At 38.7% G+C, this 72,089-nt stretch overlaps 2 protein-coding genes and 1 non-coding gene across 3 annotated transcripts; all 3 read left to right on the forward strand.

Annotated features, from left to right (window-relative positions):
- The first annotated feature begins 32,719 nt into the window (after nucleotides 1–32,719).
- Nucleotides 32,720–33,346, forward strand: LOC140877698 (uncharacterized). Its single transcript, XM_073281253.1, has 2 exons — nucleotides 32,720–32,846; nucleotides 32,949–33,346. Exons 1-2 carry the CDS (start codon nucleotides 32,720–32,722, stop codon nucleotides 33,344–33,346), a joined length of 525 nt encoding a protein of 174 aa, XP_073137354.1.
- A 17,761-nt stretch (nucleotides 33,347–51,107) lies between these two features.
- On the forward strand, nucleotides 51,108–51,213 carry LOC140885838 (small nucleolar RNA R71). The gene has a single exon (XR_012151252.1). It is a non-coding gene; the product is annotated as a small nucleolar RNA R71 (small nucleolar RNA).
- Nucleotides 51,214–62,094: 10,881 nt separating this feature from the next.
- Nucleotides 62,095–69,574, forward strand: LOC140880330 (pleiotropic drug resistance protein 1-like). Its single transcript, XM_073284679.1, has 23 exons — nucleotides 62,095–62,466; nucleotides 62,654–62,774; nucleotides 62,936–63,024; nucleotides 63,128–63,212; nucleotides 63,305–63,464; nucleotides 63,546–63,622; nucleotides 63,875–63,928; nucleotides 64,012–64,102; nucleotides 64,327–64,628; nucleotides 64,722–65,006; nucleotides 65,624–65,940; nucleotides 66,033–66,193; nucleotides 66,277–66,380; nucleotides 66,460–66,616; nucleotides 66,695–66,885; nucleotides 67,020–67,352; nucleotides 67,493–67,783; nucleotides 67,853–67,936; nucleotides 68,047–68,180; nucleotides 68,283–68,510; nucleotides 68,614–68,785; nucleotides 68,876–69,130; nucleotides 69,308–69,574. The coding sequence occupies exons 1-23, from the start codon at nucleotides 62,168–62,170 to the stop codon at nucleotides 69,563–69,565; spliced, it is 4,248 nt and encodes a 1,415-aa protein (XP_073140780.1). The 5' UTR covers nucleotides 62,095–62,167; the 3' UTR covers nucleotides 69,566–69,574.
- Nucleotides 69,575–72,089: the final 2,515 nt, after the last annotated feature.

Below are 72,089 nucleotides of genomic sequence, written 5' to 3' on the forward strand. Positions count from 1 at the left end.
CTGAATAGACTGAATGGCGGAGTAGTTGCGATCCATATTGATCTCAAGCCGCTGAAGATACTCAAAGAGTTCGATCAAAAGATGGAGCCGGAGTAGGTGGAGGCTGAGGCATCAAAGGAGGGGAAAAAGGTAGATCAACAAAGTCAAACGTATAAGAAGATGGAGGAATCGAAGAAGAAGAAGGAATATCGATGTCAGTGAAACCAACAGGAAATCCTTGCTCTTGAATGGAAGGAGGAATAATAGAAAAAGGAATGTGAAAGTGGGTTACATGATTATAGCGGGTGAAAATATGAGCTGGATCATGCACCCATCGAGATAATACAGGATTCCATGACAACTCCATTTTAGTGATTGAGGCATGGTCAAGAGTATAAGTCTCAGTGATAGGTATCTTCTCCAAATCATCTAAGACAATATCAAAGTGAGTCAGAATTCGGTTAATAAACCGAGCAAAAGGAAGAATGACTTTCTTTGAATTTTTGGCAGTGTGATGCATGACCTGAATGATAAACCTAGGCAGGTTAAAAGGTCGCTGAGTAATAATGTGAAAAAGGACATAAAGGTCCAGATATTTTCATTTGGAGTGGTCTCTAATGCGCGGAATGATGGAAGAAGTGATCAGCTTTTGGATAATTTGAAAATCAGGACAAAGCATCTTAAGAGATGTTCGATCATCACCAGCGTGAGGTGGTTGACCAAGAATGGCAGAAAGGGCCTCGAAACGGTTAAACTCGGGACTATCCTCGGGCCATTTAAATGCAAAGAACTCGCTGGGTCCATTTCTAGGAAGAGAGAACCATGTAGCGAGATAACCTGAAGAGAAACGAATGTACCGATTTTGAACAATTGTAACAGCATATATGTCATCGCTGTACAATTTGAGTTCAAAATTGGCATAAAACTCATGGATAAGGGAGGAATAGATGAAATCTGGATCAGAGGGTTGGAAAAATGCACCCCATTGTTGGAAATAAATAAGATCCAACAAACGAAGATGAGAGTTCGCCAAATAAGAGCGATCAAGAATACGACCTGGAAGAATTTGTCTATCACTATAGTTGGCAGGAATAGGTCGTGAGATAGCGGGTTGGTTAAGGTTGTGGACAAAAGGTTGAGTACGAGCACGAGTGCGTCGCCTCGGATTGGCGGGATCAACTTGGGATCTAGAAGCCATTTTGGAAGAAAATTTTTGTGCAAAAGGAAGAAAGAGGAAGGATTTTGGTGTGAAAATCTGAATGGGTTCGGCCACTATATATAGGAACGGAACGGAATGGAAGCAACGTTGCTTAACGGACGCAACATTCGTCCTGGCGGGTAAATTGTGCGGGAATTTTGGACTGAAATTTTTAAAAGTAGGCGGGAATGGGACTAACGGAAGCAACGATAACCAACGTTGCGTTCGTTGGTGATTTGGCAGTAAAACTTTTCGCGGTAACTTTGAAACTGAGGCGAGAATGCTACAAACGGAAGCAACGTTGGTCCTTCGGACGCAACGTTGGTGCTTTTGCGCGGTAAATGTTCGTGGTTTTAAAATTTAAACAAAGGCGGGAAAAGAAGGGAACAGAAGCAATGTTAGACTACCGGAAGGAACGTTCTCGTCCTCCAACAGAAGCAACGTTGCACGGGACGGAAGCAACGTTCGGACAGTTTGAAGAAATTTTCGGATTTTCCTCTTAGAATTATATTTTTGAAAATTTTACACCAAATAATAGACATAAAATGTGAGCTTATAATTATGAATAAATACAATTAATTTGTATTATCCAACATTAATTTGCTCGAATTTTAATATTAAGCTCCCCCTTAATATGACATTAAATACAATTTATGTCTAAAAGTGATTACAACTCAATCATGCCATGTTCACCACGCAAACAAATAAAAGTATTTTCATCTAGTGGTTTTGTAAAAATATCGGCAATTTGATTTGTCGTGTCAACATATTGAAGTTCAACTTCATTTCGTTCGATGTGGTCACGAATAGAATGATGACGAATGTCAATATGTTTGGTACGCGAATGTTGAATCGGATTCTTTGTAAGACATATGACGCTAGTGTTGTCACAAAAAATAGGGATTTTTGAAAAAGATACACCATAGTCGAGCAATTGATGCTTCATCCAAAGAATTTGCGCATAGCAACTATCGGCATCCATATATTCGTCTTCGGTCGTTGACAACGCAACAAAATTTTGTTTTTTTGAAAACCAAGAAACTAAACAATTTCCTAAAAAGAAACAAGTTCCATTAGTGCTTTTCCTGTCCACCTTATATCCACCAAAGTCGGCATCACAGTAAGCTTTTAAATCAAAGAAAGAATTTTTCAAAACACACAAGCAAACACTAAACGTAATGTCCGGTCTACTAGCAGTAGCATAAAGTAAGGAGCCAATCATACTACGAAATGAAGATTGATCTACAGATTTACCATTTTCATCCTTGTCGAGTCTGATTGCTGTGCTCATTGGTGTAGATGATGATTTTGTGTTCTCCATCCCAAACTTCTTTAGAATCTCCTTGATGCATTTGCTTTGATTCACAAAGAATCCATCTTTGCACTGTTTGATTTGCAATCCGAGGAAATAGTTAAGTTCCCCCATCATGCTCATCTCAAATTGTTCCTGCATAAGCTTGGAGAAATCTTGACAGAGAGTTTCGTTAGTAGAACCAAAAATTATGTCATCAACATAAATTTGCACAATCAATAAATCATCTTTGACATTTTTGGTAAATAAAGTAATGTCAATCTTTCCTCTCGAAAAACCATTTGAGAGAAGGAAAGTTGATATTTTTTCATACCATGCTCTAGGAGCTTGTTTCAAACCATACAAAGCTTTGTTTAGTCTATACACATAATCAGGCAATAAAGCATCAACAAAGCCATCAGGTTGTTCAATGTAAACTTCTTTTTTTAATTCACCATTCAAGAATGCACTCTTAACAACCATTTGAAATAACTTGAAATTTCTAGAGCAAGCAAAAGCAAGTAGCATGCGAATAGATTCAAGTCGGGCAACAGGAGCATATGTCTCATCATAATCAATGCCTTCTTCTTGACTATATCCTTTCGCTACAAGTCTAGCTTTATTTCTAGTGATAGTACCATGCTCATCAAGTTTATTTCTAAATACCCATTTAGTACCAATAATAGATCTATCATGCGGCCTAGGAACAAGACACCAAACATCATTGCGCTTGAATTCATTTAATTCATCTTGCAAAGCAATAATCCAGGAATCATCTAATAAAGCATCATCAATGCACTTAGGTTCAACATGCGAAACAAAAACAAGATGATTGCAAATATTATTAAGTGAAGAGCGAGTGGTTACTCCCTTCGAAGGACTACAAATGATAAAATCCATAGGATGATCTTTGTGAAGCGTCCAATCCTTCAGAAGTGGTGTTTCCTCAACAGAAACATCTATATCATTTAAGCTTGATGAAGCCATCTCTTCTTCGAGTAATTCTACATCATCATTGTTAGTGCGAGAAACTATAGACATAGATTCATCAAATACAACATGCATTGATTCTTCAACAAGTAAAGTGTGTTTATTAAATACTCTAAAAGCCTTACTCGTAGTAGAATACCCAAGAAAAATACCTTTGTCGGATTTGACATCAAATTTTCCAAGGTTGTCCTTACCATTATTATGAATGTAGCATTTTGATCCAAAAGCCCGAAAGTAAGAAATGTTAGGCTTTCTCCCTCTCCATAATTCATATGGAGTTTTCTTGAGAATTGACCTTATTGATACACGATTGATAATGTAACAGGCAGTGTTCATTGCTTCAGCCCAAAAATATTTTGGTAGAGAATGCTCACATATCATGGTCCTCGAAATCTCCACAAGTGTCCTATTTTTCCTCTCAACAACCCCGTTTTGTTGAGGAGTCCTAGGACAAGAAAAATTGTGACCGATGCCTTTCTCTTCACAAAAATTTGTAAAACTCTCATTTTGAAATTCAGTTCCGTGGTCACTACGGATCTGCTTTATTGAAAGATTTTTCTCATTCTCAACGCGTTTGACAAAAGTTTTAAAATAATCAAAGACATCATTTTTGTGGGCTAAAAACACTGTCCACGTGAAACGTGAGAAATCATAAACAATGACAAATGCATAAAGCTTCCCTCCTAGGCTAGCGTTCCTCAAGGGACCACATAGATCTAGGTGAAGAAGTTCAAGGGGCATAGAAGTTGATATAAAATTTTTGCTTTTAAAAGATTCCCTTGTGTGTTTGCCAAGTTGACACGCATCACAAACATAATCTAATTTGAAATTGAGTTTTGGCTTACCAACAACTAAATCAAGTTTAAAAAGTTTTTCTATGGTATTAGGACCAACATGACCTATTCGTCTATGCCAAAGAATGTTGTCATCAACATTCAAGGATACAAGGCTTTTAATGTTTGTCAAAGATAAATTATTTAAAGAAACCTTGTAAACATTTTCACTTCTATATCCTTTGAAATTTATTGATTTGTCAAATGTGAATGATATAGTGCAGTGTTGGGGAGTGAACTTGACTTCATAACCTCTATCACACAATTTACTTATGTTTAGTAGGTTATGCTTAAGTCCTTTCACTAGGAGTACATAATCAATCAAGCAGGATTTAGAAATACCTATTGAGCCGATTCCTTCGATAACTCTTTTGCTGTTGTCTCCAAAGGTGACAGTTCCCTTCTCCTTTGGTTTGACCGATTGGAGTAGTTCTTTGTTCCCCGTCATATGTCTAGAATATCCACTGTTTAGATACCATATGCTAGGGAGAACAGTTTTCCTATTTTCCTGCAAGAGTTGATTTTGGTACCCTTTAGTTCTTTTGGGTCCACAGTGTTAGAAAAAAGAGATACAAAATGGACTTCTGAGAGTTCAGTCTCTCATAGCAACATCATCGCCACTTTCCAAGAGAGCTCCCAGTAGTAGGTAGGTCTATGGCCTCTTTCAAAACCTATTTCCTTGGACAGAGCAGCGTTCATCAGGAAGACCAGACGCAAGTCAAGGCAGTTTAAACCGGTCTATGATGAACTCCCTTAGATCATGATCTCATAATGCCGACTGATGAGTTGTTAAGTACTCTTGGGCCTCTATTTCATGTAGCTCTTTTGATCATATTGATATTTCAAAGATCTACATTTATGTCTAGATGACAGATTTTACAACAATAAGAGCATGTAGGGGGTGATCTCATTTTTGCTTTAACAATGAGGCTAATAAAGTCTATAGATTTCATACCATATCCTATTCCACCCTTATCAAAACTACATTTCTGCATGCTAAGTAAATTATTCAATTTATTACTACTAACTTTAAACTTATCAAAAGATTTTTCTAAGTGAGCTATGTCATCCTTTAATCTTAGGTTTTCATGCTCAGTTTTTAATTCATTTTTGAGGTTTCTATTTTCCTTTCTATGTGATTTAGCCATATCAAACATATGTTTATATGCATGTAGTAATTCATCATAGGAAGGTACCTCGTCATCATCGTCAGACGATGTCATCACTCTTAGCCATGAGGCAAATGCTAGCTTCCTCCTTGTCATCATCGCTATTGCTCCAAGTGGTTATGAGTGCTTTCTTCTTTCCCTTGTCAACCTTCTTCTTGAGAGTACACTCATTTGCATAGTGGCCTTGTTGTTGACAGTTGTAGCATGTTACTTCTTTGTCCGTCTTCTTTTTGAAGTTGTTTCCTCGCATAAATCTTTTGAACTTTCTTGCAAAGAGTGTCATATCATCATCATCTTCTCCTTCGACTTGGGTGGATAAGGCAATCCCCTTTGTCTTGGTCTTTTCATCCTCCCTCTTTGATTCTTTCCTTGTGGATACTTCCAACTCATGGGTTTTTGGGGTCCCATGGAGTTGATCAAGATCATAGGAAGCGTTTTCACCTTTGTTGGATTCAATGATGGCCGTTCTCTTGGCATCCCACTCCTTGGGTAAGGCGCGTAGAGCTCTCCTCCATACTTGCTTGGTTGGATAATTTTTCTCCAAGTTGGGCTAGCTCATTGATGATTTGAGAAAGCCTTCGGAACATTGTGTCAATATCTTCATTGGATTCCATCTCAAATGTCTCGTATTTGAGTTGTAGTAGATCGATCTTTGTCTCTTTGACTTGATTGGTTCCTTCGTGGCATATCTCCAATTTGTCCCAAATCTCTTTTGCGGATGAGCACATTGAGATCCGGTTGTACTCATTCATATCTAAGGAACAATGAAGAATATTGAGAGCTTTAGCATTTTGAGATATCAATTTCATATCCTCCTTTGAAAAGTCGTCCATTCCCTTAGGAATTTTGACTCCCTAAACCTATTTCGTAGGTATGTAGGGACCTTTCACAGTTACTTTTCAAATGTCATAATCTATGGATTTGATATATAGGGACATTCGATTTTTCCAATATCCATAGTTTATGCCGTGGAAAAGAGGAGGACGATTGGTTGATCGCCCTTGAGCATAATCGCTAGCTAGATTTTCCATAGAGCCTTTTTTTTTGAAAATATTTTGTAAAAATGTGGCTCTGATACAACTTGTTAGAACCTGATTGGGGGGATTTAGGTTCTATTGGGAACTGTAGCAATTTAAAGCGATTATGCTAGTACGCAAGCAGAAGACTTAAAGCAATCAAATATAAGTGCAGTAAATAAATGCGTAATGTAAATAAAACAGTAAAAGGGATAAGAGATGTTTATGGAAGTTCGACGATAAATCATATACGTCTCCCCTTTTTGGTTAAGATCGATTAACCAAGGATCCACTAGCACTTAAACGTCTTGGCCTTGATGGCTCCAAGGATAGCCGTACAACTCAACACGATCACCGCGCCGATACAACTAGAACACTTGGCCTTAAGGGCTCCAAGGATAGCCACAACACTCGCAAAATACACTTGGCTTCACACACAAGTGTTTACAATAACTGAGCAACCAACTCACAAATGATTTAATACAAACAACCCTCGATTTTGAATAAGTCGCACAACTATAACTTGAATACTTTGAAGGAGAGGATGTTGCTTGAAATGAGAGATGAGAGTGAATTGGTGAGTTGAAATGACTTCAAATGGCATGTATTTATAGCTGAAAATTCGGGCAGGTTCGTTGTGTCCGTTCTGGCCTTTGTTGCGTCCGTTCGGCGCACATTTAATTCTTCTGGCGTTGGTGATGAATGTTGCGTCCGTTCGTAGGTTCGTTGCTTCCGTTCGGTGCATTGCGGCTTTTGTCGGATTACTTTCTTCCTTAAAAATTGGATCGTGTTTTATGGTAGGAACAATGCGAACGTTCCGGTTCGTTGTGGAATGAGCGACAAACTTAAAAAATTCATAACTCACAATCTACCCGTCGGATCGACTTGAAATTTTGACAGTAGCTTTAAAACATCCTGAATTATATTGGGAATGGTGGAGATTGGATTGGAATTTTTCAAACGATTCCATACTTTTCTGAATTTACTTCATCGTATTTTTGCTTCTAGTTCTGCGCGGCACTTTTGAAAATTCATAATTCCAAATTCGTCCGTTGGATTGACCTAAAATTTGGACCGTAGCTTTTGAGAATCCTAAAATTTAATATGACTGGTGGAGATCGGAATTGGATTACTCAAAAACGTTCAGCATTTTTCGCAATGTTTCTACTCCATGGTTGGATAAAATATAGGCACATGAATTTGATAGAAATTTAATCTGCAATGTCTCACTTTATACGATTAAAAATAATAACCTATTTTTGTAATTATCAAAACAAGATAAGTTATTGCATTAAAAACATTAATCTCGTTTAAGAGATTTGTATGCATTTAAGGCGTAACATAGGGGATGCCATGAATGAGGACGTAGCTCACATGGTAGCGCCTAGGTCGTGTTAGTTGTGGCTATCTAGGTTGATGGGAAGGCTGTCAACTTGATAAATGGAAGGGGATCGGGTTTCATCCGGGGCAGGGGCCCCTCGTACTGGGTATTGGTTTAAGGGCAGGGCTGTGTCGAGCTGGGAACTCGCTTAGGACAGGCGCTGACCGAACTGGGAATATAGCTTGAGAGCAAGGGGTCATTCTCTAAGGTCGGACGAGTCTAAGGGGTGGACTAAATCCTAGTTTAAAGGTTGGACCATGGGAGATTATGGGTTAGGCGCCTTAAGGGGGAAAAAGGGTTTCAAATAAGATTTACTGAGGATGAAGGGGCTGTCTTATTATGGTCAAGTAGGACGGAAGTATACTCGTGTTTTGGCTAAGGGCATAGGTTTGGGATTATCCTAGGATGCTAAGGGAATGTCGTTTCAAACGGGATCTAATTCGGTTATGTTTTGGTGGTGTTCTAGGCTAGTGAATGATATGAGGCAAGAATAGTGTTGAGTGGGCTGCCTGGGAACACTATTGCCAGAAATTATTGGGTAAGTATGGTACATCGAGGATGACCTTCTAGTTGAGAATAGAGTGCATGGGGACTGTGTTTTTCTAACGGAAGTCATTTTGTTTAAGGGTTGAGTATTAAGCTTTGCAAGTGGATTGCTCGGGATACGCCCTAAGTGCCTAAAAGAAAAGTCTAGATTCTTAACTATGGTTTGCCACCTAAATCACCATCCTTGTCAACCATCCTTCTTCAGTTATTTGAGAATCGAGTAATCATTTTGAAAGTGGTCTTTTTCTCGAGTTCAGTCCAATTCTTCGAGTCAAGTCAAGAAAAGAAAATATTTTGAATAAGGATAGTTGATTGTGACAAGACAGGGAATGTTGATTGGGGGATGCCTCAACTCACTTTCCAAACGAAGGGTAGTGTGCGGCTGGGAGACATCTCAAAATCTCTACCAAAACGACGGGTAGTGTGTGGCCGGGAGAAATCTCAAAATCCCTACCAAAACGATGGGTAGTGTGCGGCCGGGAGAAATCTCGGAATCCCTACCAAATCAGTTATAAGAGGCAATGTCGCGTCGGGAGAGATCTCGGCGTCTTGCCGGCATAGTATACAGCAGCCATTGATCGATAAAAACAGAGGGTTACAATCAATTTTACAGTTTATCAGTTATTCATTTAGTCACTTCAATTCACAAGTTCAGTCTTACTATGCGCTCTCAATTCGAGTTTAGCTTCGGTCATTTAGATTCAGTCATGCATGAAATGTTTTTCAAGTACTCCATTTTGCTAGAGATTCAGTTAGGAAAAGACGTTGTATTTTAAGTATAATCTATTTTTAATTTTGTGTGCATGTATATCTATTATTCGTTATTTCACTCCATATTCTTGTTGAGTCTTTAGGCTCACTACATCTGCTTGGTGCAGGAGAGGATGATTACTCAGTGACTGAGAGGCAGGACCTCCAGGGTTGATAGCATCTGGCGGAGCATACCCAATGACCGTCGCTTCCTATATTTTTCCGCATTTTAGATATCTGAATAATAAATAGTTAACATTTATTTAACTTCTAGTTGTTAGAAGGATGTGATTCCCTGCGATTGATACTTGGCATGTAAATTTGATAACCCCTTTCATTCCTTTGTTGTTGGGGTTAAACCTGTTCAGTTACTTAGGCTTACCATGTTTTGTTTCTTATTCTTTGGGGAGTTTATTTTATTTTGAAATGCTGATTTGAGACAGATCGGATTTGAGTGTTTACAGATAGGTCATGGCAAAATTTTTGTAAAATTTTCATTTAAATAATAATAATAATAATATATCGAAATTTTTTTTTTCATTTAATTAATTAAACTAGAGGTCAGGGTCATTTCAGTTGGTGTCAGAGAGACGGTCATGTTTTGGGTTGTGCCTACTGCCGGTTGTTGAGACCTGGGGATCTCGCCTCGAAGTCTGTAAGTTTTAAGAAATTTTACATGTTAAGAGCATTTGAGTTATTACTTTAAATGTTTTTGTTGTGAAAAATACTCGCAAGCGTACGCGAGTCAAGTTTTAATATAGTGATAAATAGAGTGTCGATCCCACGAGGAGTAAAATGAAATATTCAATACTTGTAATTAAAATAGTCTTAATTTTATTTAGAAAAATAAACTTTAAAGAGTTGCTGACAAATTAAATTAATAATGAAGTGTGTAAAGCGCGCGCACACACACAATACTTAAGAGATTATCAAGCAAAGAGAAATAGTCTAGAGGTTTTGATTTCACCTGGTCTCGACAATATTCCATCCTAATTAACCTATTTTCATGAGTTCATTTCAATTAATAACCAAGAACACATAGATTATACTATTTTCCTCTCCCGAGTATCAAATAAAATGTATCAATTACAGATCAATTCTAATATCCCTATTAAGAATCTACTTGTAATGATATGTGTAAGACAATGTTCTTTTTAGGCTCTATTAAAGTTATAAACTCTCCCGAGATAAATAAACAATTAATAGTGTGAATTCTATTGATCCTATTTGAAATCCCCTTTCCCGAGTGTCGGATTCTAAATAAATATGACAAATCAATTTATGTTCAGTAAATTAAAAGAATTTCAAAACTAGAATCACGATTTATTTAGAAAAACTCAATTAAATAAAATCAAAAATTCATAAACATGTCTTGACCAGACTAAATCAACATTTAGACTTAAAAAGTTTAGTTCATAATCAAAAATAGTTACCTTAGATCTAGGTTTTCTTAGAGCCTCACGCTCGCTTATAGCCGTTTCTCTTGGGCTTTCTTTTTCTTTGTTTGCTCTCCTTTTTGGTCTAGGTCATCCTAGATTTAGATATATGTAGCTATTTATTTTTCTTTGCAGGTACAGCTCTCCGGCCCTTTTCCGGAGTTTTTGGAGTTAGTCTGTTCCCCTGTCGCTTGCTTTGCTTTCTTCAGGGTGATGGATCATCAGGCGTTCTCTGTGCTTCCCCTTGCCTGGTTCTTGCTGTTGTTTGGATGTTTTGTGGGCGGTCTCTCATGCCCCTCGCTTTTTGGATTTCCAGTCTTCTTGGGAGTTAGGTTATGGCTTGAGTTTCCTTCGCCATTCTCCTGCTTTTTTGCTCTGGGTCTGCTGGTTTGCGGTCGCTCCTCTTTTTCCTCGCGGCCTATGTATAGTGACTTCCCAGCTGATCATGACTTTTGGACATATTTCTTGCATAGCTTTGATCTGTTGTTCAGCTCTGGATGGTGCCAGCCTCTTTTCGCGCTTTAGTGTCGGATTTGATTTTGCTGGCCTGGAGTTGTGGATCTCCTCTAGGTTTTACTGCACAGGCTGATACCAGCCACTCTTCGCGCCTCAGTGTCCGTTTTTGATTTTGCTGGGCCGAGCTGTGGCTCTCTTCTAGCTTTTGCTGCTCAGGATGACTGCTGACGTTGATTTAGTTAGCTATCTTTGATGTTATTTGTTTATACTTATTTCCTAGGGATGCTTTGGTTGTATATTTTCGATACCCTAGCTGTTCTGATGTTCTTATTACCTTTGTATAGCCTTTTGGGGAGGTCTTGGCCTAGTCCCCCTCCTTCGTTAGGTTTTATTTGTATCGCTTTTTTATGTTTATATACAGGTAGGGGTCTGCCTAACCCCCCGCTCCCGGCGGTGTTTTTTTTTTTAAAAAAAAAAAAAATCCAAATATTCGATCTTCCGTGTCCGGACAATTTATCTTCGTCTTTGTTCTTTGATGTTCTTCAGACTTGTGCAGAATTTTCTCTTCTAAAGTCTCCAAAATCTTCTCTCGACCGATCCTTGATGCGTTTCTCTCTATGAGGCGGCTTCTCCCTCAATTGTGTGCAAAAGAATCCCTTTTATATGTGCTTCAAATCCATTAAATAAAAGCCCACGAAAGTCTAAAGGTTTCCTTCCCGAAAAACCCAAAAAACTGACTTTCGCGATGGAGCGCTTGCGCCTGATGAGAAAGGAGCCCGCGCATGTGATTCTGTCTCCTGGATGCTAAAAATTGCTCATCAGGCGCGCCCGCGTGTGAGGTTAGGCGCGCCCGCGCATGCCTCTCGGGTATGAAAATCTGCATCGCGCGACAATTTTCAAACAATCATATATCAAAATCTAACCGTTGGATTGAGCTAAAATTTTTACAGTAGCTTAAAAATCCTAAACATTATTATGGACAGTGGAGATCGGATTTTCATGCATCAATAATTCCCAGTAATTTTCTGAAGTTGATACTCCATAATGCATCCTTCTGCTTCTTCTTGCTACTTTTGCGTCAATCCTTTCAACTCACAAAAACAACAACTAACATGCATAAAATCCACTCGATACATCACAAAAGTCAATTCAAATCATATATAAATTAAGTGCATAAATTACACTTATCAAATTCTCCCAAACTTAGACTTATGCTAGTCCCGAGCAAAACAATAATGAGTAATCTATCGGCCTCCGAATTTTTACATTCCAAAATTAAATACACATGTAGGATAATTTTCTCAAGAGTTCTCGTGTGTGTGTGATTTGCCAATCTCATCTACGCACCAAACTTTCGATAAAATCATGCAATCCGTAAGCTTCACAGGTTCATTATTCCCGCCCTCAAGTTTCAAGACACTCTCCACCAAGTTCAACTTATAATTGCACAGATCAACAGGCGGTTAACATTATGTTTAAGTATAATCAGCAGGAGATAAGCATCTATAAGTATATCAATGTAAACAAGGACTCAAGATTCAAAGCAAAGGGAATTGAATATTTTCAATTTGTGCAGGATGATGAGTAGCTAAAACTTTTTATTTGCATTGCCAGACATTAGTCTTGGCTTTCTTCTACTCCATACATCTCCATCTTTATGCCTTGTATTTGGACTAGAATTTCAATCCATTTTTTTTCATCGGTGTTGACTATTCCTTCAGGCACTGTTGATCTTACTGTTTATTGTGATGCTTCTCACCGAGGTTTGGGATGTATACTTATGCAAGAAATATGTGCCTTTCGTTTGAACGTCCGAGTGCGAGGAGAGTTTTCACGAGTTGCGTCGCCGTCTAACTACTGCTTCAGTGCTAGCTTTACCATCTGGATCAGGTGGTTATGTAGTCCACACAGACGCTTCTCTCCAGGGTTTGGGATGCATGTTGATGCAATGAGGACATGTGATTTCCTATGCCTCTAGGCAATTGAAGACTCACGAGGAGAATTATCTCGTACATGATCTAGAACCTGCAGCCATTGTTTTTGCTCTGAATATATGGTGTCATAACTTGTACGGTGAAAGGTTTGAGATCTTCACTGATCATAAGATCTTGAAGTATTTGTTCACTCAGGCTGAGTTGAACATGAGGCAGCAAAGATGGATAGACCTGCTGAAGGACTACAATTATGAAATTAAGTACCATCCAGGCTCTTCCAATCCAGTTGTGGATGCTCTTAGCCGCAAGAGTATTAGAGAAGTGTTGTTCCTTGGGTTTCATTTTTCGAGTGGTAGAGGAGTGTTGTTCCTTGGGTTTCATTTTTCGACACAAGAAGGAACAACAGGGAGTTCGCGTTTCTTCGGTACTTGCTGAACCAGCCTTGTATACTCGTATACGTGAGTCTCAGGCCATTGATCCGAAGTTATCCCGATTGGCTCATGATGGAAATAATTCTGGTTGTCATTTGCAGAATGATGTTCTGTTGTGTCTTTTTTGACGTGTGGTGGTTCTTGATGATTCCACAATGAGGGAGGAGATTCTGACACAGGCTCACCATAGTAGATTTTCTGTTCATCCAGGCAGTATGAAAATGTACAAGGATCTACGTATGAGGTTTTGGTGGAAAGGAATGAAGCGCAACGTTTATCAATTCGTGTCTCGATGCCTTGTATGTCAGCAGGTCAAAGCAGAATTACGATTACCTGGTGTATTTATCCAGAGTTTAGAGATTCCTGAGTGAAAATGGAAGCATGTAATGATGGATTTTGTGACCTATTTTCCTATGCATTCCAGGATTTGCGATGCAATATGGGTTTTTTTGGATCGATTGTCGAATTCCTTGCATTATCTGCCATATATTCAAGACTTTAGTTTTGATCGGATGGCATGTTTGTATGTGCAAGAGGTTGTTCATATACATGAGATTCCGTTGAGCATCGTTAGTGACCAAGATCCGAGGTTTACCTCTAGGTTTTGGGGTTGCTTCCAACGATCTCTTGGTACTACACTGAGTCCGAGTATATCTTATCATCCGGAAACCGACAGACAGAGTGAGAGGAATATCCGTATCCTATAGGATATGCTTCGAGCTACAATGATGGATTTTGGTCTGGCATGGCATGATCATTTGGCGCTGGTGGAGTTTGCGTATATTAACAGCTATCATCGCAGCATTGGCATGGCACTATTCGGGGCCTTATATGGATGCTGCTATCGTACACCGTTATACTGGGATGAAGTTGGCGAGCGTCAAGTTGAAGGTCCGCAGCTGATTTAGCAGATGACCGATGCAGTGGAATTGATCCTATGGGGGATTAAGGCTGCCCAATATCGACAGGAAAGCTATGGTAACACTCACCGCAGACCATTACATTTTGACGTAGGAGAGAATGTGTTCTTGCGAGTGTCACCATTTCGAAAAGTGATGAGATTTGGTCTCAAGGGCTAGTTGTTGCCAAGGTTTATAGGTCCGTTTGAGATTCTTGAGAAGGTTGGGGACGTGGCTTACTGTTTAGTTTTGTCACCCTATATTTCCGGCATTCATGATGTGTTTCACGTATCCTTGTTGAGACAGTACGTGGCGGACAAGTCACACATCTTGTATCCGACTGAGGTGCAATTGAAACATAATTTTTCCTATGTGGAAATGCCTCTCAGGATTCTTGACATGAAGGAAAAAGTGCTTCGCAACAAACTCGTACCATTGGAGATGGTGTAGTGGCAGCATAGAGGATCAGAGGAAGCAGCTTGAGAGCTAGAGAGCCGGATGCGAGCTGAGCATCTAGAGTTGTTTTGATGTTTTGCCCTTTTCTTTGTAAGAAAGATTTGTACTTTTAAATGTTCAATTGTAATAAAAAAACATTTTTTTTGACTTATGCTTTTCCTCATGCATAAATTTCGCGGACAAAATTTCTTAAGTGGGGGAGAATGTAGTGACCCGTAACCAAATAAGTCAATTAGAGGATTAATCATGATCAATTAATTAATTAAAAGAACGATCGGAAGCTCCGATGCAATCGGACATTCCGTCGGCAGGATCTGACGTTCCGATCTTGCTAGGGCTTACGTCATCATCAACGTTATCAAGGTGACATCATTGCATGCGTCATGGATGGGACATCGTATGATTTGATAGGTGATCAGAAGCTTCGTTCGCAATCAGACGTTCCGATTTGGGATAGGACGGTCCGATCTCCGTCTATTTACAGGGGTGCCGAAGCCTCATTTGGAGTGCACCAAATTCCTCTCTTCTCTATAGCTTCTAGCTTTCATATTCGGATCTAGGGAGTTATATGCGTTATATTGGAAATCCGAAAGTGGCGGAGCGATCTCGGCGTCATAGTGGAGCTGTGCCTAAGTTTTGAGGCAATCGAAAACAAAGGGATGACGACTGATGCATTTATAGATTTGGCATCCTAAAAATATTCAGGATTATGGAATAGCTTAGTTAAGACTTTTAGAGCTTAACTATTGATGCATGAGTATTTGTATTGTAGTCGCAGTAGCGTGGATTTGTAGGCATGAGATCTAGACTAGTGCACAAGGATTTGACCTGCAGTATTACAGGTACATAAGTACTGACTGAGATTGCCGACATGATATATATGCTTATATGTTGAATTTTATGTGCTTGGTATTCCATGTTTTACCGCTTTAGCACATGAATATTTTATACTAGACTACATCTCGTTAGAGGTAGGTCACTGATAGTCTCCATAGGGAGCATGTATCTCATTTTGGACTCGAGTCAGATATTAAGAGTTTCCATGTGATAATTTTATCCTTTTTTGGATTCGGGTCATGATTGGGAAGGCTTAACCCCTGGTTTTGCTATCACTAGGAGAGACCAAGACAGTGGAGTAGATGCTATGGTTGATAGGGGAATATACGAGTACCCCGCGGAGTCGCTCTCTTAGAACGATACTGTGTATTCATGATGCCCTGAGTGGATTGTTTTAACCAGGATTTTAACGTCATTTGTATGTTGCATATTTTTCTATATATTTTCGTATTGAGCGTAGTCGCTCACGCCCCTTTGTTTTGGTATTTTTGGGATATCTTGTGGCGGTGCAGGTTTGAGAGTGCACGGTCCAGGAGGTTCGCACCAGGAGTGAGGTTGGTGCCAGTTTCAGTGAGAGTTCAGTGGTAGGGCTTGACACCCTAAAACTTTCGATATGGTTGTATAAAAGTATTTATGCACTTTTCACCGTCGTCAGTTGTATTCTTCTTGTTAAATTTGTTGTATTTAAATTATCCGCTCTTTACACTTTAATTATTTTATGCATGCACTGTAGTGACCCTTACCCGGATCACCTACTAAACAGAACTTAGGCATGCAATTAACTTAATAAAATAGATATCAGAATAAAAATGCGGAAACCAATAACATTATACAATCCCAAGTAAAGGAATCTGTAATTATCCAATAATATACAACCAAATCGAATAGCTGTATAAACCCAAACAACAGTAATAAAACCTAAGCGAAGCTCCAGCCGGCCAACCACTGACTAGCCTCTCCTGGATCCACCCTCCTCGTCCAATCGCAAACCTGCCCCATGGAATAGGGTGTCCAGAAAATACAGAGTACGAGACGTGAGCATAAAAACGCTCAGTGCGAGAGTATGAGTATACATGCATGCAAAGTGAACTCCCTATAGACTCGAGGTCAAGGATCAGATAACAGAGACAGACCGGGCCCTGGTATGTAGCACGCTGTGCCGTCGCTTCAGGAGGTGGCTCCCAAACCGAGATAACCGTGGATACGCCGGACCCAAATCGATGGAAGTCCATCCACTAACAGGATAGGGTACAACCCTACTACAGACATCTCGAAGGAGATACAGCAAGATGCAAATGAATGCAGCATAATATCATGGCATATAAATCATGCAGTCATATAATACATGTATACTCAGTCAGGATATCTCGAACAGTACTTTCGTACCTCAAATACCAGGTAGGCACTACCAGCTCTAAGTCCAAGCCTAAAGTCCGCCTACACAGCGAAATGATACTACTATCATTACAGTACTCTAAAAGCCTTAACTAAGCTATTGCATACTCCTAAATATTTACATGAAGCAAAAGCTATACCTTCGTCCGTCGTTAGCCCTTTGATGTCGATGCCTCCTGAACTTGGGCACAACTCCGCTACGACTACCGAACGCCTCTCCGACCTCCGGACCAAGCCTAAGAAGACTAGAACAGCTCCAAAAGAAATAGAAATAGAGAGGAAATCCGGAATTGGCAAGGAGAAATGAAGTCTCGGCCTTCTATTTATAGACAACGATCGGAACTTCCGATCCTTGATCGGAACGTCCGAACCTCGATCGGAACGTCCGATCCTGCCATCGGAGCTTCCGAAGATCCTGATCTACCACGTGTCAAAATATCACTTGATGACTCCGGATAGGGGTGATCGGAGCCTCCGGTCCTGATCGGAGCTTCCGATCCAGCCACACGTCATGGATGACGTAATATCATCGGTGCCTCCGATCCTCATCGGAGCTTCCGATCCCGATCGGAGCTTCCGATCGTCCCTTCGGAGCTTCCGATCCGTCCAATCCCCAATTTATTTGATTAGCATTAATCCTTTAATTACTCAATTAGGGTTCGGGCTACTACATTCTCCCCCACTTAAGATATTTCGTCCTCAAAATCAGATCTTAAGTACCGAATGCAAATACAGAAATCAGAAACATTCTTTATTCAAACAAACGTTTACAGAGTTTGCAACTGAATACAACTTAAAGAATGAAATCAAAACAACTCAGGATAGTCTTTACGCATCCTGTCCTCAAGCTCCCATGTAGCTTCCTCAGTACCTCGGCGCTGCCACTGAACTAAAACCAAAGGAATGACTTTGTTCCGTAAAACCTTATCCTTATAATCCAGGATACGAAGAGGTTTCTCAACATAAGTCAAATCCTTGTCTACCTGAACCTCAGACCGCTGCAGAATATGAGATTCATCCGCCACATACCGTCGCAACAGAGATACGTGGAACACGTCGTGAATACTGGATAGATGCGGTGGCAAAGCTAGTCGATAAGCCAAATCGCCAATGCTCTCCAAGACCTCAAACGGACCGATAAATCTGGGAGACAACTTGCCCTTAAGGCCAAATCTGAGAATCTTGCGGAAAGGTGACACTCTCAGAAACACTTTCTCCCCGACCTCGAACTGCAAAGGCCTACGCTTGATATTAGCATAACTGGCCTGACGATCCTGTGCAGTCTTAATCCGTTTCTTGATCTGATCAACAATGTCTATCGCCTGCTGGATAAACTCCGGTCCCTCAGCCTGTCTCTCCCCCACTTCTTCCTAGAAGAGTGGAGTACGACAACGTCGCCCATATAACGCTTCAAAAGGTGCCATCCCAATACTAGTGTGATAGCTGTTGTTGTAAGCGAACTCGATCAATGGCAAATGATCCTGCCAAGCTGAACCAAAATCCATGACGCACGCTCTAAGCATATCCTCTAACGTACGGATAGTGCGCTCTGACTGACCATCAGTCTCCGGATGATAGGCTGTACTCAAACTGAGAGTAGTACCCATCGCATGCTGAACACTCCCCCAGAATCTAGAAGTAAACCTGGGGTCCCGATCGCTGACAATGCTCACAGGCACTCCATGAAGTCGAACGATCTCCTGAATGTACAACCGAGCCATACGATCCACATTATACTCCCGGCTATAGGCAATGAAATGCGCTGACTTGGTGAGTCGGTCCACCACAACCCAGATAGCATCACAGTTCCTCGGGGATACCGGCAAATGGGTCACAAAGTCCATAGTGATAAACTCTCATTTCCATTCAGGAATAGGCAGACTGTGAAGCAATCCTCCAGGTCGTCGGTGCTCTGCCTTGACCTGTTGACACACCAAACATCTCGAAACAAACTGATAAACACTGCGTTTCATTCCCTTCCACCAGAAACGAGTACGTAGATCCTTGTACATCTTGTTGCTCCCAGTATGAATACTCAACTTAGTGCGATGTGCCTGAGATAAAATCTCCTCTCGCAACTCTTCATCCTGTGGAATCACAAGCCTACCAGACAAACACAGAAAGCCATCTGACTGATAATGAAATCCAGACGAGCTACCCTCGTTAGCTAGACGAGCTAAACGCTGGGTCTTTGAATCAGACATCTGAGCATCTCGGATCCGCGAATACAAGGCTGGCTCAGATAATATCGCAAACATCTGGATACTCTGCATACCTTTCTTATGCTTGAAGGTAAAACCTGAAGTACAACAGTCACTGATCGCACTAGACATCGAACAAGTCTGAAGTGCGGATAGTCGCACCTTGCGACTCAAAGCATCAGCGGTGAGATTAGCAGCTCCCGGATGGTACTTAATCTCGCAATCATAGTCCTTAAGCAAGTCCATCCAACGTCTCTGTCTCATGTTCAATTCTGCCTGAGTGAACAAATACTTGAGACTCTTATGGTCGGTGAAGATCTCAAATTTCTCGCCATACAGATAATGACGCCAGATCTTCAAAGCGAACACAATGGCTGCTAACTCCAAATCATGGACTGGATAGTTGTCCTCGTGAAGCTTCAGCTGTCTAGAAGCGTATGCGATCACATGCCCATTCTGAGTCAGGACACAACCTAACCCCTGAAGAGAAGCATCCGTGTAAACTACATACCCTCCAGATCCTGACGGTAATGCCAACACCGGCGCAGAAGTCAACCGCCGTCGAAGCTCACGGAAATTCTCCTCACACTCGGAGGACCACTCAAAATCCACGCCCTTACGGGTAAGCTGCGTCAACGGTCGAGCTAACTGAGAGAAGTTCAGAATGAAGAGACGATAATACCCTGCTAGACCCAAAAAACTACGGATCTCAGCAACTGTCGTCGGACGCGACCAATTAAGTACCGCTTCAATATTGCTTGGATCAACAGAAATCCCCTCCCTGGATATGATATGGCCAAGAAAAACCACTCTATCCATCCAGAACTCACACTTGCTCAGCTTGGCGTACAATTGCTCAACTCGAAGAGTCTGTAGTACCAACCGCAAGTGAGAAACATGCTCTTCCGTATTACGCGAATACACCAAGATGTCGTCAATGAAGACCACGACAAACTTGTCCAAATACTCCCTGATACACGGTTCATCAAATCCATGAATATAGCCGGCGCATTAGTCAAACCAAATGGCATCACTAGGAACTCGTAATGCCCATAGCGAGTACGAAATGCAGTCTTGGCTACGTCCTGATCACGGACTCTCAACTGATGATACCCAGATCTCAAGTCAATCTTGGAGTAAATTGATGTGCCCTGCAGCTGGTCAAACAAGTCATCAACACGAGGCAACGGATACTTGTTCTTCACAGTGACTCGATTCAGCTGCCGATAGTCAATGCACAGCCGCATTGACCCATCCTTCTTCTTCACGAAGAGAACAGGAGCTCCCCAAGGAGATACACTAGGACGAATGTACCCCTTGTCCAAAAGATCCTGTAGCTGATTCTTTAACTCACGCATCTCTGACGGAGCCAGACGATACGGTGCTCTAGAAATAGGCGAAGTACCCGGCATCAACTCTATGCCAAACTCGACTTCCCTAGCAGGAGGAAAACCTGGAATCTCATCAGGAAACACATCTGGAAATTCATCCACAACAGGAATGCTCTCTATCCCAATACTCTCAGCGGACAAATCAACTGCATAGATAAGGTAGCCTTCCCCGCCAGACTCTAGAGCTCGACAGGCTCTCAAAGCTGATACCAAAGGCATCGGGGGTCGCGCTCCCTCACCATAGAAAAACCAACTCTCACTCCCTTCCGGATGAAAGCGTACTAATCTCTGATAGCAGTCCACTGAAGCTCGATAGGTAGTCAGCACATCTATTCCCAGAATGCAATCAAAGTCGTCCATCGCCAGGACCATGAGATTCGCCAACAGAACGTTCCCTTCGAACTCTAAAGGGCAACCCATCACTAGACGCTTAGCCAAAGCAGATTGGCCCATCGGAGTAGAAACAGACATCACTACGTCTAGTGCAATGCATGGTAACTTATGCCTCTTAACAAAACGTGCAGAAATGAAGGAATGAGATGCACCAGTGTCAATAAGTACAAGAACAGGTATACCATAAAGCAGAAATGTACCTGCGATGACTTTCTCATTCTCCTCCACAGCCTGATCATGTCTCAGGGCAAACACCTGGCCAGAAGCTCGTGGCCTCAAATGAGAACTCCCAGCAGACTGTCCCTGCGACCTCTGCTGAACGGTAGCCTGAGAACCAGATCCTGTACCAGAACCAGAACCGCCTCCCCCAGACTGTGGACAATCCCTCCGGATATGACCAGTCTCTCCACAACGGAAACAAGCTCCAGAAGCTCTACGGCACTTGTCGGATGGATGGTTCTTCCCACAGTGATCACACTTGTCCTTCTTACCGAAACGGACAACACCCCCAGAACCAGAGGAAGAAGAAGATCCAGACTTCTTGAAAGTTTGGGCACGGGGACCCAAAGAACTAGCAGGTCTCGACTGAGAGAAAGACCTGTTCCGCCTAATGCTGTCCTCCGCCTGGTGACAACGGCTCACCAAACCCTCGTAGGACATGTCGTCACCAACCGCCACACGGTCATGGATCTCAGGATTAAGGCCCTGAAGAAACAGATTATACTTCATCTCTGAGCTATCAGCAATCTCGGGGCAATAGGATAGCAGATCAAAGAACCTCTGCTGATACTCATCGATAGACATGGTTCCCTGTCGCAGACTCAGTAGCTTGCCTGCCTTCGACTGTCGGAGTGCAGGAGGAAAATACCGCTTTTGGAAAGCTGTGCGAAACTCGGACCAGGTGGCCACTCCTCTCGCCGCAACAAAAGGTGCAGAAGTAAACCTCCACCACCTGCGCGCACGCCCATCCAGAAGATAGCCAAGGGTCTCCACCTTCTGCTCATCGGTGCATTGGAAAGTCTGAAAAGTCGTTTCCATGCGGTCTAACCAGTTCTCCGCATCCTCCGGAGACTCACCTCCAACTAAGGGCTTAGGACCCATAGCTAAGAATCGACGCACAGTGAAACGCTCGTCGTCATGGTGACGATGACGCCGTTCTCGACGAGGCTCCCGGTCGGCATCACCCCAACGCCCACCAACACTGCCATGAGAACTCTGGTCGTCACGATTTGACATCTACAAAAATACCTCAAGATGAGACTAAATCCCAAGAAATCTTTTGCATGCTCTGATACCATAAATGTAGTGACCCTTACCCGGATCACCTACTAAACAGAACTTAGGCATGCAATTAACTTAATAAAACAGATATCAAAATAAAAATGCGGAAACCAATAACATTATACAATCCCAAGTAAAGGAATCTGTAATTATCCAATAATATAAAACCAAATCGAATAGCTGTATAAACCCAAACAATAGTAATAAAACCTAAGCGAAGCTCCAGCCGGCCAACCACTGACTAGCCTCTCCTGGATCCACCCTCCTCGTCCAATCGCAAACCTGTCCCATGGAATAGGGTGTCCAGAAAATACAGAGTACGAGACGTGAGCATAAAAACGCTCAGTGCGAGAGTATGAGTATACATGCATGCAAAGTGAACTCCCTATAGACTCGAGGTCAAGGATCAGATAACAGAGACAGACCGGGCCCTGGTATGTAGCACGCTGTGCCGTCGCTTCAGGAGGTGGCTCCCATACCGAGATAACCGTGGATACGCCGGACCCAAATCGATGGAAGTCCATCCACTAACAGGATAGGGTACAACCCTACTACAGACATCTCGAAGGAGATACAGCAAGATGCAAATGAATGCAGCATAATATCATGGCATATAAATCATGCAGTCATATAATACATGTATACTCAGTCAGGATATCTCGAACAGTACTTTCGTACCTCAAATACCAGGTAGGCACTACCAGCTTTAAGTCCAAGCCTAAAGTCCGCCTACACAGCGAAATGATACTACTATCATTACAGTGCTCTAAAAGCCTTAACTAAGCTATTGCATACTCCTAAATATTTATAGGAAGCAAAAGCTATACCTTCGTCCGTCGTTAGCCCTTTGATGTCGATGCCTCCTGAACTTGGGCACAACTCCGCTACGACTACCGAACGCCTCTCCGACCTCCGGACCAAGCCTAAGAAGACTAGAACAGCTCCAAAAGAACTAGAAATAGAGAGGAAATCCGGAATTGGCAAGGAGAAATGAAGTCTCGGCCTTCTATTTATATACAACGATCGGAACTTCCGATCCTTGATCGGAACGTCCGAACCTCGATCGGAACGTCCGATCCTGCCATCGGAGCTTCCGAAGATCCTGATCTGCCACGTGTCAAAATATCACTTGATGACTCCGGATAGGGGTGATCGGAGCCTCCGGTCCTGATCGGAGCTTCCGATCCAGCCACATGTCATGGATGACGTAATATCATCGGTGCCTCCGATCCTCATCGGAGCTTCCGATCCCGATCGGAGCTTCCGATCGTCCCTTCGGAGCTTCCGATCCGTCCAATCCCCAATTTATTTGATTAGCATTAATCCTTTAATTACTCAATTAGGGTTCGGGCTACTACATGCACTAATAACTCTGATTAGGTAGTGGATCCGGGTAGGGTCGCAACAAAGACAATGGCTGCAAGCTCGAAATCGTGTACGGGATAGTTCTCCTCGCGAGTCTTCAATTGCTTAGAGGCATAGGCAATCACATGACCTCTCTGTGACAACACACATCCCAAACCTTGTAGAGAAGATTCGGTGTGGACCACATAACTAGCTGATCCAGACGGTAGAGCCAACACTGGAGCAGTAGTCAGACGACAACACAACTCGCAAAAACTCTCCTCGCACTTTGACGTCCTAACTAAAGGCACATCTTTCTTCGTAAACTGCATCAAAGGCTTAGAAATTTGAGAAAAGTTCTCCACAAATATTTGGTAGTAGCCTGCCATCTCAAGGAAACTGAGAATCTCCGAGACTGTCGTTGGACGTGACCAATTCATAATTGTTTCCGTCTTACTAGGATCAAAAGAAACACCGTCTCGTAAAATCACATGTCCAAGAAAAACAAATCGGTCAATCCAGAAGTCACACTTTCTCAACTTAGCATACAACTGTCTCTCTCTCAGTATCTGCAATACAGTATGGAGATGGAAAGCATACTCGTCCATACAGCGAGAATATACCAGGATATCGTCGATGAACACTACCACAAATTTATCAAAAAAGACGCAAAAAACCCTGTTCATCAAATCCATAAAGACAGCTGGAGAATTCGTCAACCCAAACGACATCACCAAGAACTCGTAGTGACCATACCATGTGCAAAATGTTGTCTTAGAGATATCTTCCAATCTAACCCGCAACTGGTGATATCCCGACCGTAGATCAATCTTCGAGTAAACGGAAGTACCCTGTAACTGATCAAACAGATCATATATCTGCGAAAGAGGATACTTATTCTTCACAGTCACCTGGTTATGCTGTCGATTGTCAATACAAAGACGCATGGACCCATCCTTCTTCTTGACAAATAAAACTAGGGCTCCCCATGGCGAAACACTCGGTTGAATGTAGCCCTTATCGAGAAGATCCTGTAGTTGCTTCGGCAACTCTCTCATCTCTGAAGGTGCAAATCGATATGGCTCTCTTGAAATCGGCGTGTCCCTGGCAATAACTCAATTTCAAACTTGATCTCCCTCACTGGTGGTAAACCTGGAATCTCCTCCGGAAACACATCGGGAAACTCACGGACTACCGCTATCTCCTGGATGTCTGGTCCTTCCAAGGATGCATCGATGGTGTAGATAAGGTAGTCTTCCCCACCAGACTCAAAAGCATGCCGGGCTTTCAGAGCAGAAACCACTGGCATCAGGGGTCGCGCTCCTTCTCCATAGAAATACCATGCCTCGACATCCTCAGGATGAAACTGAATGAACCTTTGGTAGCAATCAACTATAGCTCTATATGTAGTCAGGAGATCAATCCCAATAATGCAGTTGAAGTCATCCATGTCTAGGATCATTAGGTTTGCACTAAACTGATTCCCTTAAAAATCCAAAGAGCAACCAACCACTAGACGCTTAGCTAACACCTCGCTACCCATCGGAGTAGATACCTTTAACAACACGTTTAAAGGGACAAACGGTAATCTATACCTCTTATCAAAATGCGCCGAGATGAATGAGTGAGACGCACCAGTATCAATCAAAACACATGTAAGAAAACCACACAAACTACAGGTACCTTCAATCATCCGATCACTGTCAGCCTCTGCCTGATCCTGGTTAAGTGCAAATACTTGCCCCTGAAGACGTGGTCGTAGAGAAGAATGACCACGGAAAGATGTCTGAGAGTGCTGCCGCTACGAATGCTGGCGTTGCTGCTGAGAGGGGTGCTGCTGAAACTTCGGTTGTTGCTGCTGGACAGATGCCTGAGAACCTCCGGAACCACTAGCTGCTGTAGCGACCCAACCCGGATCCACTACCTAATCAGATTTAGAGCATAATTAAGCATGCATTTAAAATAAATCATTGCGGAAGAGTTAAACAAAACCAGACTGGTAGAATACAAGCAGTTAAACAAATTCGATTATACAACCCAATCGAATAAACTTAAATAAAACCTACAGCTAATCCTGCTGTCTCCAAAGGTCACTGGCATCTCCAAGCTCCTGGTGCTCAATCCTGCACCTACACCTGCCCCGTCGAATGGGGTGTCTAGATACACAGAAAAGACTGGACGTGAGCTCTAAGCTAACCCGGGGCAATCCACTGCGAACACTTCTCATTTCTACCGGACGTGGACCGTGCCCTACAGATGCCAGTGCCGGCTAACCCATCGGTCGCGGGGCGCTCGTCATCGACCGTCCGATGAGGGCTGAGCGGCCCTACATGGCTCATATAAAAATATGGACAAACACAATATGATATGCACATGCTGCAGAATAATATGGCACACAATGCAACACATAATCATGCAAACCCGCTGGCTATCTCAGTCAGTACTTAAGTACCTTACTACAGGTCGTCCTAGCAATCTCACTCTAGGTTCCAAGTCTATCATCAACTCTACAATGCAAATACCCATGCATCATTCATTAAGCTCTAAAATCCTTAACTAAGCTATTTCTTACTCCTAAATAATTTAAGGAGATCATAGCAATACCTGCGTTCGTCATCAACCCACTGATGGCGACTTTCCCGCAACTAGGGGCACACCCCTGTTATAGCTCCACAGCCTCGAGCACGGCTCCTCTACACGAGCACTGCTTTACCACTATGTCAGACACTATCTGACTATTCTAAAATATATATTCCCTACTCCATCTCTAAAATAAGAGTACCCAAAGCCCTAAAATAGAGCCACTCGGGCGAAGGAGAGGAAGTTGGTGCAGTTTTGAAATGAGCTCTTTGGCCTCATTTTATAGACGAGGGTTCGGACCGTCTGTTGCGAAATTTACACTCGCATGCGCACGGTGTCAAGTTTTAGTAAAGAGCAAGTGAAGTATCGATCCCACGGGGAGTAAAGTGAAAATATTCAATGCTTGTAATTAAAATAGTACTAATTTTATTTATAAAATCAAATTTTGAGGGATTTGTTAGAAAATTAAATAAATGATAGAAATTAACAAGAGCACACATAATTTTTTAAAGGTTTATCAATTATTGAGAAATGGTCTACATGTATTGATTTCACTTTGTTTCAACAATATTCATTTCTAATCAATCTATTTTCATGAATTTCTTTCGATTAATAACCAACAACACTTAAATTATTCTATTTCCCTCTCCCGAGTAACAAATAGATTGTATAAGCCACAGTTCAATTTCAATATCCCTTTTAAAAATCTAGCTGCAGTGATATTTGTAAAATGATGCCCCTTAAAGGTTCTATTAAAATTATATAGTCTCCCGAGTTATATAAACAATTAATAGTGTGAATTCTAATGGTCCTATTCAAAATTCCCTCTCCCGAGTGCCGGATCCAAAATAAATTTAACAAATCAATTTATGGCCAAGAATCTGCATCCTATCCTCAGCCGTGCAACGGAACTCCTGGAAGCACTGCTCCATCCTCTCAAGCCAATCCTCCGCCTCTTCAGCTGTCTCACCTCCAGTCAAAGGCTTCGGGCTAATGATAAGTGCATTTTGTATGCATTATTTCATGCTATTTTTATGTCTATTTTGTGTGTATTCATATTATTTTTATGTGTTTTTATGTGTTTTAGTGCATGTGTGTGTATTTCACTCCTTGGGTTAATTTTGTAGGAAAATATATTGTTGAAGAGTGAATTGCGGACCAGCTTTGTTCAAAAAATCAAATTCAATTTTAGAGAGCTCCAAATCCAATCTCCACCAGTCATATTACAGTTCACGATGTTTTGAAGCTGCTGTCCAAATTTCAGCTCAATCCGACGGCTAGATCTTGAGATATGAATTTTTGAAAATCGTCGCTCGGTGCAGAAAACTTATACTGCGCGCGCGCGAGAATCAAGCTCGCGCGCGCGCGAGTTTCGTGATCAGATCTCTGTTTTTAACTGCTGCGCGCGTGCGAGGCCTATGCCGCGCGCGCGCGTGTTCGGGGGTCATATGTGTTCCGAAAAATCCTTATTTTGAGAGAAAATTAACTGGTAGGCGTTCCGGACCATATATATAGAAGATATAACATATTTTTGAGGGTTTCGGAAGCTCCAGAGCGCAGACAACGCAAGAGGAGGCGGCTACAAGGCTTGGGAGAGAAGATTTCTTCTTTCTTTTCTTCTTTTTATTTTTATTTTTGAATTATTATTTTTAATTATTGAGTAGTTTATTTTCAACCAAGACGGCGTGATTGGGCCGAACAAATTCATGTAGAAAACTTGGATGTTTGTTTGGGATTTTTTAGAGTTAATTTTATTTTATTGATTGTCAGATTTATATTTATCTTGTGAATAGTCTGATCAACTGTTTGCTTGCATGTTAATCAATTCCAAATCGACAGAGGAGGTTTTGATTTTGATCACTCTGATAATTAACATATTGTAAAACCGATTAGAAATAGAATTCGGTTTCAGTGTGCGGTTTAGGTGTAAACTGAATTTTCACAAATATTTAATGCATTCAAATTTGATTAGAATTACGAAAGATTAGTTCATCAATATTTGAATAGGTTTGATTGTTCTAGAAATAGACCTTTGAACAAATTAGGAGAATTCCCGTGAATTAAAATTAAATCTGAGTCCTGAATCGACTACATGTTACGTGATTTGTTCGGTACCTACGTGTGTCTTGGTTGTCTTTGTCTTAATTATTTTTATCTTCAGTTATTTTTATTCTTATTTCTTAATCAGTTTTTATTTTATATTCTTATTTTATTTAATTCAAAATCCTTCTTTTATTTTTTCTAGATTAAGTAAAATAATTAATTCTTGAGAATTGACTGCAGTCCCTGTGGGATCGATACTTGGACTCTCTGTCCACTTTACTATTACTTGACCTGGTACGCTTGCCAGTAGATTTATATCACACCGATTTAGCCGGTCAAGTTTTTGGCGCCGTTGCCGGGGACTGTTTAGTTAATATTAGGATAGATTATTTGCTTGAGACTAGATTTTTTTTTTCTTGCATTTGTTTAATTATTTATTTTAATTTTAATTTTATTCTCTTTTGCTTGTGAGGTACTTGGAGATGGACCATCGACAGGTGTTCACAAGATTTGGCCAACAATACTTGGAGCCTTTCTATGTTGCTTGGGGGAGATTCAATGATTTGGCGAACAGATTTCAATGCCATCAGTTTTCGACTTACACCCTCACTAAAATTTTTTATGGTGGTTTGGATGAGATTACAAGAAGTTGGGTAGATTCTGGAGCTCTGGCCACTGGCAGTCAATTGTTTAGAAGAGATGAAGACAGTGCGATGCACTTGTTGAACGATATGGCAGATTTTGACTACCATTGGCATTGTGATCCTTCACTGCAGGGTTGGAGTCACCAATATCCTCCAGATATCAACTCTAAAAATTTTGCGAACCAACCACAAGAGCATCAAGAAGAGTGTATAGGGCATTCCGAAGATTATGTGGCTTAGTTGGAGAATTTTTTGCGGCAACAGACAGATACAAATCAATTTTTAGAAAGCCGCATAAGTCTTTTGGATGAACAGATTGCGCTTATTAGAGAACCAATTTTATATATCTGCCAATTGAGTGAAGTAACTGAGCCAGAGCACGAAGAAATCATTTTTGAGAAATCTTCTTGTGAGGATGAGCCAAACATGATAGTGGAGGAGGAAGAACCATTCAAGGAGAGAGATTTTACCTCGTCAGTGGTCGTTCCATGTACACCGTTAGAAGATACTTTCTTGCCATTGACGCCAATCCCACAGTATTCCATCCTCTATGACCTTCAGCCTAGATTCGGAGTCTCCTTCCAAAAGAAAAATTTCAGAACAAGTGTTGTTGGACCGACGAGCTTACAAAGTATATATCACGCCAAGCTTGAGGGCGAAGGAAATCAAGACCCATACGTAGAGTTGTATGATTCTTACTATGGGCGGCAGCCGCTCTTTGATGGTTGTTTCTGCATAGTCGGGCATTAGACTATAAATTTAGCGCTGACTGGGAGGCAACCCAGTGTTCTTTCTTTTTGATTTTTATTTTATTTTTGGTTTTTGTTTTTGTTTGATTTTTGTTTCTTTCCCATGCCAGTTGGTCGTGCCTGCCGATATACACAGTTTGTTGCTTCTGTCTCAGCTGATACTATCAAGAAGGAAGAGGATGCATCGAAAACCAGGGGAGTGTTATTTTTGTTCTCATTGTGTTTTTGTTTGTCTTTGCATTTGTGGGTTTGTTATGCATTTTGTTCATTGTTCTGAAGCATTGAGGACAATGCTTTGGATAAGTATGGGAGGGTAGACTAGTATTGCATTGTCTATGTGTTTGTGTTGCATCTGTCGTGTTTCGTATTTCTTTGCATACAGTTTATTTTTGTTTTTGTTTGCATTGTTATGAGTAGGATGAATCATAATAGCCAATGATGATGAAGTATATTTGAAAAAAATGGATTTTTGAAAAAATTTTGCTCTTGACTGGACATGAGAAAATGTAGGTTGAACCGTGAATATTTTTAAGCACTAATGTTAGACCAGTGAATTGTAGCGAAAGATTTGATGAAGTTTCTATCTGTTTGACCATTGCACGGCAATAGGTGATTTGTGGATCTTGATTGTGTTTTATGAATTTTGATGAGGCTCTAGTAAGACACTTATGATCTTGGGCGCACCTAAAGGGAAAAAAATTATTCAATTCCATCCGGGCCTTGAAAGGATTAAAATCCTAAAAAAAAAAAAGATTAAATTTAAGGCTAAGTATGCGGATTAAATGAGATTGATGCTCCATCCGGGCTATAGACGAGGGGATTAGAAAGAAAAAATAGAATGATTTTTCGTATCCTAGCCAGTTATAGCTAAGTCAGCGGGTAATTATTGGGGTTAAAGCAATACCGGGTGCAAAATCCGAAGGTGTGTAATTCATTATCTCAAGGGAGGTGGGTTTTGTCTAGAGCAGCTAACCTCCTTGAATCTGCGCATACTCACTCGCTTGCGCTCCTCTGGCTGACCACGATGACGTCTACGATCATCTGGATCGCCCCAATGACTGCCGCCTCCGCTATCGTGGCTCTCATCGTAATCTGCCATCTGTTGCATAAGAACAGATAATTACTTAATCCGCTTTATGATATTCCCAGTGCAATGCGTGCTCTGATACCAAAAATGTAGTGACCCAACCCGGATCCACTACCTAATCAGAGTTACAGTAAAAGCGCACACAATAAAAGCTTAAAGCGTAAAGTGCGGATAATTAAAATACAAAAAATCCAATCGGCAGAATACAACCGACGATATCACAAGTGTATAAGTACTGTTATACAACCAAATTGAAGGTTCAGGGTAAATAAATCCCTACCCTCTACAACCTCACACCCTCCCAAGCTCAATCCTGCTGAGAGCCGCCTGGACCGTCCAGCCTCAAACCTGCCCCGCCACAAGGTACACAACAAATACCCAAACACAGGGGCGTGAGCTATAACGCTCAATACGAAGCAATGATATAAATACAAATATGCGCACACAAATGATTTAAAACTCAAGTGAAAACACTTGCTCATGGCACCGAGAATATACAGTACCGGCTAAAGAGCGACTCCGCGGGGTACTCGTATACTCCATATCAGGGCTGAGCCAACCCCATCCTAACCCGAATCCAAAACAGGATACAAGCCCCATATGGAAACTGTCATACCTGACTCGAGTCCAAAATGAGATCATAGTTCCCTATGAAGACTGTCAATGACTCACATCTCTCCGGATGCAGTCATACGTAAAATCATGCATGTGCTAAGGTGATAAAACATGATAAAAATATAGCACATGCTCATGCAACATACATGCAAATATATCATGCCGGCTATCTCGGTCAGTACTTACGTACCTCTAACACTGTTGGACAAACCTAACTCCACTGGCCTATACTCCAAGCCTACTTGTCCAGTCTACTGCTACTACAATGCAAATATCCATGCATCAACAATAAAGCTCTAAAAGCCTTAACTAAGCTAAAGCATACTCCTAAATATTTTTAGGGTGCCAAAGCTATACCTGCGTCCGTCGTTAGCCCTTTGTTGTCGATAGCCTCAAAGCTAGGTCATAGCTCCGCGATGATGCCTAGATTACTAAGCCACTTCCGGATTACCGATAGGACACCTAGATATCCCTAGATCTGAGTTAGAAGGCTTAGGAATCAGAGAGAAGAGAGGAATTGGTGCAAAGAAAAATGATTTTCGGATCCCCTATTTATAGACACAGTTCGGAGCCTCTGAACCCCTCTTCGGAGCTTCCGATCGCCCGATATTACGTCAGCCATGATGTCACCTTGCTGACGTAAGCGATGATGTGTACACTGAGTCTGATCGAAGCTTCCGATCTTGCCGACGGAGCTTCCGATCCTGACTTCGGAGCTTCCGATCCACTTCGGATCCTCCGAACTCCTCTTCGGACCGTCCGGTCTACCTTGGACTATTTAGGTACATTTTAGTAATTAATTACCTTAATTACCTTGATTAATTTTGGATCACTACAGGCCGGGCATGAAGCGTGATATAGCCCGCTTTGTATCAGAATGCTTGGCATGCCAGCAGGTCAAAGCAAAACATCAGAGACCTACAAGATTGCTTAAGCCACTCCCTATTCCCGAGTGGAAATGGGAGAATATAACCATGGATTTTGTTGTTGGCTTGCCGCGGACAGTGAGAGGTTCGAATGTTATTTGAGTTATTGTTAACCGTCTTACTAAGTCGACACATTTCTTGCCAGTGAAGATGACCTTCACTATGACTCAGTATGCGGAGTTGTATATCCGGGAGATAGTCAGACTACATGGTATCCGTGTTTCCATTGTATCTGATAGAGATCCGCGGTTTACGTCGACTTTTTGGAAGAGTCTTCATGCAGCCTTGGGTACGAAGCTTTTGTTTAGTACCGCCTTTCACCCACAGACGGATGGACAGTCCGAGAGGGTGATCCAGATTCAAGAGGAACTTTTGAGAGCCTACGTTATTGACTTTCATGATAGTTGGGAGTCGAGGTTACCATTGGTGTAATTTGCATAAAACAACAGCTATCAGGCCATCATTGGTATGGCGCCTTATGAGGCACTCTATGGGAGACCTTGTAGATCACCGGTACTATGGACCGAGATCTGTAAGAGGTCGGAGTTGGGACCAGAGATTGTTCAGCAGACCACCGAGGTTGTAGCCAAGATCCGTGATAGGATGAGGACTGCGTAAAGCAGGCAGAAGAGTTACGCTGATCATAGAAGGAGAGACTTGGAGTTCTCAGTTGGTGATCATGTTTTTATCCGAGTAGCTCCTTTGAAAGGCGTGATGAGATTCGGGAAGAAGGGAAAATTGGCTCCGAGGTTCGTTGGACCTTTTAAGATTCTCGACAGAGTGGGGACGTTAGCCTATAGTGTGGCTTTGCCACCTAATCTTGCTGGAGTACACAACGTCTTCCACGTGTCCATGCTATGGAAGTATGTCTCAAATCCTTCCCATGTGCTCAACTTTGAGCCTTTTCAGTTATCTCCTCACATGACTTATGAAGTGGGACCTGACCGGATTATGGAGAGGCAGGAGAGGAGACTTCGTAACAAGACTATCCCGATGGTCAAGGTTAAGTGGTTGAATCATTCGGATGAAGAGGCCACTTGGGAGACAGAAGCAGATATTAGGACTCACTATCCAGGGCTCTTCGGTAAGTTTTAATTTCAAGGACAAAATTTCTTATTAGGGAGGGAGGAATTGTAGCACCTAGAATTTAATAATTTAAATTCCATGCCTAAATTAAATTCTTTTTAATAATTATTATTTTTAATTGCTTGGGTTTAATTGTTTAAGTTTCCTTTAAAGTTTAAGTTGTTCAAATATTTTAAGTTATTAATTATTGAGATTCTTGAGTCAGTGACTTCCGCTTCCGGTGTTTGGAGATGGTGGATTTCGGCGGTAAATTCCGAGATTTTATTTTAAAAAGTTAAGTAGGGAGGAAGGAGGAAATTAGACGAGAGTTTGAAAGTTAGAAGTTTCCGGACATTATAAATCATTTTTATCGCATTCTTGGGCTTATTCTTTAATTTTTTCAAAAGTTAGAATTTTCTTAAACCCTGATAAGTAAAACCCAATATAATATTTTAATTTGGGGTTTTTAAACTTAAGAATTTTATAAGTGTAAGTTTAGTAGGCAAAAGTTGTAGTACTTTAAAGTTGTACTTTTAAAGAAACACTCACACCTACTTTTATATACTTGCACCTATGCTTACACAAACTTGTACACCTCACACACACCTTTTAAACCTAAAACAAAAGCATAACACAAACCCTAGCCCTTTTATTTCCCAAGTAGCCCCCCCTCCCCTCTCTCTCTTTTCCCTTCCCCTTTGGCCGCCCCCTTCCCTTGAGCTCCAGCCGCCGCCACCGCCCTCCACCACCGTCGCCGTTGCCGGGAAGTTATCTAGGGAGGTTATTCTAGTGGTTGGTCAAGAAGTTCCAGCCCTTCACCTCTCTTATTTTCGAGTTTGTGGGTAGTAGAAGTCAAGGCAAGTATAGACTTTTCTTGAGCATTCAAGCTAGCTATTATGTTCTTGTTGTAAACCCCTTTTTAAATTTCGAAATGCCTATGTTTATATGACATGTTGGGTTCGAATTTCTCAAGTTTTCAGCCAAGTTTAATGTAAAAATTCTAAATATGCATATGTGTGGAGGTTTGAGAATTGTATGATGAAACTTGACTTGAGATATGAAGGGTTTTCTTGTGCATTGTCATTTTCGAATTTTTCAGAAGTTGTGCATGCCTAAATTTCGAAAATTTCATGGTGTTAGGGCTGTGTTTGAAGTATGTGTAGTGCATTTTGTTGTTTGGAAATTGGCTTCATTGATTGTTCAAGAATTTAAGACACATTGGTGCATAATCTTTGTGTTTTTGAATTGTGGGGTTGAAGTGTGGTTGAGGGCTGCCTAGGTGCTTGTGTTAAGTCCCAAGAGATGTTATTAAGTGTTTTTGGTGGTTTGGAAGGAGGTAGAGGTAAGGAAAAAAAAAGGCTTGGAGTTGTTTCCTCAAAGTAGAAGTGATGTAGGGTGAAGTTTCTTTGAGCAGGGGTTACTGAATTTGGGGCAGGGGAGGCATCAAATCAGGTCTGGTTGTGGCTTGGGCTGGTCCTAGGTCAAGGTTATGATGTTGTGGTAGCGTCGGTATAAAATGGGCTTGTTTTGGTTAAGATTTAGATAGGTTAAGGGTCTTTTAAGTTTAAGGTGTTGGTGCAGAATTTTAAGAGGAAAAAGGGTCTGTCTGGAAATGGTTTTTGTTTGGATTGCTTGGGCTGTCAAATTAAGTCACAACCTGGTCTTATGGTTATTTTGTAGTGTTTGGAGAGTGTCGGTTTGAGCGGGGTCGAATTTGGTTAAGGTAAGATTGAGTTAAGGGCTTTTTGGTTTTATTGCTCGAGTTATTCCTTGATTGTAAGAATGGGAGTTAAAGTTGGGTATTTTCACCTAGGGGAAGTCACTCACTCACCTCATACCCACATTTTTTAGTTGAGTTTCATTTCCTAAAGTTGCATATTTGTGTGCATGAGTTCTCATCTTCGAGTCAAGTAAAGTAAGCAAAGTGTATCACTTTTTTGCATCTCAAGAATAGTTAAAGTCACAAGTAAAGAAAGTGAAGTTTTGAATAAAGTGAATTGATTTGTGACACAGAGGGGCTTGGAGGGGTTGGGAGAAATCCTGATTTCCCTTGCCAACAGAGGGGTTTGGAGGAGTTGGGAGAAATCCTGATTTCCCTTGCTAACAGAGGGGTTTGGAGGAGTTGGCAGAAATCCTGATTTCCCTTGCCAACAGAAGGGGTTTGGAGGAGTTGGGAGAAATCTTGATTTTCCTTACCAACAAAGGGGCAATGCGGCGTCGGGAGTATTCTCGATGTCCTTGCCGGAATAGTGCATTGCAGCCATGATCGGTCAAATTATTAAAGGAAACGTCACAATCAATGATCTCGCGATGCAGAATTTCAGACCCGAGAGATGTGCGTGGGCACGCCGTCTGAGAAATTTTGAATAAAATGAGGACATAATTATATGCGCGGGCGCCCCTCTTCTCAAGCGCGCCCGCGCCATAGCGAAAGTCAGTTTTTTGGGTTTTTCGGGAAGGAAATTTGTGGATCTTCTTGGGCTTTTATTTATTGGATTTAATGCACATATAAAAGGGATTCTTTTGCACATAATTGAGGAGGAAGAAAACGCACATCTGAGGAGAATCACACACAATATAAAGAGAGAAACTTGAAGGAAAAATTTGCGCAAACCTAAAGAGAAAATCTGGAACAAGGAAGAAGATCACGTTATCCGGACACGGCATCGCATCTTTGGATTTGTTTTCTTTATATTCTCTCATTAAACTTTGATTTGTTGTCTAGTTTCACAAACATGAATTGTTTTTGCAATATTTGATTATGAACTAAATTTTTAGAGTCTGAAGGTTGGATGGAACCTGGTTGAAATGCTTTTACAACTTTTTGATATTTTTGGATTGAATTCTAGTAGATTAATTGTTTTTCTAGTATTTATTGTCGTTTCAATTACTTGATCAATAATTGATTTGTTATATTTAATTGGAATTTGGCACTCGGGAGAGGGATTTTGAAATGGACCAATAGAAATTACACCATTATTATTTATATAGCTCGGGAGAGTATATAGCGTTAATGGAGCCTTAGGAAGAACATCATTTTTCACATATCACTAAGACTAGATTTTTAATAGGGATATTGGAATTGAATCTTAGTTGATACACATTATCTGTTGCTCAGGAGGGGGAAATAATATAATTAAGTGTTCTAGGATATCAATTGAATAGAATTCATGAAAATAATTTAATTAGGAGTAGTTGTTGTCGAAACTAGGTGAAATCAAAACCTCTAGATCATTTTTTCTCTGATTGATATTTCGTTGAAGTTGTGTGCGTGCTAGGTGAAATTCTTTGTTTATTTTATTTTTCTGCAAACATCTCAAATATTGATTTTCTAGATAAGGTTTAGACTATTATAATTACAAGTACTTAATAATTATCAATTTTACTCCTCGTGGGAACGATACTTTACTCACTATATATTAAAACTTGACATCGTGCACTTGCGGGCACAAATTTCGCAACAACAACTCTCACACGAAGCAGAAACTTGATATCTTCCGTTACTCATCCCAAGTATCCGATTAATATCACTAAGCAATTGCTGGAATCATTATCAGTTTCTTCTTAGCAAAAGACACTATCATGGGAAAACTATCAACTCCCTTGCTTGTCTCTACCGTCAAGTTATCACATAACTTGACCATACAAGTCCAATTGCAATCCCAAATTATTCATCTCCGGCAACCCTAGAGACTTCTAAATTATCTGAATCGCCGACTGCTCTGAGATTGTACCAGGTACACATCCCCTTAAGCCTTACACGACAAAATACTATCCCAAGTATTTCTCGATATCCAAACAATAACTACTAGTAGTCTATCGGCACAATATCGCGCCTTACTACTAAGAGCTATCTCGTACACTGGACATAACCTTCCCAACTCTGACAGAGTTGGCCAATAGCCACTAGTAGTCATTAGCCAAATTCTCGTGCCACCTTATCACTACTAACCGCTGTCTTGTTCACCCAAGGCGAACATCAAGACGAACTAAGCCCAAGAAGTGCTCGTGATCTATCAAATTAGATCATTTCCATCGCCCTAGAATCCTACGCTCAACCTCTGAAAATATCAGACAGTACTTAGCGCAATCACTGGACTCAATATCCCTAGCCTCATTCATTCAGATTGAACTTCACGGCTCATCGAGTCCAAGAATTATATTTAATGAATTCCAAAGATTTTCAAAATCTCCGGACACACTCCTGATTATATCCCTCGCTAATATTGTGCAATAATTCAAGACTAAGGTAGCTTACCACGATGTTCCACCTGGAATCACCATCAAGTGTACATTGGCATAAGTCACACTTCCTTCACCCCTCAAATAGTCCTGTACATTACTTAGCATCTGATATAATCCATTACTGATGAAGTCAATAATCATGGAGAAATTCCCCTATTCGAGTCGAAGTCTCGAAACAACATCCCATCCAGGATATTTGGATAACTCCTGTCACAAGGAAATACTAATCATAACCCTGATGACAATCCCTAGCCACCTCTGGTATAAATCCGTCTACCTACTAGATCGATCCATCTAGCAGTATTCCCTAGGTCAAAACCTATTTTCTCAGAGTACACACTCGTCAAGGACATCCCTCCAAGACTGATCCTCACAACAGAATATTCAACTAATATCTCTGACCCACCAAATGATATCTAACCATTGATATCAAACCTGATATTCAATCCAAGGTCATACCTCGTCGTGACTATTACCAAAAATCTAGACTGAGTAGCCTTCCCACCGCCATCCCCTGAAGCACAAAGGCTCCCAGGTACATCGACATAGGGTCGCGCCTCCTCATGTCAAATCATGGTCATAGTCAACAACTCTCGGCATATACTGGACTTGGCATCCCGATGAAAACCCATCATCATGAAGTCTCAACCTACGAAGTTCATCAGGCTACTGTTCTAAGAAAACAACCTAGAACAATACCAAAAGTTCCAAACCGAACAATATTCCCATGTCTTCAGATGAATCCACTCATCGCTGGCACTAACTTAGTCCACTGACTAACTAAGTCAATCCTAGTAAAACACCTTGAGTAACCACATATCAAGTAGTTACAACTAGCTTACTCCAAACCCATGAGCTGCTATAGTTGAACATTAATCAACTTGAACCATGCCAATCTTAGCAAAATCACTTGCAATCATTCACGAATTGCTGGATAAATAATACAACCGGAGTTTGATGATTCATTAAAACTGAAATACTGTTTACAATTACAACAATATAGTATTTAAAATCATCACCTTGTCTTCGTTTCTTGAGCATGAAGCTTCTAATAGACACACGCATCAATGCTAGCATACTTCTGACCAAATCTCTCTATTCGTACTCTAGCAAAGACATCCGGAGAAGTGGTACGTGCTTGCTAACCATCTATGCTCTGCATCAGTGCATGTCAGCCTACCTCTTCTGCTCACGATCTACCGTCAGCGTTCTTTTTGTAACTAATTCATGATTTCTAACATGTAATTTCTCGTGTGCCTACCAAACGCATCGATACAAGCGTACCGGAAAAACCATGTTCTACATGAATTTAATGACCTTACGCTCAAAACCAGTCATGCCTTAGACACTTGAGGAATTCCCTGGTGAAGGTCTTTATGACAATCTCTCCAACTTCGATTGGAGAATCTTCAGAGTAGTGTCATCATGGTATGGACTGTACATACACAAGCATCAAGTGCATCCCAACCAATCCTCTGGCATCTGGTACTCGATCCAAAGCTAGGGTCCACATGAGTAGAAGTCTCAAAAACTCGAACACGATTTATTGCTCCTGTCCGCACTTGCTGGAATCCCATAAGCCAAATCTTTAAAAATCCTGCCGATGATGATAGTCTTCGAGAAACCTAATCGCCTCATCATCGTCTCTTTTAAGGTCTCATCAATCCTACAAGGATAACCCAAAAAGTCTCATTACTATCTCCCAAGTCTCTTTGCATGCTGCTCTGATACTAATAAATGTAGCGACCCAACCCGGATCCACTATCTAATAAGAGTTTAGAGCATAATTAAGCATGAATTAAATAAATTGCTGCGGAAAACTTAAAAAAAAAAAAAGCAAACCGGCAAAATACAACCGGTTAAATAAAACCAAAATACAACTGAATCGAATTAAAAGATCCTAAGGGCAATTAAAACCTACAGCTAATCCTAATGTCTTCAAGGGTCACTGGCCTCTCCAAGCTCCTAGCTCCTGGTGCGCAACTCTGCCCTACACCTTCCCCGACGAATGGGGTGTCCAAATACACAAAAAAGACTGGACGTGAGCTCTAAGCTCAATACGAAATCACAAGTAAAACATACAAATATGATGCATGCAAATGACATGGTATCCATATCTGGGATAACTGTATACAACTACTGAAAAGACCCGATACTACTACTATTTTTTTTATCCTTGCATGCAATATCCGTAACATAAAAACTTAAATATTATACTCTCATAAAACAATGCATACGCAAACTCATGAATATGCAAAATATTTCAAAACCAATAAACTGTAAAAGAGAAAATATTAAAACATGTGCGGAAATAACTTCTTTAAATCTCAAAAACCACTGAACAAAAACTGAGCATCGGTCACGGGTGTACTAGCTACACTGGATACTCATCCGCCTTCATTTCCAGTAGGGGCCTCATCATCATCATCTTACTCATAATCACCTGCACCATCTAAATCTAGTGAGCCTAGAGACTCAACATGCTCTATCCAGTAATAACAAATATGAAACCACATGCAAGCACATATCGTATAAAATATCGTGAATATATCATATACGTGCACGGTCTTAAAATAATGCATCATAAAAAAAATATGTCATCATCAGTCATACATACATCATAACTTATCATACATAGCATAATTGAGCATGTCATAATCATAAAAAAAAACTGAGTATGGTCATATCCATGAATGTGACTAATAACTGTGCCGACTGATCAGTCTAAAAGAACCAACGTACATGGCGGTGAATAATCACCTCTATGCCGGTAGTAAACTACCTCTGTGCCAGTGATAAAATCACCTCTATGCCGGTATTAGAACTACCTCTGTGCCGGTGGTAAACCACCTTTGTGCCGCCACATTACATCAATTTCCATAAAAATATTTTTCATGCCCAATTCTTAATCATAAACACATCATAAAAATATTTCATGTATGCATGCACTTAAAATATGTCATTTTTTTTCTTTATTTCATGAAAATTTGCCCGTAAATATATATTTAATTATTTTTCATAAAATTCATACTTATATATATATATATATATATATATATATATATATATATATATATATATATATGCATATATATATGTATATCTAAAAAAATACATGCACGAATTAAATATATATTTACGGATCATTTATTTCCATAGACTTGTTCGAGTTGCTGACCCCTTTAACTTAAGCCCATAAATTGCGAGAATGGCCCGTTATCAATTTAGACTGACTTATAAATTTAAAAATTGATTCATCAACTTAAGCTAGCTCATTAATAACTTAATCTAGCCCATAAACTCTTAATCTGGCCCGAATCATAACTTAGCCCAATTATGCATTAAAGATAACCAAGCCCATAATCCAATAGTTAGTCACTTAAACACTAACTAAATTACTCAAACCCGGAATAAAAATAACCCGACCATAAGGACCCTAACTCAAATTCCAACCCATGGATCAGCAGGCTTGAACGAGTACATGGCAGAAATACATCATAACTTAAGTCATATGCAAGCTTTCATAAGTTTGTTCTAAACCACATACCATGCACTCCAACATACCTTTAATTCATAAAACCTTGTACATATGATTTAAATGGTGCGCAAAAATGAATAGAAACATGCCTTTGCATTTCTAACGCACAAAAACTTAACCGGTTACGTAGATCATGACTCAGGAATCTCATAAACTTTCAATTATGGAAAGCTCAAATCCCTAAATGTTGATTTATGTCTCTTAATATCCTCAACTAGCTTTCGATCTGCGAAAAATCACATAATGGTCAAAAGTCAACCTTAGTCAACTATGGTCAAACTTTGACCAAAAAAATTCGCAAACTTTATTGTGTTCTCACCGCTACACGGCTTTGAATCTCGACTCAAAACTTGGATATTTGGATCTATCACGTCAAGATGATCAAAAATGTTTAACATGTCGAAATCCGGTGGCTCGCCGGAGAAGAAGACGGCGACGGCAACGGCGAAACTTTGTCCAAAAATTACGAAATTTTCTAGATTTGTAGAGCTCGACGAGACAATTCCAACCATCTAAGCCACTACTGGAACGGAGCTCCCACGCGGTCGGGATCTTAAAATTTCAGTCCGATTCCGGCGACCCCAAAATGCTTCGATCTGTGTTATTTTTACACCAAAATACAATCCTAGGCTCGGTAATTGTTCCACAAACCTCATAACATTGTTTAATATCTCTAAAACCAACTAAAACAAGCTCGAAAATTGCGAAATCTCAGCGAAGAAGATGATGAACAGTACCCGCGTGAACCCGCCTGTTCTTTGTCGATTTCCCGGCGATCCAACCGTCCGATTGTCCATTTCTTTATACCAATAGATTTGTCTTGATCTTGACTACAACTTGATTGTTCGAATCTTTGATCGGAGCACCGATGAATGGTCGGCGACGCGATCTTTGCGACCTGCTATAGTACTGGTCGAGAAAATCCCTTGAAAATGGGGAAAAATCCGAAATCTGTGTTTTCTTTATGGTGTTTTAGTGTGTGTTTTGCTATTTATAGCCACTCGATAATTTCCTGACCCGAACCAATTTATTTGATACTAAACTGGTAAAATTAGTTTCTAATCTGATATTTTTCCGGTATACACCCAACATCTATAAATTTAAATTTCTGAAATTATTGACTTTGACCAGTCAGTTGGACTCATAATTTCTCAAATTAATTATTGAGTCAAACTTAGACTATGACCAGTCAACTTTGTCAAATACTTTTCTAAATTAAATTATCTGTCATAAATAATTATTTTTATTTCAATATCTCAATAATTATTTCCAAATGCCAATATTTCAGATATCTAAAAGTAGTCAAACTCATTGACTAATTGTCAAGTGTATTTTATGAATACACTCTATAACTCATTTGGCAGTAATAATTATTTTATCCACCCAATAATCATTTTAATTACCAATTAATTCGATAATAAATTTTCGGGGCATTATAACTGCTCAGTAATGGCGCCTAGGACATGAGTAGTACAACCCGGGAGTCAAACCCTGCGTACACTGCTCATTCCTACCGGACGTAGACCGAGTCCTACAGATGCCAGTGCCGGCCAACCCGTCGGTCGCGGGGCGCTCGACATCGACCGTCCGAAAAAGGGCTGAGCGGCCCTACATGGATCATCTCAAAATATGGACAGGAGCAATATGATATGCACATGCTGCAGAATAATATGGCACACAATGCAACATATAAGCATGCAAACCCGGTGGCTATCTCAGTCAGTACTTACGTACCTTATTACAGGCAGTTCTAGCAGTTTCACTCTAGGTTCCAAGCCTATCATCAACTCTACAATGAAAATTACCCATGCATCATTCATTAAGCTCTAAATGCCTTAACTAAGCCATTGCATACTCCTAAATAATTTAAGGAGACCATATCTATACCTGTGTTCGTCGTCAGCCCGTTGATGGCGACTATCCCGCAACTAGGGGCACAACCCTGATGTAGCTCCACAGTCTCGAGCACGGCTCTACTACACGAGCACTGCTCCGATACTATGTCAGACACTATCTGACTATGCTAAAATATATTCCCTACTCAAACTCTAAAATAAGAGTACCCAAAGCCCTAAAATAGAACTACGTGAGCGAAGGAGAGGAATTCGGAATTCGCACAATTGATTCTCCGCGACCTTATATTTATAGCACACGATCGGACTATCCGATCCTGACTTTGGAGCGTCCAATCGTGGCTTCTGACCGTCCGATCGCCCATCGGATCGTCCGATCTCTGCCACGTGTCAATGCCTTTGCATGCAACCATACACCTGTCTCATACAGTGTTTGGATTGTCCGATCTGGCCCTTCGGATCGTAAAAACTCAATATTACGTCATCAGTGACGTCAACCATCCGATGATATGAAGACACGTGTCCCTGCTCAAGTTCGGATCGTCCGAACTCGACTTCGGAGCATCCAAACTGCTCATATCCTCCGAACTAGCTCTGAACACAGCCATTTCGGATGGTCCGATCCCAGATCGGATCGTCCGATCTTGCTCGGCCCTTCGGACTATTCCCGAGTGTACTGGATCCATTTTCGGACTCCGTCAATCCATTTGGAATTTCTTTAATCATGTTTTACTTAATCTAAACATGATCATACGATTAATTACTCATTAATCGTTAATTCCAAATACAGTTTACTACAGCTGTGCTGGATAGCTAATCCGCGGTCCGCTCCTATATTCCCATAACAACTTTAGCGTCTACTCTACCATCGTGGTCTCTCCTAGTGATAGCAAAACCAGGGGCTGAGTCTCCCCACACACGAATCCATAAGGAGTAACTCATCACCGTTGGAAACTGTCATGACTCACATCGTACGCGATGCAGTCTCGTGTAAAATCATACATGTGCTAAAGTAGTAAAACATATAAAACACGTAGCACATACTCATGCAATACATATAATATATATCATGCTAGTCATCTCAGTCAGTACTTACGTAACTTACTACAGGCAGTCCTAGCAGTCCAACTCTAGGTTCTCAAGCCTATCATCAGCTCTATAATGAAAATACACATGCATCATTCATTAAGCTCTAAAAGCCTTAACTAAGCTATTGCATACTCTTAAATAATTTAAGGAGACCATAGCTATACATGTGTTCGTCGTCAGCCCGCTGATGAAGACTATCCCGCAACTAGGGGCACAACCCTGCTGCAGCTCCACAGCCTCGAGCACGGCTCCACTACATGAGCACTGCTCTACAACTACGTCAGAAATTTTCCGACTATACTAAGATATATTCCCTACTCCAACTCTAAAATAAGAGTACCCAAAGCTCTAAAATAGATCCATCTGGGTGAAAGAGAGGAAAATGGTGAGAGTTGAAATGAACTCCTCGGCCCTCTATTTATATAGAACAATCGGACCGTCCAATCATGCGTTTGGATAGTCCGAACTCGATTGGAGCCTCCGATCCCGCATCGGGCCGTCCGTTCTGTGCCACGCGTCAGAACCCTCACATGCAACCATACACCTGTCCGAACACGATCGGAGCCTCCGATCCTGCATCGGAGCATCCTATCTCCTGCTGATGTCGCCAGTGACGTAATATTTCAAGACAGCTGGCAGGAGGGGTTCGGAGCCTCTGAACTCTTTTTGGATCGTCCGATCATCTTTGGAACTTCCCACTTATTTTCGAGTATTCTGGATCCATTTTCGGACTTCGTTAATCCATCAAAAATTTCCTTAATCATGTTTACTTAATCTAAACTTGATCATACGATTAATTACACATTAATTGCTACTTACGGATATGGGTCACTACACGCGCTCCCTTACCATAGAAATACCACGCATCCCCATCCTTAGGGCAAAACTTGACAAATCGCTGGTAGCAATCCACTACAGCTCTATAGGCAGTCAAAAGGTCGATCCCGATGATGCAATCAAAATCATCCATCGCTAAAATCATCAGGTCACTCAATTGATGACCCTAAAAACCCAAAACACAACCTACTACTAGACGCTTAGCCAGAAGTCCAAACCTCCTGCCCCATCAGAGTCAAAACAGATAACAACACATCTAGAGGAACAAACAGTAGTCTAAATTTCTTAACGAATCAAGCTGATATGAAAGAATGGGATACACCAGTATAGATCAAAACGCATGCAGGAAAACTGCACAAAATAAAGGTACCTAAGATCATGCGATCACTGTTATCCTGAGCCTGCTCATGGTTAATTGCAAACACCTGCCCTTGGACATGAGGGCGAAAAGTAGAATGACCACGAGAAAAAGTCTGAGGATGCTGCTGCTGCTGAATGGTAGCCTGATAACCTCCGCCACTACCAGATCCACTCCCTGCCCCAACACGGTTAGGACAGTTTCTCTTCAAATGTCCCTTCTCACGACATAGAAAACAAGCGCTAGAAGAACGATGACACTAGCCTAGAGAGTGTCTCCTCCTACACTGCTTACAACGAGCCTCGCTCCTCTGAAGGCCAAAAAGTAATTCACCGCCAGATCCAGATGAAAAAGAGGAAGTAGCACCCTGCTTCTTAAAATACTGAGCATGTGGACCCAAGGAACTTGGAGGTCAAGAAGACTGCAACTCCCTTGCTCATCTCAAACCGATCTCAGCCTAGAGACAATGGTTACCAAGCCCTCATAAGACGTAGGATCGTTGCACACAATGACTCTGTCAAATAACTTTTTGTCCAAACCTTGGAGAAATTGGTCGTAATTCGCCTAGGAACTGGAACCAATATGCAAAAAATCGGGAAGTAGATCAAAAAACTTCTGCTGGTACTTATCGATGGTCATCGCTCCCTGATTCAGATTAAGCATCTCGATCTCCTTTACCTGACGAAGCGGTGGAGGAAAATAAAACTGACGGAACAACATGCAGAAATCGATCCATGAAACATGACCTTGCTCTTGAAGAGTCTGAGAAAATGTAGATCTCCACCATTTACGAGATCGCCCTTCAACAGGAATGTATCCTCTGCTACCTCGGGATTCTCACCTCCTACTAAAGGCTTAGGCCCGATCTAAACAAACTTATGCAATTCAAATCGATGTCTACCGTCTCTATGATGGCGATGCGCTCGCTAACGTCTCGTAGGCTCCTCATCACCCCAACGTCCAATGCTACCCTGACTCTCGAAGTCTCTATCAGCCATCTGAAAGGATTAAGGTACATTAAAACCCAAAAATTCAAACCTAAATCCCAAGAATATACTATGCATGCTCTGATACCAATAAATGTAGCGACCCATCCCGGATCAAATACTAATCAAAAATAAATAAGCATGCAATTAAATTAAGCAAAATATAATCAGAAATAACATCGAAAATTTTAAATATCCAAAATATCCCACAGTCAGCGGAATACAACCGACACTAAAACCATAAAATAAAATCAATATAATGCAACCAAATCGAAAGTGTATCAAATCCCTAACAACTAAGGGAAACTCACTGCAATCCTGGCCCCTGGTCTCCACTCTGTTGTGATCCTCCGACATAGCCCAGTTTGAGACCTTCCCCGTCGAATAATGTTGCGTGTTTTTCGCTCGCAAGCGCACGATGTCAAGTTATAATATAGGAATTAAGTCCAAGTCGATCCCACGGAGAATGAATAAATAATATTATATCAAATATTTGCAACTAATAAAATCCTAATCCTATGTAGAGCTACGAAAATGGTTTGATTTTTATACAACTAAAATTTGCAAGAAACAAAACTAAATAACCACGAGTTCACGAGAGAAAAATTCAATAAGCGAAGAATGCTAGAGGTTCGACTTCACTTGACTGTTCACCACAATTTATTTCTAATGATTGTTCAATTATCAATTCTTCTAGTTTATTAGCCAAGAATCTCTATTATTTTCTACTACCTCTCTCGAGTGTCAAACAGAAATTCGTATTCAATAGCAAACTCAATATGTCTATCTAAGTTCAACTATTAAATCCGGTAAATGGCACGAGAATTCTTCTAACGACTTCTATGGAGTTATATGCCTCTCGAACAATACAAACACCAAAGATGTATTTTCCTATGGCCAGTAAATTGAAAACATTAAAATCAGGAAAACACAAATAAACTGTGCGAAAAATTCAAATATATAAATCAAAATATCTCAATCATGGTTTCCAGTCAAGATCCATCTACCTCTAGACTAAGAAATTTTCATAACAAATTCAAAGATCAAACAAAACTTGTTCTTCAAATAATCCATCAAACTAGAAAAATAGAGTTTAAAGAAAAACTCATACGAAGTAAAATTAAGCTTTTCCTTCGCCGGTTGCCGCCGTCTTCTGTCTTCGTATCAAATTATCGAGCTCTTGTGAACTTCAAAACTCTCAATAGCCGTCTCTATGCTCTGAAAACTCTCTAAACCCTCGTATCCTCCCGAATAAGTCATAAAATCCCTTTTAAAACTCGATTAAAGACTTTCCATATTTTTGGAGATTGCGCAGCGCTGGAGCGCTAATAATTAGGCACTGGGGCGCTCAAGTTTCGTATTTTATTTTTCAATGACGGACGTCTAGCACTGGAGCGCTGAAAATACAGCGCTGGGGCGCTGAAGCCATGAAATTACGGGAGCTGGAGCGCTGGAAAACTAGAGCTGGGGCACTGAAATTTCGAATAAAAATCTTTTACTGAGCTACAGAGAAGCGCTGGAGTGCTCCCAATGAGGCGCTGGGGCGCTATGCCTTTTGTCCAACGCGCAGCAATCTTAAAAAAATCATATTTTAAGTTATAGCCGTCGGATCGAGCTGAAATTTTTACAGCAAGTTTAAAACATCCAGAACTTCAATTGGAACGGTAAAGATCGGATTTAGATGTCTGTAACATTCCCAGTAATTTTCTGAAGTTTGCTGTCCCGTAATTCGGCTTTCCGCTTCTTCTTGCTACTTTTTTTCAAATCCTTGCAACTCACAAAAACAACAAAAAATATGCATAATATTCACTCGATACATCACAAAATCCAAGTCAAATCATTATACAAATTAAGTGCATAAAATGCACTTATCAAATCCCCCCAAACTTAGACTTTTGCTAGTCCCGAGCAAAACAGTAATGAGCAATATAGTCGACCTCCGAATTTTTACATTCCAAGATTCAATACACATGTCGGCTAATTTTATCAAGAGTTCTCGTGTGTGTGTGATTTGCCAATCTCATCTACCCACATAACTTTCGGTAAAATCATGCAATCCGTAAGATTCATAAAATCATTAACTCCGCCCTCAAGTTTCAAAATACTCTCAACCAAGTTCAACTTTTACTCACACAGATCAACAGGACTTTTTCGGTTAACATTAGGCTCAAGCATAATCAGCAGGAGATAAGCATCCATATATATATCAATGCAAACAAGGACTCATGATGCAAAGCAAAGGGAATTGAATATTTTCAATTTGTGCAGGATTATGAGTAGCTAAAATTTTTTTATTTGCATTGCCAGACATTAGTCTTGGTTTTCTTCTACTCCATACAAAACCATCTTTATGCCTTGTATTTGGACTAAAATTTCAATCCATTTTTTTTTCAAGGCCTCCCCTCACCTTACTTTCTCCGCCATTACTTTTCTTTGAACTTTTTAGCTACTCAATTTGTTTTGGATTTTTCATGAATATAGAATGGCTAAAAAAAACTCAATAGATTCGAAAAAAAAATGCCTAAATCACTTTTGTGATCTTAAAAATCTACCTCAATTTCAAATAAAAATCACAAGAGTTAAGAATCAAATCCACTAATCCACATCACAAATCCACATAATTTTTTTCTAATTGCTAGGAGTATCGAAAATCATGGCATTCGTGCATAAATGTGAGAACTCAAGATTAAATATAGCTAACATAAACTTTTTCAACACACAAAATTTATTTTCATCATAGGCCAACACAATTACAACATCATGCCTTCAACTCCAACTAACTCATAAAAAATTTCAAATTTTCACATTTTTAAACACCCCCCCAAACTTAAATTGTGCATTTTCCTCAATGTACAGTATTCATTAAAAACAAGAGACACATACCTTAGGCACCAAGCGTCAGTACTCAGCACCATCTTAATCACTCAAAATGCTTCATCAGGGGTGGCTCCTAAACTCTTTCAGCTCCATACTTTTTAACCTACACAATTCAAAATCATTATTAATGTCTAGTTTCCTCATGATAAAAACAAAACAAAAACAACTAAAAGAAAATAAAAAAAAACTCAAAAAACAACTAGCTTGGGTTGCCTCCCAAGAAGCGCTTAGTTTATAGTCAATAGCCCGACTTTATTCCAATTCTAGCCCAGTTCCGTTTTGTTGAGGGTCTTCCCTTTCGCTTTCACCCTCCAAATATATTCAACAACCTTTTTAAACTTTGATTTCTTCTTCGTTTTCTTCTTCTTCTTGGGCACCTTCGGATCATTCTTCTTTGAATCTACCTCATGAACAAGTTTGGGATGACCATCCAGCTTCACAACTCGCTCAATCATGAATAATTTCTCGATGGGTGGATTACTTGATTTCTTGAATATGTTAAAAATAACTCTTTCTTCGTCCACACCCATCGACAACTCACCATTCTTTACCTCAATCTTGGCATCAGCAGTAGCCAAGAACGGTCTCCTCAAAATCAATGGCATATTTGCATCCTCCTCCATATCTAGCACAACAAAATCCGCAGGAAAAATATATTTATCTACTTTTACCAGTACATCCTCAATGATTCCAAACGGATATGTGATAGATCTGTCAGCTAGCTGCAATGCGATTGTCGTGGGTTTCACCTCTCCAAGTCCCAAACTCCTGAAAACAGACAAAGACATTAAGTTAATGCTAGCTCCTAAATACAAAGTGCTTTATTAAAATTAGAAGAACCAATAATGCAAGAAATCGTAAAACTCCCTAGATCTTTTAATTTTTGTGGTAGCTTCTTTTGCAGGATAGCACTGCACTCTTCAGTCAGGTTGACAGTCTCGAACTCCTCCACCTTCCGCTTCTTAGACATCAGCTCCTTCAAGAATTTTGCATAATGCGGCATCTGCTCCAAAGCATCAGCGAATGGAATATTAATATGAATTTTCTTGAAGATGTCAAGAAACTTAGAAAACTTCTCATCCAACGCTTCTTCTTGAACCGCTGAGGATATGGCAAAACAGCTTTTGGTACAGGCGGTTTCTCAGGCATAACTGCAGAACTGCTGGAATTGTTTCTAACAGATTTTTCAGACTTCACCACAATCTCTTCAGCCTCTTTATCATCTACTTCCTTTGGGTCATCAACCCCAAGTTCTTTACCACTTCTAAGGGTGATAGCCTTGCACTGCTCCCTTGGATTAACCTCAGTATTGCTAGGAAACACACCTCTCTACTGATTATTCAATGCATTCGCCAGTTGACCAATTTGTGTTTCAAGATTTTTCATAGAAGCGCTCACATTGGTCAAGTGTGTCTCCATACTATCAAGCCTATTTTCATTCCTCTTAAATCTTGTGGATGATTCTGCAATAAAATTACTCACCAAATCTTCCAACGATGCCTTAACTTCACCATTCTGAGTATTGAACTCCGGTGGAGGATTCAACACATTCTTATTGTTTGCATAGGAAAAATTCTCATGATTACGCAAACTAGGATGATACTGATTGGGTACAGGATTACCTCGATAATTGTTGTAGTTCATGTTGTTCACATAATGAGCTTGCTCCACACTCTCAAATCCATCAGCAGAATTTATGGCAGTCGCCAGCGATGCTGTCTCATTAGAACTTTGATTGCCTTTGGTTAGTGCAGCCAACTGTGTAGAAATAGTAGCCATCTGAGCAGTCAAAGCAGTGAATGCATCAACCTCATGAATTCCAGCAGGTTTCCTTATTACAGATCTCTCACTCGGCCACTGATAACTGTTAACAGTCATTTGCTCAAGCATCTCATAAGCTTGTTCAGAAAATTTAGAAAATATTGAACCTCCAGCTGCAGCATCCACAGAAATACGAGTTGGTCCATTCAAACCATTGTAGAATAATTCGATCTATTCCCAATCCGGAAAATTATGGTTTGGACACTTCCTAAGCAACTCCTTGTACCGCTCCCAAGCTTCATAAAGCTGCTCAAAATCTTGCAGTTTGAAAGTAGTGATCTCAATTTTCAGCTGAGCAGACTTGGCAGGAGGAAAGTACTTAGCCAGAAATTTAGATGCCATGTCTTCCCATGTAGTGATACTCCAAAGAGGTAATGACTGCAACCAACTACGAGCATTGTCCCTAAGAGAGAACGGGAACAAGCGTAGTCTGATGGTGTCCTCAGTAATACCATGAATCTTCACTGTGTCAGCAATCTCCAGAAAAGTACGCAGATGCAGATTTGGATCTTCAGTAGCTGCACCCCTGAACTGATTCTGCTGCACCATATTAATCAGATCTGGCTTCAACTCAAAATTATTTTCCGTGATGTTCTGCCGAGCTATCCCAGAATAATGAGTATTGATCACTGGTCGAAAGTGATCTTTGATCGGCACCGGAGAATTATTGACAGCTCTTTCCCTTTCTTCAGCCATTTGTTGCAACTCTTCTCTTCTAGCTTTTCTCAAAGCTTTAGCAGTTTTCTCGATTTCCGGATCAAAGAGCAGTGAGTCGTAACTTTGGCTTTTTCGCATAAACTTCATAGACAGGAAAGATTTAAAATTAGAACCAACAAAATAAAATAAAATGCTCTAAATCAAAATTAAGACTAATTAGCACAATTTAATATAAATCAAATAAAATTCACTCCCCGGCAATGGCGCCAAAAACTTGTTGCGTGTTTTTCGCTTGCAAGCGCACAATGTCAAGTTATAATATAGGAATTAAGTCCAAGTCGATCCCACGGAGAATGAATAAATGATATTATATCAAATATTTGCAACTAATAAAATCCTAATTCTATGTAGAGCTACGAAAATGGTTTGATTTTTATAAAACTAAAATTTGCAAGAAACAAAACTAAATAACCACGAGTTCACGAGAGAAAAATTCAATAAGCGAAGAATGCTAGAGGTTCGACTTCACTTGACTGTTCACCACAATTTATTTCTAATGATTGTTCAATTATCAATTCTTCTAGTTTATTAGCCAAGAATCTCTATTATTTTTTACTACCTCTCTCGAGTGTCAAACAAAAATTCGTATTCAATAGCAAACTCAATATGTCTATCTAAGTTCAACTATTAAATCCGGTAAATGGCACGAGAATTCTTCTAACGACTTCTATGGAGTTATATGCCTCTCGAACAATACAAATACCAAAGATGTATTTTCCTATGTCGTATTCAAAATCTCCTCTTTTGATTGATAAATTCTAAATAAAATATCATTCAATCTATGTCCAGTAAATTGAAAACATTAAAATCAGGAAAACATAAATAAACTGTGCGAAGAATTCAAATATCTCAATCATGGTTTCAAGTCAAGATCCGTCTACCTCTAGACTAAGAAATTAGTTCATAACAAATTCAAAGATCAAACAAAACTTGTTCTTCAAATAATCCATCAAACTAAAAAAATAGAGTTTAAAGAAAAACTAGAACGAAGTAAAATTAAGCTTTTCCGTCACCGGTTGCCGCTGTCTTCTGTCTTCGTATCAAATTCTCGAGCTCTTGTGAACTTCAAAACTCTCAATAGCCGTCTCTATGCTCTGAAAACTCTCTAAACCCTCGTATCCTCCCGAATAAGTCATAAAATCCCTTTTAAAACTCGATTAAAGACTTTCCATATTTTTGGAGACTACGCAGCACTGGAGCGCTAATAATTCGGCGCTGGGGCGCTCAAGTTTCGTATTTTATTTTTCAATGACGGACGTATAGCGCTGGAGCGCTGAAAAGACAGCGCTGGGGCTCTTAAGCCATGAAATTACGGGAGCTGGAGCGCTAGAAAACTAGAGCTGGGGCGCTGAAATTTTGAATAAAATTCTTTTACTGAGCTACAGAGAAGCGCTGGAGCGCTCCCAATGAGGCGCTGAGGCGCTATGCCTTTTGTCCAACGCGCAGCAATCTTGAAAAAATCATATCTTAAGTTCTAGCCGTCGGATCGAGCTGAAATTTTTACAGCAAGTTTAAAACATCCAAAACTTCAATTGGAATGGTGGAGATTGGATTTAGATATCTGTAACATTCCCAGTAATTTTCTGAAGTTTGCTGTCCCGTAATTCGGCTTTCCGCTTCTTCTTGCTACTTTTTTTCAAATCCTTGCAACTCACAAAAACAACAACAAATACGCATAATATTCACTCGATACATCACAAAATCCAAGTCAAATCATATATATATTAAGTGCATAAAATGCACTTATCAAATAAGGTGTCCAAAAAATATAGAAATATCGGACGTGAGCGACAACGCTCAATATGAAAGCATAGATATATAAACAAATATGAAGCATGCAAATATTGGTTTAAAAAAGTCTTCTCAGGGGCGCCAATCGAATATTCAGTACCGGCTGGAAGCCACTCCATACGGTACATCCACATACTTGCTCTATCACTGTAATGTTAGTCCCCGCCGTCGTGGTGTCTCTTATGATAGAAAATACACAATAAATATAGGGCTGAGCCTTCCTACCGATATGACTCATCTCTAAGGAGATACGAGTCGAATATGATCATGCATGTGAAAAATACAGTAAAACATGACACATAAAATGAAACATATAAGTGTATATATCATGTCGGCTATCTCGATAAGTACTTACGTACCTCAGCACCGGAATCTCTAGAACCACAAGTGTTGATCCAATCCCAAAAGCCAATATTATCCATATAACTATTACTGCTCTAAAGACTTAACTAGACTATTAAATACTCCCTAAGTATACTAGAGATCCAAAGTTATACATGTGTCTATCGTCAGCCCTTTGCTGTCGAAGTCCCAACTCCTGGGCAGAGCTCCGCTACGACTTCCGAAATGCCGCGCCAACTCCCAAACTCCTCCTAGGACCTAGGAATCCCCAAAGCTCCAAGAATATAGAGAGAAGGGAAGGAAAAGGTGTAAGGAAATGAGCTCTACAATCGGATGGTCTGATCCCCACCTTGAGTTCGTCCGATCTTCACCAATCGCCACGTGTAATAAAATTGTGAAATCTGTCAGAACAGCACATCGGACGCTCCGATCTCACACTTCGGATCGTTTGATCCCATCTTGACGTCATCAAGCTAACGTCACTTTGTTGACGTCATTTGGACACTTGGTTGGAATGAGTTCGAATCTTCCAAACTCTCTGATCGGACCGTCCGAACTCCCTATCCTTCCAAACCACTTCAGGGCTTCCGAACCAACAGATCGTATATTCCGATCCTAGTTCGGATCGTCCAAACTAGCCCAAAAACTCAAAATTTAGAATTATTATCTTAATCCCTATTAAACTCTTGATTTGACTAATTAACATTCCTTGATCATCTTTAGTCACTTAATCTTGTTAATTAGGATTCAGGTTACTACCTACAACTTAGCGGCTAATCCTGCAATCTTACCTTGGTCACCGCCTAATCTCAAATCTCTGAGTGAACTACCTACATATGCCCATCAAAATGGGGTGTCCAAAAAATACAAAAACACGGACATGAGCGAACTACGCTCAGCATGAGAGTATGAGTGTAAAAATACTATATGAGCATGAATGCAAGTGTACAGGATACCAAGACTCAAGGTCAAGAAACTCTGATCAAATAGACTGGACGCCAAGGTATGTAGAACTCTGTGTCGTCGCACTAGAAGGTGGATCACACACCCTACTGTGGATATCGGTGAGTTACTACACTGACCTTTTATAAAATTAGCACACGTGTCCTTTCATATGAGTTATTGGTTGAGCGCGCGCCACTCATTCGTCTTGGCAAATATTTTGAGGTTCTTTTTGCACCAAATATTCCTGTGAAATAATAAAAATACATATTTGACACCTTGATAGTATAATTTTTAAATTTATTTAACCCATAATACACAATTTTATTAAGATCCAATAATAATATATTTATCAAACATTTTTTATTTTATTAATTTTTATTTTTATTTTTATTTTAAATTTATTATTCTTAATTAATTTGTTTCTTCAAAAAATATTATTACTTTATCTTGATATCATTATTTTATTAAACTCACTTCATTTTTTTAACTTCTCCATTAAACATGCATTCATAAACAAGGATTTAAACATCTAAAAGTACCAAAATATTGAACCAAAATGATAATTTCATGCATATTAATTATTTCGATTTAGGACTATATAGTATTGAACAAAAATCTAAATTTTTTGAGAAGATACATTGCACAATTTTCATTAAATAAAAAAAAAACAAAGTGAAAATGTTTAATAAATATTTTATAATTGAATCTTAAGAAAATTATATATCATCGGTTGAAAAGATATAAAATATAGAAAATTATCCCATTTAAGTAAATAATTAAATTAGTTTTGTTTATAATTCTATAATTAATTGAATAAAATAATTTAATTTTAATTAAATTAATTTGAAAAATATTAATTAATTATCTTAACATTAGTTATACGAAATATATACTTTAATAATAAATTTTATCATTATATTATATTAAGTAATGTGTTCAATTATTTTTTAAATAAAATTTAATACATAAATTAGTTAAAATAATTGTATAAATAAACTTAATTAGAAATATTATTTAATTTATTAAGTTATTTTTGTTTATAATAATAATATCTAAAAAATTTCAAAAAAATTAATAATATGATAAATAATTAATAAAATGAAAATTGTTTAATAAATATTTTGTAATTGAATTTTAAGAAAATATTATCTATTATGGGTTGAATAAATAAAAAAAATTATACTCTCAAGAGATCAAGTACGCATTTGCAATATTTCACAGGGTATTTGATGCAAAAAAAACCTCAAAATGTTTGCCCAGTAGCATGAGTGACGCGTGTTCAACCAATCACTCATATGAAGGGATACGATACGTGTGCTAATTTTATAAAATGTTGGGATTGGAAATGTTTATTAAAAGTTCACAAGGTGAATTGCGTATTTATAATATTTTGCAAAGATATTTGGCCCAAATAACTCTATTAGCAAAATATCAAGATATAGTAGATATTGTTGAAAATATATTATTATTATTATGTTGAATATTGAATATTGAATATTGAATGTTGAATGTTGAATATTGAGTTGTAAAATGTGAAAAATTAGTGTGTTATGATGTAGATGATGATGTATTAATTTTTGGACTAATCTCAAATGTGGATCTATAAATAGGTTTTCATTTGTGATGAAAAATACAATTGAGTTGAGAGAAAAATATTATAAAGTGTAGAGTTTGATATATTTTGAGTTTTGGAGTATTTACTTTTTACCGTAAATTTTTACTTTTTCACAACACGTTATCAGCACGATCGCTCGAAGGTTCTCTATAATTTCCAACGCTCCAAAATACAAGAATAAGTTAAAAATATTCAACAAGTAAGAATTTTTATTTTACTGTTTATATATTTTTATTGTGTATATATTAATATATAATATCATGTTATGAAAAAAAATAATTTTTTTTCAAACCTTGTTATAAATCCTGGGAGGATGTTAAGACGACATCCCACACTCCCGGTAAGGGATAAGACAAGTATAAAAGTCTCTAAGGTTCTTAAACAATATAATCATATTTGTATAATTTCATGTTATTATATAAAAGGTTGTCTATGACACCGATCTTATAATAATGTGATATGATATACTATACCTGACTTTATACTAACTATATTGGTATAATTTCACAATATTATATAAAAGGCTGTCTACGACACTGACCTTATAATAATGTGATATGATATACATAATTATTTAATTTATCATTATATGCATTGCATCATTATCACGAATTTTTATTCAACATATACTCGATTTTTTCTTTATCCCCAACGGTCACAAACGGCTAGTTTTTGGCCTATAAATATGTTCACTCAAACTCATTTTCAATCACACCAAAATTCACTCTTTCTCTCAAAATATTTTCTCCTCGGTTTTTTCGAAGATGAAGATGATGACATTTCTAAGGCTATTTTTCATAACGATTATGATCATCATGCTCACGAGTCTTGTACTCACCAGCGATTTTCCACCACATACTTTTTTTCTATTTGTATACGCACTTGTAATATTCGTTCTTCCATTATTTTGTATTGTCATATTAATTGAAATTAACTAATAAAATGCATTGTTATTTTTCTAGTACCACCATGTCAAATTTGACAAAGATTGAATTTGTTGCTCTCGATATCACTAGAAAAGAACAAAGAATTGTTAATGAGAAATCATAAATCCCGACCCAATGTATCTACGGCATTTCCAGAAGCAAATGTCGTAAGTAAAAATGAAAACCAAAATCAAAGGCATAAACTAGATTTTGGTTGAGGTCGAGGATGTGGTCATGAACGTGAACGTAGAAATGATCGCGGTTGTGGTCACGGCCGTGAATATGAAAATAATCGAGATAGTTACTTCAATAACTAATCTCAAAAAAACGTCACGAACCATCCAAAAAGGCAGCATGAAAATATGAGTGAAAATAAAAATCACTCAAAAAGATATGAGAGTGTTTGTTATAAATGTGGCACTCCAAGACATTGGTCATGTACCCCTGAGCACTTATGTAAGCTCTTTAAAGTATCGATAAAAGGAAAAGAAAAAGAGACCAATTTTGTTGAAAACAATAACCATTTAAGTGGTTCAACTTATTTCAATGCTGCCGATTTTTCAAATGATTTCGAGAACATTGATTAATATATTGGTGGGACTAGAATGTAACATGCTATATTTTTCATGCATTCTTATGAAACATGCTATATTTTGCATATATATATTATTCTTGATTTTTCTTTATTGCATTTTTTAAGTATGAAAAATGCTATGAGCAAAAATAAACCCATGGAAGTTTGCATACCCGATAGTGGTACAACGCACACCATTCTTCGAGATAAAAAATATTTCTTGGAATTAAAACCAACAAATACAATGGTGAATATAATATCAGGTCCTGTAGACTTGATTGAAGGTTGTGGAAAAGCACATTTTTTGTTACCTAATGGTACAAATTTTTTTTATAAATGATGATTTATATTCACCAGGATCAAAAAGAAATTTGTTGAGTTTTAATGACATATATTCTCATGGGTATGATACTGAGACGATAACTGATGGAAATCAGAAATATATGTATCTTACCACATATAAATCAAGAAATAAATATGTGGTTGAAAAATTATCAATGCTCCCGACTGGATTGCATTATACACATATAAGGTCAATCGAATCAAATATGGTGGTTAATAGTTCTTCAATATTAACCAATTGGCATGATCGATTGGGACATCCTGGTTCAATAATGATGCGAAGAATTATTGAAAATACGCATGGTCATCCGTTGAAAGACCAGTAGATCTTTCAGAATAATAAGTTTCAATGTAAAGCATGTTCTCTTGGAAAACTTATTATAAGACCATCGCCAGCTAAAATCCAAACAGAATCACCCATATTTCTTGAACGCATTCAGGGTGATATTTGTGGGCCAATTCATCCACCATGTGGACCATTTCGATATTTTATGGTATTGATCGATGCTTCTAGCAGATGGTCACATGTATACTTATTGTCAACTCGGAATGTGACATTTGCAAGATTAATGACTCAAATAATAAAATTGCGGAATCAATTTTCTGATTATACAATCAAGAAAATAAGACTTGATAATGCTGGAGAATTTACTTCCCAAACTTTCAATGACTATTGTATGTCAATGGGAATTACTGTTGAACATCCTATTGCTCATGTTCATACACAGAATGGATTAGCTGAATCATTGATTAAACGTCTACAACTTATTGCTAGACCAATGATTATGAGAACAAAACTCCCTATTTCTATATGGGAACATGCAATTTTACATGTTGCGGCATTAATTCGCATCACACCAAGTGCATATCATAAATTCTCCCAATTGCAGCTTGCATTTGGTAAAGAACCAAATATTTCTTATCTGAGAATTTTTGAATGTATGGTGTATGTGCCTATTGCACCACCTCATTGATCAAAAATGGGTCCTCAAAAAAAATCGGTATTTATATCGGTTATGAAAGTCCATCAATCATTCGATATCTTGAGCCTCAGACAGGCGATGTGTTTACAGCACGCTTTGCTGATTGTCATTTTAATGAAGAAATTTTCTCAATATTAGGGGGAGAAAAGAAACACATCGAAAAAGAAATCACATGGTATGTACCATCATTGTTACATTTGGATCCAAGGACCAAACAATGTGAGAAAGATGTACAACAAATTGTACACTTGCAAAGAATTGCAAATCAAATGCCAGATGCATTTGCAGATACAAAAGGGGTAACAAAATCATATATACATGCTGTAAATGCCCATGCTCGAGTTGAAATTCCAAAGAAACAAATTGAAGACACTCATGATGTCATAAAACGCTTGAAGCGTGGAAGGCCAGTCGGTTCCAAGGATAAAAATCCTCGGAAAAGAAAAGACATAGAAAAGCACGATGATCATAAAATAGAAAATGATGTTCCAGAAGAAACACCTGATGATGAAAATGTTCTGTCAGAACCACAAACTGACGAGAATCGTGAAATCTCTATCAATTATATTAATACTGGAAAAATATGGAACCGAAAAGACATAGAAGATATTGATGAGATATTTTCTTATAATGTGGCTTGTGACATCATAAATGAAAATGAGAATCATGAACCAAAATCTTTTGGTGAATATAAAACTCGTCATGATTGGGCCAAATGGAAAGATGTCATCCAGGTTGAATTGGATTCGCTGAATAAACGTAATGTTTTTGGACCTATAGTCCTCACACCTAAAGGTGTAAAACCTGTTGGATACAAATGGGTTTTTATTCGAAAGCGAAATGAGAAAAATGAAATAGTCAGATATAAAGCTAGACTTGTTGCACAAGGTTTTCTCAAAGGTCTGGAATTGATTATGAAGAAACGTATTCTCCTGTTATGGATGCAATTACGTTTCGATATTTGATTAGTTTGGCAGTGTCTGAAATCTTGAAATGTGTCTTATGGATGTTGTTACAGCTTACTTATATGGATCACTTGATAGTGATGTATACATGAAAATCCCTGAAAAATTTAAGATGCCTGAAGCACAAAGTTCAAAATTCAGAGAATTTTATTCTGTAAAATTGCAAAGATCATTATATGGGTTAAAGCAATCCGGCCGAATGTGGTATAATCGGCTAAGTGAGCACTTGATGAAAAAGGGATATGTAAATGATCCAATATGCCCTTGTGTTTTCATCAAGAAAACAACATCCGGATGTGTAATTATTGTTGTATATGTTGATGATTTAAACATCATTGGAACGAATAAAGAAATTCAAGAACTTATGATGTACTTGAAGGAAGAATTCGAAATGAATGATCTTGAAAAAACCAAGTATTGTCTGGGTTTGCAAATCGAACAAAATGAATGTGGAATTTTTGTTCACCAGACAAATTATACAGAAAAGATCCTTAAACGTTTTAATATGGATAAATCAAATCCATTAAGTACTCCAATGGTTGTAAGATCATTAAACATAGAAAAGGATCCATTCCGTCCATGTGAAGATGATGAAGTTATTCTTGGTCCAGACATACCATATCTAAGTGACATTGGTGCCCTTATGTATCTTGCAAATTGCACTAGACCTGATATATCTTTTGCTGTAAATTTATTGGCAAGATTCAGTTCATATCCAACAAAGAGGCACTGGAACGGAATTAAACATATATTCCGTTATCTACGAGGAACGACAGATTTGAGACTTTTGTACTCAAAAGACACCAATCAAAGTATTATTGGTTATGGTGATACTGGATATTTATCTGATCCACATAAGGCACGTTCCCAAATCGGATATGTATTTACTCGTGGAGGCACCGCAATTTCTTGGCGTTCATAAAAACAAACACTCGTAACAACTTCATCAAATCATGCCGAGATTATTGCATTACATGAAGCAAGTCGTGAATGTGTATGGTTAAAGTCAATGACCAAACATATTCAAATATCGTGTGGATTGACAGTAGACAAGAAGCCTGTGACACTATATGAAGATAATGCTGCATGTATTGCTCAAATGAAAGAATGATACATCAAAAGTGACAGAACCAAACATATCCCCCCAAAATTCTTTGCCTACACTCAAGAGCTTGAGAAGAATAAAGATATTGATATCTGTTACATTCAATCAAGTGAGAACTCATTAGATCTCTTCACAAAGGCACTTTCCACGACGATATTCAGAAAGCATATATACAACATTGGGATGCGCAATCTATGGAATATGTGAAGAATCACTCATGTTAACATGAGTGAGAGTTTAGGTGGCTGCACTCTTTTTTTCTTACTATGATTTTTATCCCACTGGGTTTTTCCTAGTAAAGTTTTTAACGAGGCAGTATAAAACACGTAATGAAGACAATCATCATATCACGATCATCATCACAAGGGGGAATGTTGAAAATATATTATTATTATTATGTTGAATATTGAATATTAAATGTTGAATGTTGAATATTGAGTTGTAAAATGTGGAAAATTAGTGTGTGATGATGTAGATGATGATGTATTAATTTTTGGACTAATCTCAAATGTGGATCTATAAATAGGTCTTCATTTGTGATGAAAAATACAATTGAGTTGAGAGAAAAATATTATAAAGTGTAGAGTTAGATATATTTTGATTTTAGGAGTATTTACTTTTTAACGTAAATTTTTACTTTTTCACAACAGATATAATATCCATATAATGGAAGCAGCTTGAGCATGACACCGAAAAACTTTTTCCCATGTGAAGTTATAAGATATAAGCGTGAAACCGGGGGCAACAAGGTTGCAAAAACATTGAATGCGCTATAGCCAATTCTTTTCGAGCCGTCCAATCTATAAATGCGCATCAATCTCGCACTTTTCTCCAAATTCAAACCAGAGGAAAAGAAAAAAAGGAAAACGATACCATTCTCATTCTCTGAATTTCGACAAAAACTAAGACATTTTGCATGAACTGATCCATTTTCTTCATAAAATGGACAGAGCAGCCAATTTTTACGGAGCAAGTTCAAGCATCAGAGCAAGCAATGCTTCCAACTCCATTCGACAACAAGACGTCGATGAAGAAGAACTGAAATGGGCTGCGTTGGAAAAGCTTCCCACGTATGACCGTTTGAGGAAAGGACTCATTCTGGGATCAAAGGGTGGTGCTGTGGAAGTTGATGTGGCAAATCTTGGTTTTCAAGAAAGAAAAGATTTGCTCCATAGGCTACTAAATGCCGCCGATGAAGAACACGAAAAGTTCTTGCTTAAGCTTCGGGATCGAATCGACAGGTGATTACTTCAAATCTGCATGATGCTCCATCGATGATTTAAAAAAAATCATATATTGTTGGAGCTTTGATTCCATTTAACCTGGGATATTCTTTCCCTTACGTACACAAAAGAACTTTTAACATTTTAAAGAAGTTTACATTTTATCCATTGAGTTTGGATTGATATGGATTTTGATCAATTTCAGAGTTGGAATTGATTTGCCGACAATAGAAGTTAGATTTGAGCATCTTAATATTGGTGCAGAAGTTTATACAGGAAGCAGAGCTTTGCCAACATTTCTTAACTCCACCCTCAATATGTTTCAGGTAACTTGTTTGTTATACGTAAACTTTTTGAAAAAGCTTTGAAATTTAATGTAAACTTTTTGAAAAAATATGTTTTTCACTAACCGGATATATATACAATATCGGCCCTCTCCGATTTTTCTGCACAATTTTTGATTCTGGATGTGCCTTGCTCTTCGAAGGGGTTCTTGAGTTGTCTGCATGTGCACCAAACCAAAAAGAAACATATTACCATCCTCGAGGATATTAGTGGAATCATCAGACCTTGCAGGTGGGATGACAAAATTAAGATTACAGTTTAATTTGCATTAATAACATCCTTCTCTTGAAAAAGGATGGCCATTTTCAACTGATTTTTCTGCTTCTCTTCCAAGAATGACGTTGCTTCTAGGCCCCCCGAGTTCAGGAAAAACGACCCTGCTATTGGCTTTGGCCGGAAAGCTCGATTCTAATTTGGAGGTAATTAAGTCACCCAGATATATATTTTGAGGCATAGTAACAAACTGCAGTATGCAACATTAATAAATTGATATCGAATTTGCGGATGACAGTTTTCTGGGAGTGTGACGTATAATGGCCATGGAATGGATGAATTCATACCCCAAAAGACTGCTGCATACATTGGCCAACATGATGTCCATATTGGAGAAATGACCGTGAGGGAAACACTTGAATTCTCAGCAAGATGCCAAGGCATCGGATCTCGTTATGGTCAGTCACGAAAATTAAATATATGGATATAATAAGGAAAATAAGGTTATTAATGATCATATATTTTCATCCCATTTCTAGAGATGCTATCTGAGTTATCGAGAAGAGAAAAAATCGCAAATATTAAGCCTGATCCAGATATAGATATCTTCATGAAGGTAAGAGACTGGTACTTTCTTGTTAATCTTCGAATCCATGCGATTTTACATATTAGCTGGACTTTGACATGCCAAAATTCAGGTTTGATCTTTTGCTTCATTTAATCTTGTTGCGAAAGTCGTGATTTTCTATTTATGCCATCATGTAATGTGAGTTTTATTTCAGAACATATATAGCTTACTTTGTAAATTAAATTAAACAAAAATGTTGATTTGTTGCAATGACTGGCCTACTTATCCACATAATTGTAGGCTGCTTCTATAGACGGACAAGAGGCGAACATTATACCGGATTATGTTCTTAAGGTATTGTATTCGGACATTTATCCACTTTCAATCTATATAAATAGGGATAATTTGAAGAAATTGTTATTCATTCATTTTTATAGGTTTTAGGACTTGAAGTTTGTGCAGACATAATGGTTGGAGATGATCGTGTTCGTGGAATATCAGGAGGCCAAAAGAAACGCGTTACAACAGGTAACCGGTCTCTGGATGAAATCTTGATTGCTTTCATATACAAATTTATCAAAACGGAGGCCAACAAGGGGCCGTATGGACCTAGCTAGATGGGCAAGCAGTGCAGTCACCATCCTTAACTGAATTTTTCATTTCTAAAAACTCGTGTTTGTTTCCTGAAAATATACAGAGCTATATATGTCGGTATAAACTTGTATTGATATCCAAAGCAAATCAAAACACAGGTGAGATGCTGGTTGGACCAATGAATGCTCTCTTCATGGATGAGATTTCGAATGGTTTGGACAGTTCCACAACATTCCAGATCGTAAATTCACTGAGACAATATATCCATATCCTCAAAGGAACTGCTTTTATATCGCTGTTGCAGCCAGCCCCCGAAACATACGAAATGTTTGACGATATCATATTGTTGTCTGATGGCAAAATTGTTTATCAGGGCCCTCGTGAAAACGTGCTTGAGTTTTTCGAATTCATGGGATTTAGATGTCCACAGAGGAAAGGAGTGGCAGATTTTCTTCAAGAAGTAGGTATTAATGAATATATGTATGTAACAATAACAATAATGTTTATATCATGATAATCCTTTCTCAGTCAAGGAAAAACAAATTCCGTACAGGTGACATCACAGAAAGATCAACAACAATATTGGATGCAAGCTGGAGAGAAACCATACAGATTTGTTACTGTGAATGAATTTATGGAGGGGTTTCAATCTTTTCATGTTGGGAAAACATTGAAAGATAATATGGAGTCTCCATTTGATAAGAGCACAAGCCATCCCGCAGCGTTGACAACCAGAGAATACGGCGCAAGTATAAAAGAACTACTGAAAACCTTGTCTTCAAGAGAGCTTCTGCTAATGAAGAGAAACTCTTTTGTCTACATTTTCAAGATTTTCCAAGTTAGTACACTAAACTATTTTCCTTTTCGACGTGGTTTATTGGGTTTTTCTTAGGAATGGTAATGAGTCGGGTTTGCATTGAACCCGATTTGACAGAGCGGGTTTAAACCCGGCCAAGCGGGTCCATATGCAGGTCTCGGGTTTGTCCCGACCCACTCCGCCAAAAATATATATATTAAATATAAATATAAAATATATATGTATATATATTAATACCTAATCAATATTTTATCTTTAATTTGATTTTATAATATTTTTGGATTTAAATAATTTTAATATATTATGATATTTTTAATATAAAATATATTATTATATTTTTTCTTTTGTTATTAACTATTAATTAATTAAAAAATGATATATTTTAACTTGAATATTTTTTTTTTCCTAAATATTATTAATATAAATTTGAAAAATAAATTTAATGATGGTTTGTTATTTTTTTAATTTATTTAAATTTTTTATTTAATAAAATTTAAATTATAATTAATTTGACAGATCCAACTGTCTAACCCAAATTGAATTATGGGACGGGGCGGGTCCACAGGAAGGAGGCAAACCCGAGACCCGCCCTGTAGACATTCCTACTTTTTCTCATACTTCTCTTGTTGTCTGTTCAGCTTACTACAGTAGCATTGATCGCCATGACTATCTTCTTTCGAACTAAGATGCATCGAAGTACCATAAATGACGGCAACATATTCGTCGGCGCACTATTCTTCTCATGCACAATGATTATGTTCAATGGCATGGCAGAGGTTTCCATGACTATTTACAAGCTTCCGGTTTTTTACAAACACAGACACTCTTTGTTTTATCCATCATGGCTCTATGCTCTTCCATTGTGGATAGTCAGGATCCCTTTATCCTTTATTGATGTCGCAGTCTGGGTTTCCTTGACTTACTATGTGATAGGATTTGATCCATATGTTGGGCGGTAAAGTTTGTTATCTCTAACATTGTTTTGTCACAAATTATATGTATATTGTAGAATGAATTTAATTGATAAAGCGAGTATTTTTATTGCAGATTTTTCAGACAATATTTGATACTCTTGCTTCTAAACCAGATGGCATCTTCGTTGTTCCGATGCTTAGGGACTGTGGGTAGAGACATGATCGTCGCAAACACGTTTGGATCATTTGCATTAGTCCTACTTTTCGCAATGGGTGGTGTTGTCTTGTCACGAGGTCTGGAATGAAATGAAATTTTTTCAATAAATTATGTTTTTGTAATTTATTTTTCATATAATCTCCTTCCGGTTATGCTGCAGTTGATGTGAAAAAATGGTGGATTTGGGTATATTGGTCCTCCCCTATGATGTATGCTCAGAATGCAATTGCTGTGAACGAATTTAGAGGGAATGGCTGGAAAAATGTGAGTTCCAGGTTTCAGATTTTTGCCATGTTTCAATATGTTTTTTTGTCAAATAAGTGATGTAAGTTTCTTTCTTAAGGTTGTTCCATACACAAATGAATCATTAGGAGTGGTGGTTCTAAAAGCTCGAGGATTTTTACCAGAAGAAAGCATGTACTGGATAGGAGTAGGGGCATTATTTGGTTTCACCATTCTATTCAATGTTTGTACTATGGCAGCTCTCACTTTTCTAAATCGTGAGTGTCCATAGTTTCTCTTTAACTGATGTTATTTGGAAATGGCAGTGCGTACTGTAATAATCTGGTAATATGCAGCTTTTGAAGAGTCTCATGTTGGTAAACTAGAAGAAATGGAAAGAATAGATAATGATGATGATATCCTAGTGAATGGTCATATCGATCCCATCACCGAGGCTGGGGAGGAAAGGAGACGAGGAATGGTTCTTCCATTTGAACCACATTCCATCACCTTTGATGAGATCGTGTACTCAGTAGACATGCCGCAGGTATTTTAGTTTGAAACTTTAAATGATATTTCAAATTTATTGGGTCGTCTAGTCTTTAGTCTGGAACATTTTACCCTTTTCATGGTGCACACACAAGCAAGTGTGACACAAGCATCCGAAAACATGTTTTTCAGGAAATGAAAGAGAGGGGTATTCTTGAGGATAGACTAGTACTTCTGAATAGCGTGAGTGGAGCATTTAAACCCGGCGTTCTTACAGCTTTGATGGGAGTTAGCGGTGCTGGTAAAACGACTCTTATGGATGTGTTGGCTGGTCGGAAAACAGGAGGTCATATTGATGGGAATATTACAATTTCGGGATATCCCAAGAAGCAAGAAACATTTGCTCGAATTTCCGGATATTGCGAGCAGAATGATATTCATTCTCCCCATGTCAATGTATATGAATCTTTGCTTTACTCTGCTTGGCTACGGCTGCCTACAAAAGTCGGCGATGATACCAGAAAGGTCAGTTTCAAAAAAATTCATATCAGCTCATTCAGACCCCTATAGATGAATCCAGGCCTGAGACAATCCATCCTTCCATTAGCTGATCAAGTTAATGGTTTCTCCATTGAAAGTGATATATAATTTTTTAACGATGCTAGATGTTCATTGACGAAGTCATGAAGCTCATGGAACTCACAAAGATAAGAGATTCACAGGTTGGATTACCCGGGATCAATGGTCTGTCAACGGAGCAACGGAAGAGGCTGACAATTGCTGTGGAGCTAGTGGCAAACCCATCTATAATATTCATGGATGAGCCAACATCAGGACTTGATGCAAGAGCTGCTGCAATTGTTATGAGAACAGTCAGAAACACAGTCGATACAGGAAGAACAGTCGTGTGCACTATCCACCAGCCCAGCATTGACATATTTGAAGCTTTTGATGAGGTGAAACAAAATATAACTCTGATTTCGTTTCTTTTTTTTCTATTCTTTAACTAGAAGTTACTTCACCAGCTATTTCTACTGAAACGAGGAGGAGAAGAGATATATGTAGGGCCATTGGGACATAATTCTGCACACCTGATCCAATACTTCGAGGTTTGTTCACTAAAGGAAGAACTCTAAAAAAGATTGGAAAACAGTAGTTTCTTTTTTCTTCTGGAATCTATTCTCGAATCCTTTACATGGTTATTTCATTTCCATTAAAGGGTATTCAAGGTGTGAGCAAAATCAAAGACGGTTATAATCCTGCAACATGGATGCTAGAAATCACTGATCCTGCACAGGAGATGGCCTTAGGGGTCGATTTTGCTCAAGTGTATAAAAATTCAGAATTATACAGGTTACAATTCCCTACATTTAAACTCTGACATGTCAGCATTCGGTGGCTCGAAATATCATTTAAAACTTTTACTTAGATGACGTTCCCAAACCAATCCTTCAGGAGGACCAAATCTATAATCAACGAGCTAAGTTCACCACAACAAGGTACAAGAGAGCTATATTTCCCTACTCGATTCTCACAACCTTTCCATGTTCAATGCATGGCTTGCCTGTGGAAACAATACTACTCGTACTGGCGAAATCCAACTTATACTGCTGTGAGATTCTGGTTCACAGTGTTCATTGGGCTGATCTTTGGAAGCATGTTCTGGGATCTTGGCTCTAAGAGGTAGTACAATATGAAAGAATAACTATATTATAGATAATAAATCGATTAAGCACTCCCTTTTCATCCCATGTAGTAAAATTCTTTGTGAAATTTGTACGAGCAGGAGTACCGAACAAGAGATATTCAATGCCATGGGTTCTTTGTACACATCAGTCCTGTTCCTAGGAATACAAAATGCGGTAGCTGTGCAGCCAGTAGTCGCTACCGAAAGAACTGTATTTTACAGAGAGAAAGCAGCAGGAATGTATTCAGCCATTCCATACGCGTTCGCACAAGTTAGAACAATAAACTTTTGAATAGGACACATGACTTGCATATTCATTGAAAATCACAGATTTTGAAATTGTTTTACTCGTTTTTCCCAGGTTGCCATCGAATTTCCATACATATTCTTCCAAGTTATATTCTACGGCATTATAGTCTATGCAATGATAGGATTCGAGTGGACAGCAGCGAAATTCCTCTGGTTCATATTCTTCATATACTTCACATTGTTGTATTTCACATTCTATGGAATGATGGCTGTTGCTGTGTCACCTAATCACCATATTGCGTATATAATTGCCGCGGCCTTCATTGCCATATGGAACCTGTTCTCTGGGTTCATAATACCACGCCCTGTAAGTCGTAACGAGCTGTTGTATTCATCCAACACACACACGAACAATGGCGTACCCAAACTTTTCACGTACGGGGAATTAAATCAAGCTCCTCAAGTGCCACCGCTGCATACGACATACATAAACGAACATGTACATGATTCTAACATTTGTTTTTTATTTCCCTTGATACTATAGAGGATACCTATATGGTGGAGATGGTACGCTTGGGCATGCCCGGTTGCATGGACGTTGTACGGCTTGATAACTTCTCAGTTCGGAGATATCAAAGACAAAATGGACTCACAGATTACAGTTGAAGAGTTTTTGAGAAGTTACTTTGGTTTCAGACATGATTTTCTTGGACTTGTTGCAGGCATGGTTGTCGGATTCACAGTTCTTTTCATCCTCATATTTGCATTCTCTATCAAGATGTTCAATTTCCAAAGGAGATGATATTTTTAGAGTGTGGGCAGCACATTTACAACTCAGGAACTAAGTTTTGTTTTCTTATTTTTTTCTGTCTGTGTTAGGATTATAAAACCATGAGGTGTCCATACTAAAAGCTTGCTTATTGGGTGTTTATCTCAAAGTTTATAATTCACTTTTTTTGTTAGCTTTATAATTCAATGTGGGACAAATGTAACGCTTTGATCTATTTATCATGCCCACCAGCAAGTTCTATAGGACAATACTTCAATTAAATCAATAAGACATGAATCACGTCACAATTCATCAAACAAATTTTTGTTAATAAAATCCGAAGGTAGAACGGTTAAGTTAATCGTGATTCGTGAGGGTGTATGCAGTATGCCGAGTGTATTTCTACAGTAACTTTTTTCAATAAATTTTAACTTCGGTTTATACTAGAGGTTGGGGTACAAAATATATTGCAGTATGTTGATTAGGTGTTTGATTTCCCTTATTAACACTTTCTTGGATTAGTTTATTGCCCAGTACGATTTACCTAATTAGCATTCTTTTGAGGTTATTGCGTTAGTCTGGCGGTTTATACATTGCACATCGAAAGGTAGTGTATACATGGTGCTACGTAATAAAAAAATTTTGAGTTACAATAACCAATCACATAATAATAAACAACTAGGTCAGCGTCGGTTGTTTTTAAATATATAATAATAATAATAATTATTATTATTATTATTATTATTATTATGTAAGGACTCGATGCTAATTTACTAATTAATTGGCAACATCGAATAATATTTATTTTACAATGCAAAATTAAAAATAGTTGAATTGCGTGGTAAAAATATGTATTAATATAATCGGTTTATAGAAGATATTAAAATGCATATTTAATTTATAGAGTACGCAGGAGTTAAAATAACTCAAACCGGATCAAGTTTTAACCCCGAATAAAATAAAAGAGTAAACACAATTAAACAGGATTTATATTTAATAGATATATATATCTTATCTTCTCTCCTCTCCCATTGTGTCATCGTTATCTTCCTCGGGCTGGTTAAAAAAGTAGGACCCCTTTAAAAGGATATATAAAAAATAGGGATCTTGACTATTTTTTTTTATAAAAAAGGAGTTGACTCAATTAATTTAAAATTAAACCTGTTAACTTAATAGTTAAGTTAATTAAGAATCTGTCGTCTTCTTCCCCATATTTCTGACACTTTTGTTCTCAAAATCCAAAAATAAATCAATAAAATAAATCAATAAAAAAATTGAGTCGATCAAAAGACCCAAAAATTACCCAAAAACAACAACTCTTGAATCACCTGAAAAGTTATTGCTTTTAGACGAAAATAACTGCGCAATCGACCCAAGAACAGCTCTTGGGTAAGAGCTGTTCTTGGGTTGACCACCTCTTGGTCGATTCAAGAGCTTCTTGGGTCGACCAAGAGCAATTTTGCTCTTGGTTGGTCGACCAATCCAACCAAGAGCAAAATTCTTGGTCGACCAATCAAGAGCAAGCTTTTTGGTTGATCATGGTCTACACAAAAATCTCTTGGTAGAGCGTAGATATTTTTTGATTTTTATATTTTAAAATATGTATAATTATATAACATAATCGTGAAATCAGTCGATTAATATGTATAATCATAATCATATAACATAATCATAAAATCAGTCGATTTATATGTTACAATATGTATAATCATTTCACATAATCGTGAAATCAGTCGATTTATATGTTACAATATGTATAATTATATAACATAATCGTTAAATCAATCGATTCATATATTACAATATGTATAATCATATAACATAATCGTTAAATCAGTTGCATATAACATAATCGTTAAATCAGCTGATTCTTATGTTGAAATATGTATAATCATATAACATAATCGTGAAATCATTCGATTCATATGTTACAATATGTATAATCATACAACATAATCGTCAAATCAATTGATTTGTATATTGAAATATGTATAATCATATAAGATAATCCTGAAATCAGTCGATTCATGTGTTACAGTATGTATAATCATATAACATAATCATAAAATTGATCAATTAATATGTTACAATATGCATGATCATATAACATAATCGTTAAATCAGTTGATTCTTATATTAAAATATGTATAATCATATAACATAATCGTGAAGACATTATAAATTGCATGATTATATATCAAACCTTAAATTCAACCTTTGATTGGTAAATTTAGTGGATTAATATGTTACAATATGTATAATCATATAACATAATCGTTACATAAGTTGATCCTGATATTAAAATATATGTAATCATATAACATAATAGTGAAGACATTATAAATTGCACAATTATATATGAAATCTTGAATTCATCCTTCGATTGGTGAATTTGGTTGATTAATATGTTGTAATATGTATAATCATATAACATAGTCGTTAAATCAGTCGATTAATATGATACAATATGTATAATCATATAATATAATCGTCAAATCAGTCGATTCATATGTTACAATATGTATAATCATATATTATAATCGTTAAATTATTGGTC

The sequence above is a fragment of the Henckelia pumila genome, chromosome 2 (genome assembly GCF_033568475.1).
Source record: "Henckelia pumila isolate YLH828 chromosome 2, ASM3356847v2, whole genome shotgun sequence".
NCBI lineage: Eukaryota > Viridiplantae > Streptophyta > Magnoliopsida > Lamiales > Gesneriaceae > Henckelia > Henckelia pumila.

Coding starts and splice junctions, on each gene's coding strand:
- LOC140877698 (XM_073281253.1), top strand. CDS start 32,720: ATGGCGCCTTATGAGGCACTCTATGGGAGACCTTGTAGATCACCGGTA. Junction 32,847..32,948: donor CGAGGTTGTAGCCAAGATCC/GTGATAGGATGA, acceptor TTATCCGAGTAG/CTCCTTTGAAAGGCGTGATG.
- LOC140880330 (XM_073284679.1), top strand. CDS start 62,168: ATGGACAGAGCAGCCAATTTTTACGGAGCAAGTTCAAGCATCAGAGCA. Junction 63,623..63,874: donor ATATAGATATCTTCATGAAG/GTAAGAGACTGG, acceptor ACATAATTGTAG/GCTGCTTCTATAGACGGACA. Junction 67,937..68,046: donor ACCTGATCCAATACTTCGAG/GTTTGTTCACTA, acceptor TTTCCATTAAAG/GGTATTCAAGGTGTGAGCAA.